The sequence below is a fragment of the Saccostrea echinata genome, unplaced genomic scaffold, assembly GCF_033153115.1.
Source record: "Saccostrea echinata isolate AGI-Se365-2 ecotype Australia unplaced genomic scaffold, CSIRO_AGI_Sech_v1 ptg000004l, whole genome shotgun sequence".
Classification (NCBI taxonomy): domain Eukaryota; kingdom Metazoa; phylum Mollusca; class Bivalvia; order Ostreida; family Ostreidae; genus Saccostrea; species Saccostrea echinata.
The window spans coordinates 141,651-199,414 of record NW_026889753.1 but is presented as its reverse complement, the minus strand read 5'-3'; the positions used below and the strand labels follow the sequence as shown (position 1 = coordinate 199,414).

Genomic DNA, 57,764 nt, shown 5'->3' with positions numbered 1-57,764 from the left:
CTAATGTTTAAAGTATACAATCAGGATTATGGGCCAAATAGTGAAGTTGTCGAGGAAAATTCAAGATAATAACTTTATCATATGAATTTATGTACATAAAAATTGTGCACCATTGGAAATAAAAAAAATCATTTTTAATTACTCTAGCCATTTTTTAAACAAAACAGACGATTAAAAGTTAAGACAAGCTTATTTCAGCCAAATTTCAAGTGTAATAATTGTAGGTCATAAATGAATGAACAATTTCTAAATTGAGGCAAGCTATTGACAAACAAGTTGACGAAACAAGGGTATCAACAGTCTCGTTTGAAGTCATCTTTTCGCACGTTTTTCGGTCGATACAATGACCTTGTCAGCACATACAACCTATAATTGAGTCAAATGCTGACTGACGTTTTTCATACTAATTGTTAGGCCATTATTCATACACTGAACTGTCTACGGATTTTGTCCGGTTTTTGCTTCCCGATCATGACAAGGAGCACACGGCGGGTGTGCTTGGTCGGCAGGGGATACTCACTCCTCCATGGCACCTGATCCAACCTCTAAATTTTGAGGTCCGTGTTTGCTCTGCTCCAAATCTGTATCGTTTCATTTGACTTTCGAGATTGAATACTGTTCGTTATCTTCATATTTCATACACATATTTAACAATCTAAACTTGATGCCTCCTCCACTACATGGCCCACAGTGTCAAATACAGTTAACACGAAATTTTCCAACCTTTAATTGATTTTAAAGTAGATGGTTGCAGATAATGTTTATGCCAAGATCTTTAAATAGTCTAAGTATACTAAATTTATGTAGAGAAATATCTTTTAAACGATTTTTGATGGGTGAATGTGCTTCTTTATAGCAACTGCCAACTGCTGCATTAAAATACAAAAAATTGTATCACAAATTGGATCTTCTCACTATATACTTGTTTTTAACAAAAACTAACAATATAGTAAGTAGTAATATGTCCCATTTTACTCGAAATAGGGGGCAAATTCTAAATAATATACTCTTTCCTCGACAATACATCTGGCGATCACGGTAGCCTACTGGGGACGTACCCTTCGTGATCGGCAGGCGCGGGTTCGATTCTCGTTCGCCGCTCCTCCTGAAACTTAAGACATAAACATAGGTAGTGACTGTTCCTTCGCCAAGCCCCCGGCATTATAAGTAAAAGTCACAGGTCTTTCGGAAGACCTAAAAACCAAGGTCCCGTGTAACAGTAGGCGTTGGCACGATTAAGAACCCTCACGGCTCAATGGCCCTAAGTGCGGATTATAGGTTTAAATTTGAAGCCCTTCACCGGCATATGGTAACGTCTCTATATGAGTTAAAAATTCTTGAATGGGACGCTAAATAACATGTAATCAATCAACAAGGCAGCCAATTGAAAAATCGAGAGAAAAAATGTTAACATAAAATGCTTTCCTTTAAGTCCTAAAACAGCGAAACAGTTTGTCCAATTAAGTCCGTATGAATTCGATATTTTTTCTTCTGTATGGTGTATCGAAATACCTTTCATTTTCTGCCTGTATGAAAAACAGTACGCGATGGAGGCAAAATAACATTTTTTATGACTTAAAGTCTTGTTTAGGTAAATAATTTAATTAACAATAAAATTGAGGATTGTGAAAATTAAGCGTTTTAATAAATGTAAGTAAATAAGATGATTTACACTCAACTTTATTGATTATTTATGCAAAAAATAATTATGATAAACTTTGCAGTTGAATTGTAATACCGCGTGTACATCAATCAGAACCCTTAACAAATCAAATAAGAAAATACAAGACTCTGCACTTTATCCTTCGCAGGCGCGGACCCAGGAATTTTTTTTCAAGGGGTTGGGGGTCCATACAACTAAAACAAATAAGGGCTTCGAACATTTTTGACGAGCAAAAAAAACAAAAAAAAAAAACAAAAAAAAAACCCTCAGTTTTTCATTCGGGGGAGGGAGGGATGGGGGGGGGGGGGTGTTCCACACCACTAACTAAAATAAATAATATAACTCGAACATTTATTGACAATAATAATTGAAACAAATTAAAAAAATATACAAAACACAACAAAACAAAAGCAAAAAATAAAGCCGTAAACAGCTTGCCAAAACCTAAAAAGCTTATTTCGGGGGAGGGGATGGGGTCGAGGGTCGGGTGTCACTTTCCCTCGTCATATTTCTTTTTCATTTATAAGACTCGTCTAACCGTTTTAAGAGGGGAGCATGTTTTAGAGGAGTGTCCAAGTTCATATTTGGTTACTTAAAGTTATAATTAAATAATTGAAAAGAATCCGGGTGTTTTCGCCCCAAACACCTGTTCGCTCCGAGTGGATTCGCCACGAGTGGTTTTCTTCAATCATACAGTGTACTTGATGTTTATTTAAGCAAAAGTCGTTTGATCAGTGGGTGTTTAGATCAACATAATTAATGAGCACTTTAATTAAATTCAATTATTAGTTGCCAATCAATACCAAACAATTATTTCCGATTTTAACGTGAGATGAATCAAACTTTTCTTTCAAAAAAATCATGAACATGGGAAGATAACAACTCATTTATGTTTAAATATGTAAAATAAATATAGGGGGAGTTTCGGCCCACTTTTTTTCATAAAAATAAATTTCAATTTATTTTTTTCAAAATTAGTTTATAATTTAAGATAAATGTGTTAACTTTTGTTATTTATATTTCAAAAGTTGATATGAGATGAATTCACACCGCAGCTGACACATACTTAGACGTACCCTCAGATGCGTTAACATTAGGCTTATGGGAAAATATGAGGGTTGCATTTATAAATCGATGTTTAGAATATGAAGTGCATGAGGGACACTCACCTAAATTTGCTCAGTAATTATATATACTCTGCACACTAATATCTTGAAATATGATGAGTGTCGCGTGTGCACTTAATATCCAAAAATTGAAAATTGCATAAAATTTGCACATCTAAAATTAGAAGCTCCTGGTTTCTTAATCTGAGTTCCTGTTAAAATACTTAGCCAAAAGTAGCATTCTTTTAATCAAAGAAGATTCTCGATAATATTAACAATAGAAAACATTTTCGTATCCTATTTTCACTTCGATACTTTTTTCGTCGCCAACATATAGCGTTAACGTCACATTTTTAGCTCAACTCTACGAAGATGGGGGAGCTTTTGTAATACCGTCGCCGTCGGTGTTCCAGGTAAAGTTTTTGATGCAGATTTTTTTTCAAGTATATCTATGCCCTATTTTAATCAGAGTCACCCGATCTAGTGTGTTTCCTTGTCACCAGTCAGGTTTCAGATGCTGCATTTTCAGCCAAAGAATGTCCAGGTAAATGTTTTGAGAACAGATTTAAGTTTTTGGAGCAGAGCACCTGTAAGCACTTGTTGATCAGACTTGCTTCATGATGCATCTTCGGATGCACACTAGACTTGCTGCAGATGCTGGATCTGACATACATTTTCTTAATGAGTGAGCAGGTTAAAGATTTTGAAGCGGGTCTCATTCTTATGTAGCTATAAGCCCTATCGTGACCAAACTTGCACTGAAGATGCATCTAGGATTGCACACTACCAGAAATGGTTCAGATGTTGGATCTCCATTACATTTTCCGACTGGCTGAACAAAAAATAAGTTTTGGAGGAAGTCCTCTCCTTAACGTTATTTATCATGTATAGTTATTTTAAACATTCTTGTAAATAGAAATCCACGCTCCAACATGCTATGGAAGCGCCCATATATCTCCGTGTGGTTGATATAGGGAACGTGGAATGTTTTAAGTTTGGATGTTGAGGCGCGTATTTCTGCAGGATTACGGATTAAACACATATCTTTGGCGTTTACCCATCTTTTTCGAACTGCATGCGGCTCTGGTCTAGCAAATCATATATAATGAAATCTAAAACTCTCTAAATGAGAAGTGACTAGAGTTGGTGAAGCAACTTAAGTATCTATGGAGAGTTGGGAAGCGAGAGGAAGTTAGTACTGGCTGGGATTCTCTCAGTTATGCTGAAAACATAACGAGATCTATGTGGGCAAATAATTCTAAGTTTCATAATGAAAAGCAAACACTCAATTCATTATAGGTTTTTACATCATTTGACTTTTCACATATAATTACGTATCATGATAAAATATTTTGACTGTAATTAATATCAATCATATTTTCAAATACATTGCAATATACGGAAGCAAGCCGGTAGGTACTTGGTAAAAAAAATATCTGTCGGCCGCCATATAATTTTCTAGCGGCTGCCAGTGAAATATCTGGCAGCCGCCAGATAAAATAGTAGCGTTTTTGCTTTAACGACATCTACAGCTTATGTTTGTAGTCAAATCTGGGAGTTTCATGCCTTATTAGCAAAGATCAAATCTACACTTCCTACAAAAAATGATTTCATAAGGTTACGTTTCCCTTTAAATTTATGTATTATTAGATTGCATGTCTACCGCATGTAGACCGCATGTCAACACATCGGCGGCATCTAGTTATTTATGTGGCGGCTACCAGATAAGTTTCTGGCCGCCGCCAAGGTTAAGTTATGTCTTTATTAATATCTATCCTATTTCATTTACGATTTTGACGTTTAAAAAAATCCAATTTCCCCCTATTAAAATGTCTACTCCAAAAATATACGAAAGGGAGTATAGTTAACTTTTCAATTATCATGTGACCGGAAAATGCGCAACATAAATTATTTTCCTATTTTTAGGAAGATAAGGAGTTTTTCTACAAAATATCAAAATTTCATAAGATTTCGCGAAGGGCCAAAAAATGGCCTTATCGAAACTCCCCCTTTAGCTTAATCGTTTCAATTTTATTCCAACAGTCTCCATCCTTTTCTGAAAATTTGAACATCATTGAAAACGGAAGCGTACCTTGCAGATCGCCTTGGATACAATAAAAACCTTTCGCATGACACACACGCAAAAACCACAAACATAGTTGTCATAGCAACCTGCCAAAATCCACACGTGCAAAAATTTGACACCTTTAATGAGAAGTTACAGGTATAATCGGGGCGAAACCACTCAGAGCGAACATGTAATCGAGGAGAACCCACCCGTTACTATTGAAAATCCCACGGGGGAGCGGACCTCTCTCACTCTAATTCTAAATCCGCGCTTTGCGTTGTAAGAACTACTTGCATGTAAACTAGGATTTTTTAACGCAGAAACTTTATTACGATAGTGATCGGTTAAAAGTTAAAACTAATTTTCATTACTTTGAAATAGAGTATACTCTTTATTGTATCCCGGTCATACTTTTAACTTAAGGATGGATTCTTGTCCGGTTTTTGACTAGATGAAATATTCAAAGTATATTCGCTTATATGTCTTACATATTTAGATATAAAGAATTTAAAAGATCACATTTTTCTTTCCTCTTCATAATTGCACATCTTTAAATAGAAATAGTAATCTGAGTTTGAAATCTAGCAGGGAATATATTTTTGATGGAACGATGGCGTATAAAAATATCTCCTCCTCTGCTTCTCAAAATTACTATAGAACAATGAATTTAGATAAAATTTTTAAACAATCAAGACTTTGAAAAAAAATTCAAATGTAAGGAAAATTAATAATATTTGATTGAAGTTTTAAAATATATCAAATACTTTTCTAAACAAACTACAATTATGTTAGCTTTTAAAAGCTTCCAATCTAAGTATAGATTTGAGCAAAAAAAAAAAAATGTAAAAAATGTGTTTTCTCTCTTAGTAAATGGTCAAAACGGTTTGTTTTTGTATCAATTTGTATCTTTATATGAGTACGAGTACTTTAACATATGTGAAAATAAGAAAAATTTAAATAAACGAAACATATAAAAATAACTTTTATATCAAAAAAAAAAAAAAAAAAAAAAAAAAAAAAAAAAAATTAATAAATAAATAAGAAAAATAGAGGAAATTAAGATTAGCCTATATCTATTTCAGTTAAATTATTTATGTCAATTTGGTAGTATCATCTGATAAACCTTATATTTTTATGCAAAAGAAAAACATTTAAATAAATCTTTTGAAATAGAAGTAAGCATCGCATGATTGGCTAGAGTATTTTATTTCAATGTCAAGGAAAAAGATAATGACCTTGACCTGACATTTCTTCTAAAATAAAATGGTCAAATTTAAAGTTAAATAATGAGTCAAAATCATGTGTTTCTTTTATGAAAGTTGTATCACAAAACAAAAGATTTATGTGAAATATGAATATAATGAAGTTTTGGCAACTCAACTGCACCGTAAAGCAAGAAAAAAGCAGCAAAATGTAAGTGCCGGAAAAACAAATGTTGTATCTATCGCTTTGGTTTTATCGTCAATGTCTACAATTTCAAGGTCACGCGTCCTTTATTTTTAGCATGAAACTTGTAAACAACATTAAATTGGAGCAAGCAGAAGTGAGAAATAAGTTCTGATCATCTTTATTGAAGATTGTATAAAAATTCTCGGTCATCCGATATTTATGTCTATGGAATTGAAAATTTAAAATTTAAACCATGGTAAATTCTTCAACTTTTTAGCGCATGCGTACAATAAAGAGGAAGAAGTGAAGCAATATTTTTGTGTTGGGTTATACAAAGTTTTTTTTACTTCTATTTTTCTCCATTAAAGTAGATTTTTTAGGTTCTGAAACCTGCATTTTCCTGAAACCTAATACTTTCAAGAACTGAACAAAATGTGCCATGCATAAATGCTACTTTTGTCGATTTTCCCGTTTTTCTGTCACGGTGTCACTTTAATCTAATTGATACCATCACTTAGTGATAATGTCTTCTTGAATCTATGAAATTTTCATAAATTTTTAGATACAAGAAATATGAGAAGAATCCCTCCTTAATACATATATAATTATACAAACTCCTAGATTTTACATTTTGTTTTCTTCAAGTTTCAAAGTATTGCAAAGTTCATCTTCTATAAAAAAAATCGAAAACCATCAATTTCAAAAAATCTTCCTTAAAAAGGACTCATTACAAAACTATTACATGATTTTTTTTTTTAGAGAAACATGTGAATTTGTTATCTCGCGAAAACCATTGTTGACCGAGGCAAGGCCGAAGTCTTGAATGGTTTTCAAAGATAACAATTTCACATGTTACCCTAAAAAATCATGTAATATTTTTTGTTACACTGATGTATTTTTAATGAATATAAAGAAAAATGTCAAGGTAAACCATTCTGCGCAGTAAGCGACATATCGTTAAAAAAGGAGCATCGAGGATCTGATTTTAATCAGATTTAAAAATTTTATACTGTTACACGTCGATGTGCATTTTCAACTGTTTCTATGTGATGTTACCAGGAGAGCGTGGTTTATGCACGCGGTAGGGTAACAGTATACGTACTTTGTACTAAATGTTTTAAAACCAACAAATTTGACTATCTAACATGCATATGAAAGTAAATCAACACCGTTTGGTTATAATATCTATTTTTGATAATTGCTTCGACCTGTAAGAAATACTGTATAAAGCCCTTTCTCACAGGATTATTATTTTTTGAATTTACGTAAATAAAAAAAATGAAAATAATCCTATTGTAAAATTACATTTTTCATGTTTAAGTAAAGATTTTATGAACACTAAACAATATTCTTGCTTAAATATTGCTGTTTAGGGAGCTCATTTTTTGATACATGATCAACAAAAGTACCCCAGTGACTTGTTATGACTAATATTATGTATAGAACGAAAATACCAGGACAAATTTACACCGATCAATGATATATAGTTTCAGGTAACTATAGACAGAAGTGTTAAAAAAGACCAATAGTTACAGTGCATGTTTGGTGTATCGTTATATACACGATATCAAATCCACTGGGTTATAGCGTAGATTTTAAGCTGTACGTTCTTTTTATTCAGCCTAGGAAACACAGAAAATCAAACAATATCGACTGAAATAAATGTTTTGTTTCAACTCTTAACAGAGGACGGGGGATTGTTCAATAAAGTCCTCAGAATTTGTGGGAAAAGAAATTCAATAACCACCGCTTGTTGCATAATGTTTTATATAGTTATACCTGTATTTAGTGAAAGTACTCAGTGGAGACAGAACACTGTAATAGTAACAAAAGTCTTGTTTCGTTGAATTAAATTATGTACAATGGGTATTACTCGTATGAGATTGACATAATTTAAAGTTTTAAAAAGATAATTTTAAAAAATGCATACCTTTATCACCTGACTACTGTTTACACAAGATAAAAATGAAGAAACTCCGTCTCTTTTGTAATACCTTGATCACATTTGAGTAGTGGCTCTCAAAAAAGGCGAAAACAAAATAAATGCAAGATAAACTACATGTATGAGACCTTTTATGCACACCGAGACCTTAATTGCAGTTGATTCATGTTTTACCCAATTTCCTTTACGTAAACCATTTCAATTCTTGCAAAACTTAAGTTTCCGGGCTGCGGAAATGTGATGAAGCATGCAGTTTTAGTCTTAAAACTTGACGGAAACTTTAAAAAGCCAAAGTTTCCCTAGTTTTTCAGTAGAGTTTCAGTTATTTATTAATCCAGTGCATTTATTATATATTAACATGTATGGCTTAGCTTTCCCGTTGTCTTAACTACTCATATAGGTTCAAAATAAATTATCTGCTTGCTTCTTTTAATATTACTAAAACATTATGTAGCTTTACGGTAAGAAAATGTCATGTTTTGAAACGAACTATTATATCTGTTGATTCTCTTTCAGGTTTTAAGCGAGATCTAATGTAAATGAACACTTCTTAAATGTAATATTCCTTTTTAAATATTTTTTTTATTTCCAGAGAAGGACAAAGCCATTATTTATCAAAATCAATTATATCTCTACAATCCCTTAAATTGCCAAAAATCTATGAGGTATATATATAGATCGTAACCACTTGTAAATTTTATGCTTCAAGATAACTGGTTCACCTTAGGGCGGATCATGTTACTGCATAGCAGGATTACATCATTCTAAGAATAGAAAAAGTGAAAGTAATGCTACAGTAAAAAAAAAATCACACACACACACCCTTATGGCCTCTTACTATATTATAATTATTTACTTTTGTCAAAGGTTTCATAAAGATTCATTTATCCAAATAAAGATGATGTAGACCCAGGAGAAGCCGAGGTGGATATCATGTTTCTTTAGATTGATAAATCCTTTTAATATTCGACACAAATAAGACCTTTCGTATATGTCTCTAGAATTTTGCATATCGTCCATGTTTTTATAAACCGCTCCGTGATGCTGAGTGTCTGCAAAACATGAAAACAATGCACTCCAAAATCTAAATTTTCTGACACATATTTTCGTAAAGCATCATGATCAAAAGATAATGTTTGCTTTTTTCCGTACCACAGATATCGATAATTCTTAACTTTCATTCCAATCAAACGCTTCTGAGTAGAAATTGTATTTAAACATTCAATAGACACCACTTTAATTCTCTTTGAAAAAACAAAATCATGATTTTCTTTGAATGAAGAGTAATCTCTACATTCTAAAATTTGATGCCTATAAATTTAAAAGTACATGAAAAAATTTATATGCCAAATAGTTAAAGAAAAAGTGAATGAAATATGAAAATAACGAACAGCATTCAATCTCGAAAGTCCAATGAAACGATACAAATTTGGAACAGAGCAAACACGGACCTCAAAATTTAGAGGTGGGATCAGGTGTCATAGAGGAGTGAGTATTCCCTGCCGACCGGTCACACCCGCCGTGTGCTCCTTGTCATGATCGGGAAACTAAACCGGAAAAATCCGTAGACAGTTCAGTGTATAAATAATGGCCTAACAATAAGTATGAAAAACGTCAGGCAGCATTTGACTCAATGATAGGTTGTATTGCTGACAAGGTCATTGTATCGACAGAAAAACTTGCGAAAAGATGACTTCAGACGAGACCTGTTTGTTGCTTTAGCACACTCTTCTAGGGTCAAACGCTGCATATTGTTGAATTTTTTAGCTGAGTTTTTAATTAGTACAAACATAAAGAAAACAAACAAAAAGAAAAAAATAGAAATATACTCCTCTAAAAAAATATGGGCACAATTTTCATTTTTTTCTACAAAATGGTTACGCTTCAGTTAACTTTGTAGTTATTTATCATTTAAGACATTTAAATGACTCATTTTTACATAAGTAACATAATCATATATCAAATACATCATAAAAAAGTTTTGAAAGTAAAACATAAATTTACTTTCGTGGCGCGTTAGCAATTTTGTCAAGTGTATATGCGTTTTTAAATGAGATACAGTTTAGTGCAGGATAATACAAAAGTTTCAGTGTAAGAAAATTAACAAAATACTCTGAATTATCAGTGCTGTGTGTTGCATGTGGACTGATCAGTATTTGCAAGAAAATGTAGTCAAAATTTAATATTTGTTTGATATTTAGTGACTGTACATGCTTAAAGGTTTTCTTTGTAGGTTGTCTACAACATGCTCTGAGGTTCAAGATGTATCATGTATATCTTAAGAAGTTAAATTAAACATGCTGGTACCTAGTGCAAACAAGTTAGACTTTCTTCCTGTCTAGTCCTGAGGTGTTAATGTAATTTACACACCTAATAACGTACAGAGAATTCAAGTTTGGGCATTTACTTAACAATAAAGAAATTTCTTAATGAAAATGTGCATTGTGACAGAAATTTTCATCTCCTTTTCTTCTCATTAGTCTCTACACTTAATATTATTTCCCAAGTGAATAATTAATGATTTAATCATTAATGAATTATAAATGAGTTATCGGATAAAGGGGAATAAATTAAAGGCTTTATTTCTATATTCTTACAGAGCTTTTGAGGGGTTGGTTCCTAGGCCTTGTTTCCATAGACATACAATTTGTAGTTATTATTAATTATAATCATTAATCATAATGATAAGGAATAGTAAAATGTCTAATCCAGGAATCTCACAACCCCCTAGCATTGTAATAAGTAAACAAAATGGTCTTCACTTACCTTCATTTGAATTTCAGCACACAATTATCAAAGCTAAATAGAATAAACTTGGTTGAACAATTGTAATGTCGCATGCACATTTGAGAGGCGGACTTAAACGAAGTGGATAGCAAAATAAATGCAACTGCATATATAGTCGCGTTGTTAACCTTCACATTGTCTGAACTACTCATACTTGGAAATGTTATGTTGAAATCGGTAAGGAGATTCCAAGTAAATTACCATAAATTACCATATTAATTAAACTATATGTTGTATCTCAGGTTTTTAAGGAATATCAATCAAATGCACTTTCCTAGATTTAACAGACCTTTTTATCAATTTTCAGATTCTTGGAAGGGCATTGTTCATTGTATGAACAAGAAATGATATTATTGAGGACCCTTAAATGTCTTTGAAAACCAAGCAGATATACGGACTCATTATCGTTTGCCAATTTGATGCTTCCGATGATTGGTCCAGTCCTTAGGACGATGAGGAATTATACTGTTTAAAGTCTTCTTTTTATCACTTTTTTGTAGAAAAATGAAATTAATACAATAGGTTAACTACACTTTTATATATATAAAAACAATATCCTTGTTTAACTATTGCTGTCTGTAAACGAAACTCGTTATTTATGCATGAATAATAAATGTACCTCAATAAACAAACATTGTTTGTTCAAATACAATACGAAAAGCATGTCTCGTTATATGCCCGATATAACACCAAAGGTTACAGTGTATGTCTGCACATCTTTTTTCTGTTGCTAAGCAACCAAAGAATAATCAAACAAAATATCGATTGACACAAAATAGTTTTTTTCAAATCTTAACAGAGGACGGTGGTTTGTTCAACAAAGTTGGTATTCACTGAAAAAAAGAAACTTAATGTTTATTCTTTGTTGCATAGTATGCAGATATATTTCCTATATTTAACCTGCATCTGGGAAAGTACACAGCTTACGCGTCAATATGCGATATAATTAATTTTTGTTACTTCATAAATTTTTAATGATACTCGCTACGCTGTGCCTCAGAAATATGAACTCAAGCCGTCCTTAACGTAGCTGAGTAAATATTCTGTAAACTACATATATGTCAACCTTTTGTAAGTAGACACCTGGGGCTCGTTTCTCAAAAAGTCGTAGATTTCGGCCTAAGTTAGTCCGACTAAGGAAGTTACGCCAAAATTTAGACGGGCCTAAATCGCGTTTCAGAAAGCGGCGTAAGACTAGGTCTAAGACTAAAACCTCTTCGCTAAGTACTAAGCATGCACAGATTGTATTTTATTTGGTTTAGAGACTACAATTACATGTGGCGGATCAAATTAATATTAAATTTAAACCTGAATACAGAAGTAAGGCACGGATAGCATTAGTGCGCGTACATGTTTTCTCTCTTCGCCATCTTTCAAACAGATATGTTATGCAAACCAATCTGTATACATATTTTCAAGGTTACAGCATAAAAATTAAATAACTATTTTTGTATGCTCAGATAAATTTTAAAAAATCTTTATGGATACAAATTACATTTGAAAAACATAAACATGCATGTACTCCATTGTGATATACAATCGTACATTAAAACCCAAACGTTGTACATAGCATACGTACTTGCGAAAAATTGGAGTACATTTAGCATAAAGAACTTTACTGAAGTAAATTTCCTTTGAAAATAAGCCATATTGTCTTTTCACTTATGTTTTATGTTAAAATAAATACACATAAGGTAGTGGCAAAGGCCTGGAACAGGTTCGTAGCAACGGTTTCAAAAGTTGGGGACCCCCCCCCCCCAAAAAAAAAATTTCATTAACTGTCCAAGTCAAAAACCTTATTAACTGTCCAAGTCATGGAATTATGGAATTTGTCAGTGATCGACCTTACAGCGACAAAATGGGGTGGGGGAGGGGTTGGCACCAGCATCTGAAGGAAAATTTAATATAGCAAACTACTACACTCAGAAAAAGTGGAGGGCCGGGGCCCCCTGGTCCCATCGCGTTCTACGGACCTGTGGATAATTTAACAATTATGAAATCATATATTATTAAAATATGGATAAGAGATTTTTGAAAATTTATTAGTTGTATTGAATTTATAATTTCATAACAATCAATTCTAACTGAATTAAATTTCTTGGCATTCAAACTTATACATGTATTATAAAACATGTATTACCATGTATTACACTTTGGACATACAGTATAACATTGATATCGATATGATAATTTACACAATCCATGTAAAAATACGCATATACAACATTTCCATTAGCACACACATTCTCAGTAAAGATTTGCAAAAGCTTAATTAGTCAATCAAGTATTTTTAGTTTATCAATAATATAAAATATATATTTTAATTAGTTAATTAATTTATTCTAATCCATATTACAGGCAAGCAGTCTAGTATTTTTATAAATTTCCGAAATATTTTCATTTAATAATTTCCAGTCGGGATCAGATTTTTTTTTTTTTTTTTTTTTTTTTTTTTTTTTTTTTTTGTATTTAAACATATTCTATTGAAACATAATCAATAGGATTGGACACAAGTTTTACCAACTTAGAATTGTCCTCTCCAACACAAACAAAATGACATATACATATACACGTGATGTACAACCAACAAATGTACAATACAAAAAAAGTGCAGGGAAATAAGAAAAGGGTGGGGGTGCAAAGAAAGAAAGGAAAGGGGTTGTAATAGATACAGAATGGTTACGCTGGGTATTCATAAAAATCTTTTCGATTTTTTAATATATTTGTGTACGGCTTTAGCTATGTTCATATTATTTTGTTGTCCCAAGTTTGAGTCCTCAAATAGAATTGTGTCAAGGTCTATTGTTCCTTTGTTATTTCTTATAGTGTGAAATAATTCTGCTCTTATTTCAGCATAATTCTTACAATACAAAAAAAAGTGTTCAGTGTTTTCATTGGTATATCCACAAGAACAATGAGTGTTATCTGAAAGCCTGACTTTGAACAGGTCTGACTTAAGGAGACTCACATTGTGTCTCATTCTAGTTAGAATTGAGTTTATTTTCTTTTCACCAAAAGAAAAATATTTTGGGGGAGATTCACATTTAAGAAGTCTTTTTTTGAAAGCATTTACAGTTTCAAGGTTTCTGATTTCAGAGGGCAAGGCGTTCCATAATGATATTGTAGATGGAAAGAAGGAATTTTTTTTAATAAGTTCGTTCTACATTTGGGTATAACAATATTATTACAATTTCGTAAATCATACTGGGTTATTTCTGAGACTTCAGGAGGTAATAGATTCGATAAATAGTCTGGCGCGAGACCATGTTTTATTTTAAACATTAAACATAACTTTCTCTTTTCTCGTCTATAAGCAAGTGTTTCCCATCCTGTTTCATGATATAAAGAGTCACGGGGGGAGTAAATAGGAAGTCCAGTTACAATACGTGCATCTTCTAATTGAAGTTTCTCTAGCCTTTCACAGTCAGCTGCAGAAATATTATCCCATACTTCTGATGCATATTCAAATAAGGGCCTAATGAATGTAGTATACATCTTTGTTAAGAAATCACGATTTAAAGATAATTTCAATTTTCTAAGAACTGCAGTTTCTTTTGAAGCCTTTTTAATAATATTATCAATGTGGTTTGTCCATTTCCCAGAATTCGAAAGTCCAAGATGACAGTGAGTAGAAGATGGAATGATTTCTTGACTGTCAAACTTAAAGCTTAGTTTGGATACTTCATCTTCACTACTGCCAAATATTAATATTTTGGTTTTTTCAGAATTAAATTTTACAAGCCAGTTTTTTGACCATTGGTTAATTTTTTCTAGATCATGGTTAGTAAGTTTTTCTAAGTCTTTCAAGTTTTTAGATGTGTTTGACACAGATGTGTCATCTGCAAATAGTCTAGAGAGACCTGAGAGTCCACATGGTAGGTCATTTATATATACTAAAAAAAGTAAAGGCCCAAGAACAGAACCTTGGGGAACTCCTGCTTTCGTTCTTCCCACTGAAGAACTTGATGATTTGATTTTGACCTGCTGTGATCGACCAGTAAGATAATCATTTAACCAAGCAAGAACTTCACCCACAAACCCGTATTTTTCTAATTTGTATTTTAAGCCTTTCAACCAAACCGTATCGAATGCCTTACTGATATCACAAAAAGCAAAGCAGGTGACTTCTTTATTGTCTAAAGCAATACAAATGTTAAGATAAATTTCTATTAACTGGGTGACTGTTGAATGTCTACGCATAAATCCAGCTTGTAGGTTATATAACAGTTTATGTGATACTAAATGGTTATAGATGTATTTAAACATTACTCTTTCAAGGATTTTCCCCATACAACTCAACAAGGAAATTGGTCTGTAGTTTGATGGGTTTGATTTCTCTCCCGTTTTAAAGACAGGAATAACATTAGCATGTTTCCAAACACATGGAAATTTCCCAGTTTTCAGAGATTTATTGAACAGAATTTTTAGAGGGATTGCAATTTCATTACTTATTTCTTTTATTAAAATATGACTAAAATTGTCGGGACCGGAGGCTTTTTTAGAATCTAAAATTTCGATAATATCCATAATTTCATTTTCGTCTATTGTGGTATTGTCAAGTTTGGCCTCTGTCCTTGTTTCGAATTCGGGAAGGTCTTTATCTATGTTATCATTAGAAGAAACTTTACAAAAATAAGCATTCAGTAATTCACATTTCCCTTCATCTGTAAATACATAGGCATTATCTTCTTTTAGAGATGGAACAGAGTGTGATGGCTTAGAACCCTTCAGTAACCTGCGAACTATTTGCCAATAGATTTATTTAGATCGGGAAAGGTATAAATTTCAACATCACCATCTTTTTGTTTTAAACCTAGTGGTTCCGTTTCAATTTCTATTAAGAATATGATCATATTATATTTAGTTTTTTCAAATATTTTTCCTCAACATCTTTTGCAAATTAAAAAAAGTTCATGTTCTCATGGACTACCTTGGGATGAGTAAGAATATTTCCATTGTGATGTGATTAAAGTCAACTATTATAGTGCAAACTTTATTTTCTTTCAAAAATGATCGTTGAATGACAAAAATATGTGGCAAGTCATCAGAAAAATAATGTAAATATAAGATATGAATTTAATTTTTGCGAATTCATGAGGCACATGAACTACACCGCTTCACGCCTGCATATTTATCATGAAGCGCTAACGCCGGCGAACGCGTGAATTAAGCGTCGTAGTTCATGTCCTCATGAATTCTCAAACACTCTCAATTCGTAAACACATGTATTTCTTTTATAGATGCCGAATGTTTCTTGAAGATTTCATCTAGATATAATGATATTAACAAGTCATGACTTCCATATTCATAAATATTTTTAGATAAGCAAAATTTCTTCTTCTTGATACGTTTTATGAGTATAATGCATTAAATGACAGAAAAATTTGAAACTGTTTCTCATTTACAATTAAAAAAAAAAACATGTTTAACACGTTATTGTCCACTTTCTTTTCAAATGCATGTAATATAAAGTGTTTATCTGTTCATAAATCGATCAAAAGACACTCTCAAACAAAATTTGTCTGAGAAAAGTACGATAGATTGTAAATTAATTAAAAACAAGTACCTGTTTAAAAAATAATGATAGACCCATCTGCACGTCTTATATGCCATGACAGTTACTCCTTTGAAATTGGAAAAAAAACACTATTACGGACAAGATAATTAATTACTGGAACATTTTACAAATTCATATTTTTCTGTTCTATACACATATTTAATTAAAGGGGAAATTAAGGTAAACGGTGTATTAACTTAATTGATGGCATAATTACCGAATATTTCTTATTATTGAAAATATATTAACTGTATATTGTTTGAGGAGTTTTTTTTTTCAAAAACATTATCTATATCATAAATAACACATTATCAGGGACCCAGTGTGTGTGGGTGGGAGGGGGGTGGGGAAGGGGGGGTAGATAATTGAGTAACCAAAATATTCAGCAAACTTAGACAGTACAAGAAAACAAATACTGAAAGTGTAAGTCAGACTAAATTACAACTTAATTTTTAACACAAAACACCATTACTGGAAAAAACGGGAAGGTTGCAACCCCCTCCCCAATACTACGCCTGACTGCTTTTTTTTTTTTTTAAACTCGGGCACTTCTTAATATCTTACCCAGTTTCACAATTCAAAATTCTTACAAATTTCTAGCTCATCAAACCTTTTTACGGAAAAAAAGTCTGCATCCTAGCTGGATTTTACTGCCTTTCTATTTACCTACATAATAATTGTATATTTCACGATTTTTCGCATATCATATATGTACATGTACATGAATATCGTATAAGTACAAAATAATAATTTTTTTTTATCTCTTTTTGATCAAAACACTAGCCACTTTTTTCAAGTTGTGTACAGACTAAGAACTTAAGCCTACTCATGAGGAGGCCTAGATTTAAGCTTAACTTTAGTCTCGACTAAGTCTGCGCCTTTTTGTGAAACGCTACTTAGTCCGATTTTGGGGTTTAGTCACTGACTTAGTCCGGACTAAGCTTACGCCTGGTCGTAGGCCTTTTTGAGAAACGAGCCCCAGGGGCTCGTTTCTCAAAAAGTCGTAGATTTGGGCCTAAGTTAGTCCGACTAAGTTACGCCAAAATTTAGACGGGACTAAATCGCGTTTCAGAAAGCGGCGTAAGACTAGGCCTAAGACTAAGACCTCTCTGCTAAATACTAAGCATGCGCAGATCGTATTTTATTTGGTTTAGAGACTACAATTACATGTGGCGGATCAAAGTAATATCAAACTTGAACCTATATACAGAAGTAAAGCACGGGAAGCATGAGCACGCGTGCATGTTTTCGCTCTTCAACATCTTTCAAACAGATATATTACGCAAACCTATCCGTATTTTCAAGGTCAGAGCATTAAAATTAAATAAATATCTTTGTATGCTCAGATAAATTTCAAAAAATCTACATAGGTACAAATTACAATAGAAAAACATAAATGTTCATGTACTCGATTGTGATATTTCGATATACAATCGTACATTAAAACCCAAACGATGTACATAGCACATGTACTTGCAAAAAATTGGAATTCAATAAGCATGAAGAATTTTACTGAAGTAATTTTCCTTTGAATTAAGCCATATTGTCTTTTCACTTATGTTTACATTAAAATAAATATAGTGGGAAAGGCCTTGAACAGGTTCGTAGCAACGGTTTCAAAAGTGAGGGGAGAACCTCCTCCCCAAAAAATCTGACAAGCCCACCAAAAATCCTAAACTACCAAAGAGTGGGGTTGCGGGGGTAGGGGGATCTCCCAAATTAATGTGACAAAAAAAAATTCATTAACTGTCAAAGTCAAAAAACCTAATTAACTCTCCAAGTCATGGAATTTGCCAAGTCAAAAGCTACATGTAGTCAACTGTCCAAGTCATAGAATTATGGAATTTGCCAGTGCTCGACCTTACAGTGTGTGGGGAGGAGGGGGGACAACCAGCATCTGAAGGAAAATTTAATTTAGCAAACTACTACACTCAGAAAAAGTGGAGGGCCGGGGCCCCCTGGCCCCACCGGGTTCTACGGATCTGTGGAAAATTTAACAATTGTGAAATCATATATATATTATTAAAACAGGGATAAGAGATTTTTTAAAATTTATCAGTTGTATTGAATTTATAATTTCATAACAGGTCCCAGGATCATGAAACAAACTACTTAGACTTATAAGTCAAATTTTCAATCACCTGTAAAATGTTTATTAATTATTGAATTTATCTCTTAAAAGAAAAAGATGGTGATGTTGAAATTTGTACCTTTCCCGATCTAAATAAATCTGATCCCGACTAAAAATATATTAAATGAAAATATTTCAGAAATTTATAAAAATATTAGATTGCTTGCCTGTAATATGGATTACAAGAAATTTATTAAAATTTAATTAAGCTTTTGCAAAACTTTATTGAGAATGCATGTGCTAATGGAAATGTTGTATATGCATATTTTTACATGGACTGTGTAAATTATCATATCGATTTCAATGTTATACTGTACATGTATGTCCAAAGTGTTATACATGTATTTAATACATATTGCAGCTTGAATGCCAAGAAATCTAATTCAGTTTGAATTGATTATTCTGGCTGAAAATTTTATCTAGATTTAAAGATATTAACAAGTCATGATTTTCATATTCATAAATATTTTAGATAAGCAAAATTTCTTCTTCTTGATATGCGATTTATGAGAAAAGAGGATTTATAAAATGCAGGAAATGACAGCAAATTTGAAACTCTGTTTCTCATTTACAATATAAAAACATTTTTAACACGGTATTGACCACTTTCTTTTCAAATGCATGTAATATAAAGTGTTTATCTGTTCATAAATCGATTAAAAGACACTCTCAAAAAAATCCTCTGAGAAAAGTACGATAGATTGTAAATTAATTAAAAACAAGTACCTATTTAAAAAAAATAGACCCATCTGCACATCTTGAACGCCATGACAGTTCATACTTTGAAATAGGGAAAAAACAGCATTACGGACAAGATAATTAATTACTGGAACATTTTACAAATTCATATTTTTTCTGTTCTATAAATTTTATATTTATTTAATGGGGAAATTAAGGTAAAAGGTGCATTAAATTAATTGATGGCATAATTACCGAATATTTCTTATTATCGAAAATATATTAAATGTATATTGTTTGAAGATTTTTTTTTTCAAAAAACATTATCCATTTCAAAAATTAAAAATTATTAGTGTGTGGGGGAGATGGGGAAGGGGGTAGGTACAATAAATTGATTAGCCAAAATATTCAGCAAACTTTGACAGTATGAGAAAACAAATACTGAAAGTGTAGGTCAGTCTAAATTACAACTTAATTTTTAACAGAAAAAAAAAACATTACTGAAAAACCGGGAGGTTGCAGCCCCCACCCCTTAACTACGCGTGCCTTTTTTTTTTTGAAAAAACTTGGGCACTTCTTAATATCTTACCCAGTTTCACAATTCAAAATTCTTAGAAATTTCCAGCTCATCAAACCTTTTTTACGGAAAAAAGTTTGCATCCTCGCTGGATTTTTACTTATTTCTATTTACCTACATAATATTGAAAATTTCACATATTTTTCGCATATCATGTATGTACATGAATAGGTATATTAGGTATTATATCGTATACGTACAAAATAATTATTCTTTTATCTCTTTATGATCAAAACACTTGCCACTTTTCCCAAGTTGTGAACAGACTAAGAACTTACGCCTACTCATGAGCAGGCGTAGATTTAAGCTTAACTTTAGTCTCGACGAAGTCTGCGCCTTTTTGTGAAACGCTGCTTAGCCTGATTTTTGGGTTTAGTCACTGACTTAGTCCGGACTAAGCTTACGCCCGGTCGTAGGCCTTTTTGAGAAACGAGCCCCAGGGGCTCGTTTCTCAAAAAGTCGTAGAATTGGGCCTAAGTTAGTCCGACTAAGTCAGTGACTAAATCCATAAATCGGACTAAGTAGCGTTTCACAAAAAGGCGCAGACTTGGTCGAGACTAAAGTTAAGCTTAAATCTACGCCTGCTCATGAGTAGGCGTAAGTTCTTAGTCTGTACACAACTTGAAAAAAGTGGCAAGTGTTTTGATCATAAAGAGATAAAAGAATAATTATTTTGTATGTATATGATATAATACCTATTCATGTACATATATGATATGCGAAAAATAGGGAAATTTCAATTATTATGTAGGTAAATAGAAAGGTAGTAAAAATCCAGCGAGGATGCAGACTTTTTCCGTTAAAAGGTTTGATGAACTAGAAATTTGTAAGTAAGAATGAATTGTGAAATTGGGTAAGATATTAAGAAGTGCCCGGGTTAAAAAAAAAAAAAAAAACAGGCACGCGTAGTATGGGGGAGAGGGCTGCAACCCTCCCGCTTTTTCAGTAATGGTGTTTTCTGTTTAAAATTAACTTGTAATTTAGGCTGACCTGCACTTTCAGTATTTGTTTTCTTGTACTATTAAAGTTTGCTGAATATTTTGGTTACTCAATTACCTACCCCCCCCCCCCCCCACCTTCCTCATCTCCCCCACACACTGGGTCCCTGATAATGTTTAATTTTTGAATTGGATAATGTTTTTTGTAAAAAAAACTCCTCAAACAATATACATTTAATATATTTTCGATAAGGTCCTCCTTAAAAAATTGTTTGTTTGGAATTGCCGCCTGGGAGGTTTCAGATCGAGGAGGGAGGGAGGGAAATTATTTTTTTTTTCAAAATTGAAGTTAAAATAAGAATTGATGACAAAATCTCAATAAGGAATGAACACATTATTTTCTGCCTTTTTGTAAAGGGTATCACCCATCATTTTTCCAGGAGGGGTCATTTCAATGAGGTGGGAGGCAATTCGAAACAAACAATAATTTTATTTTGGCCTAATAAGAAATATTCGGTAATTATGCCATCAATTAAGTTAATGCACCTTTTACCTTAATTTCCCCTTTAATTAAATATAAAATTATAGAACAGAAAAATATGAATTCGTAAAATGTTCCAGTATTTAATTATCTTGTCCGTAATGCTGATTTTTTTTTCCTATTTCAAAGTATGAACTGTCATTGCGTTTAAGATGTGCAGATTTGTCTATCATTTTTTTAAAAATAGGTACTTGTTTTTAATTAATTTACAATCAATCGTACTTTTCTCAGACGAATTTATTTGAGAGTGTCTTTTGATCAATTTATCAGATAAACACTTTATATTAAATGCATTTAAAAAGAAAGTGGCCAATAACGTGTTAAAAATGTTTTTTTTTATTGTAAATGAGAAACAGAGTTTCAAATTTGCTGTCATCTAATGCATTATACTCATAAAACATCATGAAGAAGAAATTTTGCTTATCTAAAAGTATTTATGAATATGAAATTCCTGAATTGTTAATATCTTTAAATCTAGATAAAATCTTCAAGAAACGTTCAGCATCTATAAAAAAAATAGTATATGATCATATTCTTTATAGAAATTGAAACGGGGCAACTAGATTTCAAAGAAAGAGATGGTGATGTTGAAATTTGTTCCTTTCCCGATCTAAATAAATCTGATCCCGAATGGAAATATATTGAATGAAAATATTTCAGAAATTTATTAAAATACCATATTGTTTGCCTGTAATATGGATTACAAGAAATTGATTAAAAACTGATTAAGCTTTTGCAAACCTTTATTGAGAATACGTGTGCTAATGGAAATGTTGTATATATGCGTATTTCTACATGGACTGTGTAAATCATCATATCGATATCAGTGTTATACTGTATGTCCAAAGTGTAATACATGTATTATAATACATGTATCAGCTTGAATGCCAAGAAATCTAATTCAGTTTGAAGTGATTATTCTGTTATGAAATTATAAATTCAATACAGGTGATAAATTTTCAAAAATCTCTTATCCATATTTTAATAACATATGATTTCATAATTGTTGAATTTTCCACATGTCCGTAGGTAGCGGTGGGGCTAGGGGGCCCCGGCCCTCCACTTTTTCTGAGTGTAGTATTTTGCGATATTTAATTTTCCTTCAGATACTGGTGCCCCCCCCCCCCCCCCCACACACACACACACTTTTTGTCGCTGTAAGGTCGAGAACTGGCAAATTCCATAATTAATTCCATGACTTGAACAGTTAACTAGGTTTTTGACTTGGACAGTTAATGAAGCTTTTTGGTCACATTAATTTGGAAAGCCCCCCCCCCCACTTTTTGGTAGTTAAGAGGTTTTTTTTTGTTTGTCAGATTTTTTTTTTGGGGGGGGGGGTTCCCCCACTTTTGAAAAGTTGCTACGAACCTGTTCCAGGTCTTTTCCACTACCTTATGTGTATTTACTTTGATGTAAAACAAGGTGAAAAGACAATATGGCTTATTTTCAAAGGAAAATTCTTCAGTAAAGTTCCTCATGCTTAATGTATTCCAATTTTTCGCAAGTACATATACATGTATGCTATGTACATCGTTTGGGTTCTAATGTACGATTGTATAAAACACAATTGTGAATATCACAATCGAGTACATGCACGTTTATGTTTTTCATATGTAATTTGTGCCTATATAGATTTTTTTAAAATTAATCTGAGCATACAAAAATACTTGTTTAATTTTAATGCTTTGACCTTGATAATACAGATAGGTTTTGGGTAATATATCTGTTTGAAAGATGGTGAAGAGAGAAAACATGCACGCGCGCTCATGCTTTCCGTGCTTTACTTCTGTATTTAGGTTTAAGTTTGATATTAATTGATCCGCCACATGTAATTGTAGTCTCTAAACCAAATAAAATGCGATCTGTGCATGCTTAGTACTAAGCGGAGAGGTCTTAGTCTTAGGTCTAGTCTTACGCCGCTTTCTGAAACGCGATTTAGGCCCGTCTAAATTTTGGCGTAACTTACTTAGTCGGACTAACTTAGGCCCAAATCTACGACTTCTTGAGAAACGAGCCCCTGATATTTAAGCAATTTTCAGTTGCGCAATTCATACCGATACGTGGAAAATATGTTCCCGTTTTGCGGAAATTCGTTGAAGCGCGAAGTCATAGCGCTAAAACCGGACGGAAACTATAAGCCCCTCCGTTTTATGCTATTGGTTCTTGATCATATGCATCAGATTTGTTTTTCTACTTAATGCTTGTAGTTTGTAAATATGGGAGGAACCTTTTTATATGCATTACGAAGTAAACTTAATTTAATCATGCTAAAAAATGTTCACAAATACAGTGACAATCAAAGGTTTTTTTTTTTTTTTTTTTTTTTTTTTTTTTAAAGTTTTAAAGTCACCAAAACTGAACAAACATTAATTTTTTGATAAGTTCATGTCTTTCTTGTATAATTAATTTCTTAAGTACTTTGTTTATTGAGACTGAGAAAATCATGATTTATTGTCCAATTCAATTTTCCCGAACTTTTACGTTATACTATGAAATCATGGATTTATTCCTTCCCTTCAAAGACACTCATGACGTCATGACGTCATAGTTAACGTTACCAAGCAAAACAAATCAGTTCAAAGTATGTACACCTGAAGAAGGATTGTTAAATCCAGAAAGCGCTTATGTTAAATGAAATTTGGAAACTGTGCTTTTTCTTTTTCTTTTATGATTATTTTTACTGTGTGACATCATCTTTTAACAACTTTTGAATTTTATATATATATATATATATATATATACATATATATATATATATATATATATATATATATATATATATATATATATATATATATATATATATATATATATATATATATATATATATATATGGCTCTAAATTAAAAAAAATACTCAACACATCTTAATTATGCTTTGCCATATGAAAAATATGAGAAAGCCCAAAATAAACATTCCATTACAAAAAATACCAAATTATCCCACATTACATTATAAGAGCAAACATCCTCTCTCCCCAGATATACAACCGAAGACTTTTTCTTTTTACTTTTTTCACAAATTAAACTTATCACGTATATTTTCTTGATATCAGGATGTACTGCATATGTAGAAAACTGTTTTATTGCTACCCATAATTAGACCCACTAGTGAAAATGAAAGTTTTGAAACATTATTGCTTACCTACAGGATACCACTATATATATTCCAAAAGATTAATTGGATACTGCATAAGACATAAGAGGAGTTAAGGGAATCAGGTTTTGTAGAAAATCGTCATTTTTTAACATTCCTCCCCCGGTTGAAAACAACATTGCACTTCTAGAGAATAATATGAATTATATTCAAAAATATAATTTGGCTACTCTGAAAAATGTAAAAGTAGTTCAGGGAACTTAGGTTTAATTGAAAAAAAAACTCATCGTTTTACGACCCATCTTAGCCCACAAGGTGAAAATGATAATCCGGAAACCTTATAGCACATCTACATGACATCAGAAATCATATTAAAAGTATGAATGGTCTACTGAGAAAATGTAAGAGAATTTCAGGGAACTAGACTAAATTTTTGTAGATAAATATTGCGTTTGCCCCCCCCCCCCCTCCACTCAAGGGTGAAAAGCAGAATTCCGAAGCCTAACTGAACATTTACAGTACACGACCAATCATATTCCAAAATATGAATGGGCAATTGGGAAAATATATACTGGGACTTCTGGGAACCAGGTTTTTCTTGAAAAAATGTTTTTACCCCCATTTGGCCTTTTTGGAGATCAAAAATAGTAAGCTACCCGGCCCCTGTGTGATATACTGCGTAGATTATAAAAAAACAAGTTTCACTTGTGTGTTACACTTTATTAGTTTCATAATCTACATTATACAGGATTGGCATTTAAAACAAACCATCACCATATTTACTAAAAGTCTTTTCTAAAGCGTTTACAATTTTTTTTCAGTCATCCACCGCATTCTTCGTGCTTATGACAGGAGCTTTGGCCTTTCTTTCAATCTTTAGTTTTGCCACGAAATTCTTCAAGAATGCCATAGTGGTATTATGACTCTCCTGAAAATAAATACATCTCTTTAGCTCCTAAGATGAATCTATTCATTTTCGAACAAAAGACCGATATCGGACAAAGGTCACATGCCCCCCTCCCTCTCTCCCTCTCAAATTAATGCATGTATGTAACAAAACACCTTGTAGCCATGACTAACCCTTTGATTATCAATAAAACCGTACATCAGAAATGGTTTCTCAGTGTATTCTGATAAAGCACTGAACTATATTCGTAGGTTTTATTACCTGTTCAACGAAATCTGCATCCTCTTTGGTATAATCAAATGTAAGGGTTCCTATATAATGCGAGTTCAAGCCAACTGTACGTGACATATCAGCAGCCTATAATAAAACAATTTTTGTCATTTTTACAGGTAAGCTAGAATCCCTTACGTACATGTATACCAACAAAAGAAAAAAAAATATTTTGCAAAAAAAAAAAAAAAAAAAATAAAAAATAATAATAATAATAAGACAGTGTTTACGTTTTTAATAAAGAAGAAGAAAATTAAACTCAAACTTATTTAAGGGGAAATTATATCAAGAACTATACCTCTGTTAATCAATATTTAATCCATTTAGTTTAATCCATATTTAACTACAACTTACGCTGACTGATATCCGCACAATATTCAGTGACATCGTATTGTAGAGGGTTTGTAGTAAAGAAAGTAGTGTATTCACTTGTTGTCTACAAAACCCTAATCTTCTGTGAACCACTGAGATCCCTGTTTCTTCAATGAATGAAACTAACTCTTCATAACTGATCTAGTACCCCCAAAAAGAAATAAAAATCTCTAAGATTTCAAGAATTGATGTTGATTATAAGATTTACGACAAGCTTCTTCTGAAAAAGTAAATAATTAGGCTTTAATTATTAAGGAAAGTAGAACCTTTCCATTTCCATCCTTGTCTAGTTTCGCCATCACTTCGTCAACAGATACATTCTTCCCAAACAGACGTTTCTTGTCACAGTCAGTAAGCTCCTCCTGAAAGGAAACATGTTAGAATTACAAATGATGTTATTTCAGATAGATAGAAAGAGGCTATTCTAAATATCTTTTAAGTAATACAAATGCTGTACGAACACTTTTTATGGTGTTCTCTAGTTCCTCTCTGTTGATGAATTCATCTTTGTCCAGGTTATTCTTTTGCAGTATCTGTGAAGAAACGAATATATACACAGAAAGTTATTAAATGCTCGAATATTTTCGGTAACCCCCCCCCCCCCCCCCAAATAGAAATTAAAAACGTACTTCTGTGTGTTGCAAAAAATTATATGGTCTAAACATATATAAAAACACAAAGAAACATTTATTCATGATTTTTTCCTACTAACAATTTTTATTCTTTAACTAGAAGTGTGGAAACATAGTTACTAGAATTAACCCTTTGAATCTAACTCAAATTATACTTTTCAAAGATTTGAACACACTTCTAATATTGAATACATATACCTTTAAAAAATTGCTAACTGAAGTTCTCACACATTGGTGTTCTTTATTCAACTTCTTTTCGTCTTTCGTTTTCTGTGTTGCCTTTCTTTAATTTCAAAAATGTTTTAATGAAAGGAACATCTTAAAAAGTGTGGTAATAGATGAAAAATACATGATAATGATAATTTAAATGCAATACCATATTTCTGTACATTATAAATTATTTAGCCCATTCGAAATAAACATTGGGGAAACAATCAAATATTGCAAATACAAAATTCTGACTTGTAAATAAATTATTAATACTACCCACAACACTGAAAGAATGGCAATTTAAAGTCATATATATCTGCATTTAAACAATGTGTCTCAAGCTTTCATAAATTAAATTTACAATAAAATATCATCTAAAAATATTTTTTCATACAAATTTGTAGGTCATTATTTAATTTACACACTGAATTGTCTAGGATTTTTCCGTTTTTCCGATCATGACAAGGAGTACATGGCGGCTATGATCGGTCGACAGGGAATGCTTATTCCTCCATGGTACCTGATCCCATCGCTGATATTTTTAGAGGTCCTAATTTGCAATGTTTCATTGGACTTCTGAGATTGATAACTGTTTGTTATCTTCATATTTCATTTAAATAAAAACAAAAACGAAAATTACTAGATGTTTTCGTTAATTTTGATAATCTTAAATTTTCGATGCTAATGCAATCAGTTGGATTGGGTCGCCTGCGTGGCGCAGTGGTAAGAGCTTTCGCTCAAGAGTCGTGGAGTAAGGATTTGATCCTTACGTTGCAGGTTCAAATCCTACAGCGAGATATGGAGACCATTCCTTCGGATGAGACCTTATAAATCGCGGTTCAGTGTTGCAATAGGTGCTGGCACGAAAAAGATCCCCCACTGCTCAAAGGCCGTAAGTGTCGAATACAGGTCTAGATTTGTAGTCCTCCACTGGCAGGTAGTGGCGTCTCAATATGAGTAAAAAATTCTTATCATAGACGTTAAACAAACAAATCAATTGCATTGGGATATTGTTTTAAAATTGTTATTTTTGTTTTAAGTTGCTTAATAGAAATACAATGCACATGCTATTGGATCTATATTCTGTGGAACATGATGACTACTGAAATAATTTGTTTTATAAAAAATGAAAAAATGAAATGGAAATGCCAGTTGCAAATGAAAATTTATTAAGATTTCTAATAAAATTTAGCATTTGAAGGCAAAACACATGAGGTCTAACGCAAAAATCCTGTTCTTGGCTCTTTTACGTTGTAGAAATGTATAATAAAACCTTTGATAAAAAATGAAAGATAAAAACAATGCTAAAAGTAGGATAGCTACTGACATACATACACGTATTTTAATACAGCACGCAATTTGCCTTTATTTAATTTCAATTGCTTTAATTTGCATATGGATGATAGCTATTTATATTCCAATGAATCTTAGATCTAAACATGAAAAATTAACATGATAGAGGGTCCAAATTCAACTGTCGTCAAATACAGAAATATGTTCCTCGATTTTCTCTTCTAAAATGTCAAATAGTGTATGTGTAATGATAAAACTTATTGCTCTACATTGGATAGTAGAGAATTCGGGTAACAAAGTTTTCAAATTGAACACCTACAAAGGTGTACAAAGGATAATTTACCTTCCCATTGGTGTGTCTGGGAACTGTAGTTTTGTTTTCCTTCTGGACTCAAACGTTGACTTAAAAGACTCAATCTCATCCTCAGAATACTGAAACAAAAACATTTGATGAAATAAAAAGAAAACAAAAGGCTCCCGTCAGTTTATATTGAAAAGTTGTTACTTCAAATTACAATAATTTCTATTTTTTACCAGTATGAATCCCAGCGATTTGGACGACTGAGCCTCATCACGAGCAAATCTGTTTTTTCTATCCATTATAAAGGGGAGTTTCTCTAAAGGTTGTAATCTTTCGAAAAACGAATCCTCCTTTTTCATTGAAAGCCACCACCCTGAAATGAGGGAAAATTGATGGCTCTTAAAGAAAAGAGATAAAAAAAAAAGATATACTCGATCATATGGTGATGAAAGCCAATAAATGTAATCAGTGGATTTTTAATGAAGAGGGTGTCCCGAGTTACACTTTAGAAAGATAAATGATTTACAAAATAAAGCAAAAGTTCTACATTTAAGAATCTTTTGAAGAGATAAAAAATAATTTAAATAAAAATGCCTTTATAGAACTGTATAGATAGATGAAACGCATCTTTTTTTGAGGTATGAGATTTTTTTGATTTTGAAAAGTACCTACTAAAGACAAATAATAGAAAATCAATCATATTCGGCTATTTGAAATTTGTAAAAGAATATTCACTGTCTCTATCAGTATTTATATCATTTATTTTGACCGATTGTTTCTAAACTGAAATAGTAACTAGCTTGGTGTTGATCATGACCTAATAATTCTACTTACAGAAATGTTGGTAGCATGTTTCAACTCACCATCGTAACACTCTATTGGGTAGTTGATAAGTACACCACCATCCACATACATGCTCTCCACTCCAAAATCAGTATGTTTGATAGGCTGCATTATACCTGCCAAATATGAAAATTATCTGTACAACAAAGTACATAAAATTGAACATATTTCAATGTAACATAACGGCTGCAGAAACTAACCTGGGAGGCTTATAGACATACGAACCGCCTTCCTGAGTGGCATTTTGGGTGTAGTTTTAGGATGAAAATAAGTCTCTTCCATATCATTGAGATTTGTTGCAACAATGCACAACTCCTTCCCCAACTCCTTGTAAAGCTGAAGAAATCAATGTAGAAGAAAAATGAATAGTCAATACAAACCAATTAAATTTTATTATATTGATAACTGAAAAACTAACGCATTTATGTTGCCATTCTTTATTTCACATATACATTGTGTTGTGGAAAAAAAAAAATTTTTTGAAGCATAAATTTTGCAAAAATTCCTGAATTGAAATGTACCAAAATAACGAAAGAATTACTTGTTCAAACGTAGCGTCCTTATCACCAAGTTTCTTTTCAACTATTTCTCCGATGTAATCATACAGGGTATGAAGTGGTTGCCATCCCAAATACCAGAGGAGATTTGGAATGATACTGAATTTTCCAAACCTAGCATCTTTCAACATAAAAATACAGGACTCTCAAACACGCAGAGACACTTTTTGACATGAAACGTCATAACAATTTGTTTTGGATAAGTTTGCAAAATAAGAATCAAAAGTTTGTATCAGTCAATTTGAGTTGGAAATTCTACAGTAAGCAGGTAATTCAAAAACATTGCAAGTACCCTTTTTTCAATTATCAAAACACCGCCGAAATATGGCTGAAATATTGCTGACTCGGCGTTAAACAAAATCAATCAATCAATTTTCAAAACAATAATTTAGAACAGTACCATAATACTTTGAAAAATCTGTCGACATGACTTCTCTAATTTCAGTGCTTTTGTAACCAAGCGCAGCCATTGTTGCTGTTATGGAGCCAACACTTGTACCAGCAAATCGTTTTATCCTTGTCATAATACCAACTTCCTCTAATGCCTGAGTAAATATAAGAATAAAATATAAATACATCGAAGTGATTTTGGTAAAAAACCTAACAATTTATAACACTTGACTCATTAATTGATTTTATTGTACATTACTATTAATAAAATATTAGTATTTTATCATGCAATAACAGAATGCTGAATACGAATTCAGGAATAAGTTTCCTAGCAATATTAATCTTACATTGATTTAAAACATCAATAATATATATAAATGCATAAAATAAATTTGATTTTTTTAGCACCTGAGAAAGTATAAAACATAAACATCTTGATAAGTGAAATATTATTCATTTTGTTAAGTGGTAGTTCTCTTAATTTTTTTTTTAAATTTTGAGACTGTACATAATTTTTTTTATATTATTCATATGGCTTTTATCGCTTCTATTGATGGAAAGAAATCGCATATCATTACGTATTATTTACCTACATAAAAACGACACTGCGTGAGACATATCGCAAGAAATCTAGAATAATTGGCAATGAATCTCCTTAAATTTAGGAAATCGATTTTTTATCAAAGAAAATAAGGATTAGTCAGGACAGCTAATTTATGCAGGTTAATAATTAACTTAGGTTTTGCTACCATATTGCACTCTCCTAATATTTAATGATAAAACATGTTCAAAATTATCGTAAAAGTACTCATATCATACAAAATACAAATCAACAATTATCTCAAATATCTCACCCTCAATGCTCCAGGATATGCTATCCCCTTTGCTCCACCTCCCTCAAAAATGAGATTTTCGAAAGGATACTCATCGAGATAATTTTTCGGGTCTATGGTTTGCGCAAGCTTGTCCAATTCACTTAATTCTAAAAAAAAAAAAGAAACAAATTCATAAATGAAAGAATATTAACTGCACCTCTTCAAACATTGATTTTATAAATTGGTTTTTGGTTGTAACTCGCTACTGTGTAACATAAATGTTTTCCCTTTCTGTTACCGTGAACATGTTCCTCGCTCTCATGATCGCTGTTATTGTCTTCTTGTTGTAGGACTTCATCAATATATTCACTTTTGGCGTCGACAAGGACTTGATCACTTTGCTCTTTGGATACCTCTGTTCCCATCCTTTAATCAGTAAATTAAATATGACATAAATGACTGTAAAAGCAAAATTATTTGTGAATGGTTTATATATTTGTTTGCTATGACCCCTACAACGACATTTTGAAATCTAAAGAATATGAGTTACATGTATATGGTTTTTGATAATTCAAAATCAATTATGACATGCATTGTTTTTATGATATTTATATTGCGTATCGATGTTGTTAGTGTTTTCCTTTCCGATTTCATTATCTAAAACTTTAAAATGAATTTAATTTGTTCGTGCCTCACTTTAGTGTATTCTTTAGTCTCTATTTAGAGAATTTCAACGACAAAAGTTAAAACCTTAAGCAATTAAAACATGAATTATCTACAAGCGTTTTAAAATTAATTGTGGACCTGTTTTTCAAAAGAAGATTGTCGTTTATACTCTCAAATCGTAATTTTTAGCCTATCCCATATCCCCATAGCTATGTAATAAATTGTAGAGTTTTTAAAAAAAAAAAAAAATACTCTCTTTAAAAAAAAAAAGCTGAAAATGCACGTCAACAATGTGTTTAAGATATTTTTAGTGTAGATATCGATAGAATATTTATAATATTAGGATCATGCAGCAATAAAATACCAATGTTGTAATATTTACGTTTTATTTGCCTCTTTTGCACTGAATTCACATAACTATTTATTTTGTAGTTTCACTATTGATTTAAGAGACAACAACCTTACATGTAATTTCTAGAGTACGATATGATAAAAAAAATTTAGATGAAAAATCTTCTCTTCTTTTAAAAAAAAAAAAATTCTCTATGTAGTAATTTCATACCCTAATGTAGCCCCATCATTAAGAAGGGGCAATGTTTTGAACACATCTGAGTCCACATTATACATGTAAGACTTCACTACCGGTTTGATTAATCATGCCTCTGTTGTTGAAAAGATTTCAAAGATCATATAAATCTTAAAAAAGATAATTCATACGTCTTACAATTCGGACTTTCTTCCAGCCCAATCCCTTTGTTTTTATCTAATAAGTCATGTTTCATCCTGAAAGCTATCAGAGAATTCAACTTTGAGACATTTCTTTCTGACTATTTTGTACTTCCTGAAGGATATCTCTAATTTGAGAGGAATTTCCATTGCTCCTCCTCATTAATTTCTATACATAACTTTATTTGCTAATTACTTAATTACAAGCTCAAACAAATATATTCTTTGTTTGATATTGAAAAAAAAAACCCAACATCAATGTCAGGAAATGCAATCAGAAAAAAATCAAAAAAATTTAAATCACACAGTACAAAAGGAAATAAACCATATTTCAAAATTTAGAAAAATAATGACATCTTTTCTTTTTTCATTTATGTATTTTTGAAGGTCAGCGTGTACGCCAAACTGATAATTATATGCGTTTCAAAAATAATTTTTCTTCGAAGGGTTTCAATTGGTCACAGCAGTCTAGTAGTTGGGCGCTCATTTCTTGATCGGGTGACCGTCACTGTGGCTCAATCGGTAGAGCACTCGCTCCGTGATCGAAAAGTCGCTGGTTGAAACCCCGGTAGCAACTGATTCAAGTCGATTAAAAACAAAATAAATAGCAACTCTCCTTTCGCCAAGTGCTTTGAAGTGGAAGTTATGGGTCTTTCGGATGAGACCTTAAAAAGCGAGGCCCCTTGTTACGACAGGCGATGGCAGATAAAGTTCCCTCATTGATCTGCGGGACTCAGTGTCGAGTAAAGGAATAAATTTTAACCCCCTTACCGGTATATTGGAACATCTCCATATGAGAAATATCGGATGGTCCGGGACCTTTTTATATTATATGATCACTACATCGGGGAGAGGAACTGTTGCTTTAGGAACAAGCAATCGTATAAGGGCAATGTAAAAATTGGCGTAAATTCCAGAACCAACTACTTTAAATTATCGCGTAATTCACCATAAAAGAGCATTGTTTTGGATAATAATATCCTTACTAGATCAACGTACATTTAAAGCACACAATCACACACAATCGAGATAACGGTTTTATCCATGGGCTAAAAAAGAAATTCAATTCAATGTCAATGACTTTTTAATATGGATTTAAAAACATAAAATTTACGCACCACTGGAAATGGAGAATTTGTATCTTAATCAGTCAGTGTAATTATAATAAATTCATTTTTCTTTTGTAGTAGGTGGGGATATATCTTACATTTCTTTTAAGGACTAAAAGTATTTTTAGGAAAGACTTTCAATAACAGTAGAATGAGTAATGTCAAAAGGACAAAATCTAGCGTCGTAATACCAAAAATGCTTAACACTTACCTTTATTTGATTACCATCGCAGAAGGTTAAATATGATAGGCTTTGTCATACAGTTGTGATACCGCGTGCACATTTAAATAGGGACACTTAACAAAGCAGATAAGAAAGTAAATGCACCTGCATTTTATCCATCGCATGTGCGGATCCAGGATTTTTCTGGAGAAGGGGAGGAGTTCACACCAACTTTAACAAATATCGGACTCAAACATTTTTTGACAAGCAAAAAGAAGAATAAAATTAGAAACAAAAAAAACAACCAAAACAAAACAAAATTTTACACAGAAATTTAATAAATGAAAATCAAGAGGGATGGGGCTCCTAACCCCCTTCTACATCCGTGCAGGCTTAGCATTGTCTAGGATTTGTTACGCAGAAACTTCATTAAGGTTGTGATCGGTTAAGAGATGCCATTTTGACTTGTTGCCATTCTTTCAAAATAAAGTATGATCTTTGTTGTTTCTCAGCCAAGGTTTTCAGTAAATTTAGATATAATGCAAACTCTTAAAGTTAAGAGGCCTTTTAATCAATTTTCAAAATTCATAGAGTTGCACAGTTAATCTTTAACGAATTAATAAATACTTAGTATTTAAATTTCCAAAAATTTTGCTGACAAACGGTTTTGATACCGTTTGTTTATTATATGGATGATTGCTCCAATCGATAAGTAATCGTCTGTATAGAACATTTTCCTGCGCGATTAATTTTATGTTGATGGAAATAAATATTGATATAATACTGTTATAAAATAGACATATGCAGGTTAAGTAAAGTTTTATAAACACTAAACAACATCCTTGTTTAAATATTGCTGCTTTACAAAGCTTGTTCATATTGATACATGAAAGCACCTCAATCAATAAAATTGTCATTTAAATAACGTCACAGCATGCACAATGTGACAGCAGGAAGAATATTAAACCCTCTGGGTTATAGTGGAGATTTTAAGCTGCATATTCTTTTTCTTCAGCAAAGAAACCACAAAAAAATTAACATTATCGGCTGATAAAAAAATGCTTTCTTCAGATTTTAACAGAGAACGGAGGTTTGCTCAATAAAGTCAGTATCTGTGGAAAAAGGAATTCAATATCCACTCCCTGTTGCATGATGGACGGACATTTCAAAATTTATACCTGCATTTTTTAAAAGAACCTATGGAGGCAGAACACTTAATAAGTATTTAATTCTTGTCTAGTTTAATTAATTTATGTACAGCAAAAAATTGGTATTGCTATATGTAGTATGACAGTTTTAGGTTAATTATTTTTTTGAAAAAAATTTCATAGCGCCTACCTGCATTACCTGATAAGTGCACAATTTAAAATGAAGAAAATCGATCGTTCTTTTATAATACTGCAGGTACAGTGAAGCAGTGACCTTCAACAAAGCGGATAACAAAATAAAAGCAAGGTAAACGACATGTATTTTAGGGAATAACTATCTTATCACTTGTTATTTGCGACCATTAATGCTGATTAAACTGTCGCAAATATCCGTTTTACCGGCTCCGCTTTTGAGTCGCCGGTAAACAAAACTCAGTTTGCGACCGTTAAATAAGAAAGAAGATAGTTTTTTCTCATTCTAATGCAATCAATATTTTAGTCATATTTTGTTAAGTTTTGTTATATGAAATACGTCATGAAAAGCTGTGTTTTTGCGTCATTCAATTATGACATCACAATCAAACGCTTTCGCGTTTAGCTACCTCATACATCAGTGCATTTTACAAAACTGTTGCATTAGAATCCACCTTTTTTGCACAAAGAGGTTTATGTATGAAAACTACAATAGAAAAATCTATAATTTTATAATTTATGTAACGTACATTGACTTCAGTATACATGCCAAGTTTTGGGAAAATCTATCTGAATATTTAAAGGGACCGTCTCAAAATACTGGTAGATTTAGTATGGGATTATAAGGGAAGGTTCTAGTTTTTCGCACTTCAAAGCAAATTTTACAAAAACTACAATAGGCTTTTTGCTCAAATTAGAAGATGTGATGAGCAGTTCTATTATATACAATATGTAAGAAACAAATAAATATATCGCCATGTTTCCGGAGGGGGCATCTCAAAATTAGAATTTTTTCTGTTTTTATGGAGTACTACAAAATATGAAAGATACTAATGATTTATGTAAAAAAAGTCAGAAAATAATTTTTAGTTTTTCAAATTCCTGTGTTCAAAATTTCAAAAGTATATATTCTTTTATTTTTTGTTTCATAACATTTTTATGAAAAAAAAGAACTTCATTTTATCATAACGTCACGAACACCCTTTTACGACGTTCATCTACCTATCAGTTGAAAAATCATTAAAAATCCGTTTTGAAAATTGGAATAAGTTTCTTTTAACATGTAATTTTTAATTTGTTTAATTTGATACATTATTTGAAAATAATTGCTTTTTTAAGCTCGATTTTACTATGCTGCGTGAAGTATTGCGCAATGAAAACCCCAGTCGGTCCCCTTAATTACAGCCACTTCATGATTCACGTAGTTTCTGTTGTGCAAACTACGATTGCAAACCTTAGTTTTTGCACTGCGGAAAAATGAAGTGTGAAATTTTAGCCTTTAAACTTTGCGGAAATTTTATAAATCCAAAGTGTCCATAGCTTTTTTTTCAGTAGGGTTTATAAGTTCTGCAGAATCAGCTTTATTCATTCAGTAAATGCTTATATTTACAGGTATTTCTTAGCTTTCCTACTCTCTCAATTACTTATATAGGTTCAGAAAAATCTACATGTTTCTTTGCATATTACTAAAATTCCAGTAAGCTTAAGCAGTAAAGAGGTGCCTTGTTTTGAATCAATTGCAAATTATTAGTATTATATCTGCTCCATCTCTGTCAAAATTAGTTCATATATAACTGTACACTCTACAATGTAATATTCCGTTTTTTTTTAAATTCTCCGAAAAATGCCAAGTCCATTGTATATCAAAATGAATTATCTTGTGTGAACCTTTAAATTGCTAAAAAAAAACCAACGAAGTATATACATGTAGATCTGAACTATTTGTAAGGTATGACTTTTTGACTATTGACACCTATAGGATGAGCATAGCACTGTATAGTAGAATTAGGGTTTTTCTTCTTAGAGAAGAAAAAGTAAAAATGATACAACAGTAAAACAAACATTATACATGTATACGCTTAAGTTAAATTTATGGGCATCTTACTATATCCTAGTATATTTTGATGCACGAACTAATATAATACTAAAACTACAAACTGTCAATCATTCAAATCATGGAATATTATGCATTATATAAAATATGACTCCAAGATGTTTTCAGATCAATAAAACGTGGGTTTTAAACAAGATGTTGTAAGTATATACTTTCTAAAAATAATACCAATAACCATTGTAAGCTGCCCTTTTTCCTGATATTTTTTCGTAACTTTTGTTGCCATATGTTTCAAAGAAAAAAACCTTGTTTATTAATTCTTTACTGCATGTATTGTATGAAAATAAGATTTCAATGCATATGACCTAAGGTATCATACTTTTAGTTATAAATATTAGGGATGTCAACGAATAGTCGACTATTCGACTATCCGTCGAATGGACCGACGATCGAATAACAAAACGACATTCGAATAAATAAATTTAATAAATAAACATACTTATTATCATACATATTTATTAAATATGTATGATAGTAAGTATGTTTAATTACACGTTAAACACCATACAAAATCATTGATAATTATATTGATTTTTGGTACAGGTATTATAAGGATTTATTAATCAAAATAAAGATAAAATCATTGATTTTATAATATTGATAATTTTTTCTTTCATATACTGTCTCTAAAGTTTTTGCACACATACATGTATTTACAGATCTAGACCTCTCCGTGATGCTGAGTGTCTGCAAAACTTGAAAACAATGCACTGCGAAGAAAAACAGAACTGAAAGCGATTCGTTGTAATAAATTGTAAATAAATTTTCTCCATACAAGGAAATGTTTTTTTTTTTTGCTTTTGTTTTTTTCCATAGTGAGGAATTATAGGATGAAAGCTAGGAAGCCAAACATACAGATTTGTTACTTGAGTTTTAACAATGAAAATAAAAATGGAAAGACTGGAACGTTTCGCAATAAAACATGTCTCGCACTACGACTGTCAAGGAATCTCATATCATGTATGTTTATTAAACAGTCTTTCAAAAAAAAAAGTTTTTTTCTTTTATTTGTGGTGTCCTATTCATTTAATAGAAGACGAGCATGCAAAAGAAACATTTGCCACGTAATACTTACTATAAAATTAATATTGATTGCTTTAGTCAGGCTAGCTTCTTGAAAAACTATTTCTTATAACGCAATATGTATCACCGTTGTGCAATCCCTCTAACTTTTCAATCCTGACATACGTGTGCATAAAATATATAAGAAATAACAGTTTTTTTTTTAACTTGTAGTGATTAACAGATAAAGTGTTAACGTAGAACAAGTTAGAGTTTTTGGCAATCCTAAGAGGTGAATGCAATTTCCAATAAAAACTACGAAAATAACGCAAACATCCATCAGTAAAAAATATTGACATTGCATCATATCAAAGATAAAAACGTAAATTTAAGCCGAAACAAATGATAGAAAATATCGGACAATCTGCGGATTGAACCCGGGTCGCCCTTTAAATTTCATAGAAAAATAAAAAGTTTGAAAAAGTCTTCAGTCTAATTTTCAAGGAGATGAGATCGAGAGAGATCTAAGGTCATATGTGCAAAAACGCGCCATGTACGATTACTTCAGTGTGACCGGAAGTGACGTCAGTTTGACGGCTTTTAATGATCTTCTTAGCTGCTACTTGTCATTTTGAACAACCTTGCTTCTATGATGCTATACAAATTCTCAATACTTTTTGAGATCCCAGGAAAACACTTTCGGCTCCTCTAAAGCTAGCTCCCTAATTTTTAGGGCTGGGGCGATTCAGGGTTCAATCGATTCGGTTCGGTTTCGGTTCAAAATGATACGGTTCGGTTTTTTTCGATTCGGTTTGATTTAACCTAAAACAGTCTAAATATTTCTCATCATAAATGAAAAATAATAACCTCTGCTTTATGAACTGCTTACACTCCTTTACTTCAGTCTTCACAAATACTTTTTCTGAGACACTGACATTTTTACTAACTAGAGAAAAATTTCTACTAACCCAGAAAATAATAAAATTTCAAACTTTTTGTTGTATTATTTTATTCCATTTACATTTCATAATGAATTACTTTTCTTTTCATATTTCTTTTGCTTATTTTCTCTTTTTCATTTTTTAGTCAATAATAAATAAATAATCAGAGAAAATATTTAAGGCTGAATTTAATAGAATGAACAATCATGCTTTAGATACCTTTTAACATGGAAGTATACATTCATCTTTTTTCTGATCATTGGACTTCCTCTCCCAAAATGAAATGAAAACTAGTGATTTAATTTTTTTTTAATTCAAATTTTCAGGTACAATGTTAATATATTTTTAATAACCCTTGTAAACATTTACTCTTCAGTTAATTAGTTAAGTAAGAGGAAACAATTTAATCAATTAATGTGCTATTTACATGTATTTCCCATAAAATCGGAATGGAGGAAATTCGGATGAGGAAAAAAACGATCGTTTTCATCGTTTTTAGAAATAAATAAATTATGTAGAAGTGCTAAAAGAATTAGATAAAGGAGATTTATGAACAAGAGAACCAGACTTCTTTGAATTTTTTTTCATTTGTTTGGGATTTAAAAGCAAAACTTAGGAAATACCTGCTAGTTATTCACTAGCCCGTCGGGCGTCGGGCTAGTGAGTTTTCGTGAAGACTGTTACTTTAGAATAACAAACATGAAATTCATAAAAAAGATAAAATATTGTAAAAAGAAAAGATGTTTGTGGAATAAAAAAACTAAATAACTGATTCAAATTGGCACAGTCAGTATAAAAAGTATAAAAATCATGAAAACAAACTCTTCCGATCTCCTATTGGAGGCCATTTTTGTTTATACGTGTTATGTAAATTTTGAACCGAATCGAAGCGAATTCCGGAATTCTGGATCGGTGCGCCGAATCGAACAGTATGAATCGCGATGCACCGAAATTTTCGGTGCACCACACAATCCTACTAATTTTAGGGGCTGGCCCCTTATTGTTGATATCCTTTGAATGATTGTGACATTCTACACAACTTCTGTTCTATATGTTTTAACAAAATATTTACAGGAAAAAAGATATTGAAGAAAAAGTGTTAAAATACCCGATAGGACTTGTTTCGGGCCAAACCAGCGTCGACGTGCGGCACTTTCGGGGAAAAATGTGTCTGTCACATCTACACATACGAGGGGTGATCAAGAAGTTTGCAAACTATCTCTATATTTTCAAAACCACAATTCATATCAGAATGAAATTTGAAACACATATAGTCATGCGCAGGTTCTATAAATAGCAGGTGTTATGAAATCTTTTGCTCCATGTTTGTGACGGCACAATGTGAAAATGACGTCAATATGTAGGTGACTTGTGACAAAAAATGGTTGACTCAGTCGTTCTCGAGCAACGAACGGATGTAAAGTTTAACGTATTTCTTGGATATTCCTTTGCAGTAGCATATAATAATGTGTACAAGGTTGATGAAGACAAAAGACTTGCCAGAAGTTTAATCATTAATTGGATTGATTGTTTTAGTAAAGAAAGGGAGATGATTAAAAAATGATGTTTGTTCTGTTGCCCAGTGAAAGCAAGTGGGGAAAGAGATGTGTCCTTAGTAAAGCAATTTGTTCTGAAAGATCGCCAAGTTACAGTTAGAAAAATAATTAAATATTTTAACAATAATATAATGATTGAATACCTAGAATATCGTCTACTTTAGACTTTATCAGATATCAGATATAATGTAAAGAAGGCGCCCATACTTTATCCACATTGGATAATCGACGCTCCCAAGGAAGAGAACTCGGGTTGTGATGGTCACCATCATTCTGGGGAAGGATATCCTTTTCCATCCATCCTATTATCGAGATTTGGCCATTTCTGATAAATGGACTGTTCCTCTTATAAAAAAATAACTTGCATGGTAAGAAATAGACTCGGAAAAATCTTTCAGCTTCTGTTAACAGAACGCTACGGAGCATGTCAAGTGACCGCCTGGATCACGGATTTGCGAAAGGGCAGGACGGTGGCAGATTTAAATCGGAGAGGACTACTTTAAAAAATAATGAACACTGAAACTTAATTTTATTTCTTTTATGGAAGTAATTCAATTAGTTTCCGAACTTTTTGATCACCCCTCGCATTGCTTTATCATCGCTGAGAAATGCCATGTTTCTGTGTAGAACCGCTTTAGAAAAAAAAAATGCTGGTTAAAGTGACCCTCCAAAAATCACTAAATCGCGGAACCGGAAGTGACGATGTGAGCGATGAACGAACAATTAGTATATGTAGATGTGTTAAACGTATTTCATTCTCACAGGAATTGCTCCTCGCCGACGCTCGCTATGGCCCGAAAAAAGGCGTATCGAGATTTTCAAAATTTCTAACACTTTTTCTACAATTTGTCTTTACCTATAAATATTTTGTTAAAACATGTAGAACAAAGTAGTGCGGAATTACAAGATCTTTCAAACGATATCATGGAAATGGGACTGGCCTTCTAAAATAAGGGGACTAGAGGGGCTGCATTTTTTTCTCAATAACTCAAAAAGTATTAAAAATCTTAACTTTCTATCTGAAGTATCTATCTTTCTTTTGAGAAAACTCGCAGACAAACTAACCCTCTAAAATCAATTAAAATGCAGAAATCTCGGAAACGGAAGTAATGTCATCAAAACAAAACAAAATGTTTGTTTAGATTTTTTGATGTTCTATCAAACCTGAAAGTTATATGAAAATCGAGAGAGCCGTTTTCGAGAACTCGCGTGCACAATATAAGAAAATAAGCATAAAAGCTGGAAAGGAAACCCAAGAATAACAAGAAGGTCTTCCGCTGAAGACAGAAGACCTTAATAGTAAGAAACATTAGAATCACTATAGGTTGTGAACGGAAGACCTAAAAATCCTTGTGTCTTTCCTAATATCTGCTGATATTCGGCTTGATTGTGGAATTGACATCATAACTGAATCTCGAGACAGCCGTCCATAAATCATGCCTGGACATTCACTCATCATCGACCGGTTCTAAATATTATTATGCGCCAAGGTGACAATGCATGCTGTTTGCTTTAAATATGTGATTTGAAGGTTAAATTAATTCTCTGTTAATTTTAATATTTTATTGCTTAGAGTTTAGGTATCCCAAAATGAGTTTCTTTATCTCATGGTAATGAAGAATTCCTATAGTGAGTTTCTTATATATACACATATGCAATATGTTAGACATAACCATTGGAAAACAGAATATATGATTGAATTCTTCAATACCAGGAGATTCGGTGAAGGTTTCCGTCCAAATATCCAACTAAGCCAAATTTCATCCGAGATTATGATTATCCTGATGTATGAACTACTCGTACAAAGTTCAAACAAATACTTCTATAGCTCCTATTAGTATTGCTATAATTTTACATAGCTTGTCAGTAAAGGCATGGAGCAATCTGTTTAAAATAAGATCTTTGATACGCTCCGAAATTCTTTTGTACAGTACTCTCAGAATTTCTGAGCGAGACAAAGATCTGATTTTAATCAGATTGAGCCATGGCGTCTTGCCTAGTTCTAAACAAACTCATTTATTGATTGTATCTCAGGCAATGTTTAAAATAGACAAACTAAACTAACAAAACTGCACACTCCACGCACTCCTAAATTTGACATAATTTTTTATTTATTCTTAAACCACGAGAAGGAAAAAATTCGCTGAACATGGGTATCTAAAATGGATTATATTTTTAGATACCTTGAATATCTAAAAACTACCTACAAAGACTCAATATGCATTTGAATAATAAAAATTTAAAGAATTCAGCAAACTCGCTCAAGCAGTCCCCGATATTTTCAATGTGGTAGGGATAATACAAAGACACAAGTTTAAAGACTTAGAACGTTTAGTGAAGCAAATATCGTTGAACATTGGGGGACTATGTACAATGTATGCCTGTCATTATCTTTACAGTATTTATTGGAAACAAAAGTATTCAGTGTGTAAGAAAAAAAAACCATTTGTATTTACTAAAGCAATTTGTACAGATTAAACATGATGTCATAATTGTTTTCCAGAGACTTTGCATAGGCTGATGAAAATATAGGCGTTCTTAACCTACATACCGGGTCATAAATAGTACCAAAATAGCCACATTTTTTCCCAACACAACATATAATCCATTAACCAATAAAACAACAATTATTGATTGATTGATTAGATGTTGTTTAATGTCCCATTTGAGAATATTTCACTCATATAGAGACGTCACTTTATGGAGAGGAAGAGCTTCAAATTTATACCCATACTCGGCACTCAGGGCCATTGAGCAGTGAGGGTTCCTTATCGTGCCAACGCCTACCGTGACACGGGACCTCGGTTTTTAAATTCTTATCCGAAAGACCCTTGATTTCACTTCTAGTGCCGGGCACTTGGCGAAGGACCAGTCACTACCTATGTTTACGCCTTAGGATCAAAACCGGGCCTCCTGATATATTGTTTTATTGAAGAAATGAGCACAGAATTGTTTTTTTTTTCATTTTTGATGATGAAATGTAAGTGTTTATTGATAAAATATTTCAAACTAGAACTAAATACCAATACAAGTTTACGTATTATTTAAAACAAAAATTCATGTAATATAACCGCGATTTTGTTGTCATGTACCATGTACTCTTTAATTTTCAATTCTCGTACATAATCTTGCTGGCACCCCTTTTTATGTAGTATGCCCCACCCCCTCGATTTTTTTTCTCAAACACAATGTTAAACTGTAAATTTGTATCATTAAAAGGTTCATTGGAAAACATAGCATAATTTGCCCCCCCCCCCCCCCCCCGTTTTGGTAAGATAGTCAAATTCCTCCATGTCAATGTTTTTTTTCTTCTTATTTTACCCTTGTCAGAAGTGTTCGAAGAACACACATCCCTTTCAAAGAAATATTATTTTCAAATCTGGACATTTTCCTCCTCACCTGATTTTTTATCATTTGAATTATTCCTCAGCTTTATTTTGGGTTGTAAAACTTGCATGTAAAAAGACGTGCAAATCCTTTTTCTTACTGGCAAATGAAAAAATAAATAAAAAAATAAATATGGAAAAAAAAATCAATACCTAACTTTAAAATACAAAGCATTTTGAATTTTTAGAAGTCTCTGTTGGGGGGGGGGGGCTTACATGCATCCCCCTAAAAAACTCGCTAAACTCGAAACAAGCTATTTCGAGAGGTGGGGTGAGATTTTGTAAGGGTTGGGGTTGAAAAATTTTGACAGGCAAAAGAATAAAAAACTTCTTAAAACAAAAATAATAATAATAAAAAGATAACATAGGAAAAACTATATATAAAATTCAAATTAAAAAATAAAGGGGGGGGGGGGCTTTGAATAAAAATTTTTGGTCATCATTACAGCAAAAGTATATACTCAAAAAAGTGTAAAGTGTGAGGGCTGTGCTTATACATTTATGAACATTGTATGATGAATAAATTGATTGATTGGAATATAACATGTATTAAGTATATATTCTAGTAAATATTTTGAAGTATAAGTAAAAATATAGTAGCGATTTGCATAAATTATAAAGGGTTTTTTTTATACTGAGTATATACGTATACATGTATCTGTCATTACAAAGTTATTTTGACGCATGAACACAAGAGTACAACCAAACTTCAGTGATGTTCATTCCAAAGATATGTTGCATGGAATTAAATCGAAAGTACCATCATGTATACATACTAATTAACAATAAATAATTACACGGAAGGCATCCCCTGTATTACCTATATTATTAAAAACTTAATAGATGTTTATGCATGTATTAATCAATCAGTAAAACCCTATATCTAAAATATTTTACGGGTACATGTAGCATTCCTGCTAAGAAAACATGAAAGTAACCGTGAATGAATTTAAAGCTGTAAAATGAATCATACTTTGAAAATGCATTAAATTTCTTTCATAAAATACTTTATAACAGACAAAATATTTGCATTATTATGATAACCTCCACCTAGACTGAGATAAATGCCTCTATACTGGGTTAGAAATGGACTTTAACTTTCTTAAAATGCAATTCATCTATGATAATCTTTATGCATGATTTGTTAGCACGCAACCTGTTGCATAGTTAAAACCAGAAGTCTCTGATGAGACTGCAGCTCTACTGGTCTGTACATATAACAAAGGAAAAGTAGCACTTGGCTTTGAAACTTTGCAACACGCAGCAATAAATAGAATAATGTATCTTAATCTAGTCTGCTTGTGTGCCAAGTTATATTGAAATCACACCAAAACTGTAGGAGGAGTAGCATTTTAAAAGAATTTCACAGAAATTTCTATTTTTAGTAACCATGGCAACACCGTTCATCGAAATCAAAAACGGATGCTCTAAATTATGTTTCTTAGTGTAGTCTACTTGTGTGCAAAGTTATACTGAAATTAGACCAAAACTGTAGGAGGAGTAGCGTTTTAAAGGAATTTCACAGAAATTTCTATTTTTAGTAACCATGGCAACATCGCTCATCGAAATCAAAAACGGATGCTCTAAATTATGTATCTTAGTGTAGTCTACTAGTGTGCCAAGATATATTGAAATCAGACCAAAACTGTAGGAGGAGAAGGGTTTTAAAGGAATTTGACAGAAATTTCTATTTTTAGTAACCATGGCAACATCGTTCATCGAAATCAAAAACAGATTCTCTAAATTATGTATCTTAGTGTAGTCTACTTGTGTGCCAAGTTATATTGAAATCAGAGCAAAACTGTAGGAGGAGTAGCGTTTTGAAAAATTGTTTACAGACAGACAGACAGACGGACGGACGACGGACACCTTGCTATCGCATAAGCTCTTCTGGTCTCTGACCAGTAGACCTAATAAACATTGAACCATTCAATAAAATTGCTGATGAATACATCTTGGGTGCAAATGTATGTTTAATCAAGGTCTATCTCTGCAAGTACATGTAGTATAAATGTACCTTTCCTTAATAAACCAGAAGTCTCTGATGAGACTGTAGCTCTACTGGTCTGTACATATAACAAAGGAAAAGTAGCACTTGGATTTGAAACTTTGCAACATGCAGCAATAAATAGAATAATGTATCTTAATTTTTAGTTTACTTGTGCGCCAAATTATATTGAAATCACACCAAAACTGTAGGAGGAGTAGCATTTTAAAGAAATTTCACAGAAATTTCTATTTTTAGTAACCATGACAACACCGTTCATTGAAATCAAAAACCGATGCACTAAATTATGTATCTTAGTGTAGTCTACTTGTGTGCCAACTTATATTGAAATCAGACCAAAACTGTAGGAGAAGTAGCATTTTAAAGGAATTTGACAGAAATTTCTATTTTTAGTAACCATGGCAAAACTGTTCATCGAAATCAAAAACCGATGCATAAAATCATGTATCTTAGTGTAGTCTACTTGTGTGCCAACTTATATTGAAATCAGAGCAAAACTGTAGGAGGAGTAGCGTTTTAAAGGAATTTCACAGAAATTTCTATTTTTAGAAACCATGGCAACACAAATCATCGAAATCAAAAACTGATGCACTAAATTATGTATCTTTGTGTAGTCTACTTGTGTGCCAAGTTATATTGAAATCAGACCAAAACTGCAGGAGGAGTAGCATTTTAAAATAATTACACAGAAATTTCTTTTTTTAGTAATCATTGCAACACCACTCATCGAAATCAAAAATCGATGCTCTAAATTATGTATCTTAGTGTAGTCTACTTGTGTGCCAACTTATATTGAAATCAGACCAAAACTGTAGGAGGAGTAGTGTTTTGAAAAATTGTTTACAGACAGACAGACAGACAGACAGACAGACGGACGGACGGACGGACGGACGGACGACGGACACCTTACTATTGCATAAGCTCTTCTGGTCTCTGACCAGTAGAGCTAAAAATAAGGTGTGCACCATTACATTTCATATGTTTTCTTACATCGTTTCATACCAATGGGTACTTCATTTTTTCCATTCTTTTGTAGCAATGCCTTTAAATATTAAAATACATATAATATCTAATCTGAAAAATAATTGAAGAAAAAAATTAATAGTATTCCACTCACCCAAAAAATCTTGACTAATTGGGAATTTAATCGAATCAGATGATCAAAAATAAGTGATTTTATTTCCCTTGATGACTTCGTCCGCAAAGGTGCATGTATGTCATCATTTTTAACAAATATACTATAGGGAAACTAATGTTCCGTTTTTTTTTTTTTTGGTACAACTGTCCTTTAAACTCGAATTAGCAAGCTTGAGGTTCTGGGGAATGTTTCCCTTTTGTTTTATATACAATGAAAGGTTAGCATAAAGAAATGGATTATACAATACAATCATTGACCATAAAAGATTTTAAAATATGAAAAGTTTCTTTCCATAAAACTTTTTTTAATCATAGAGAGTGTTTGACGTTGATAGAATATTCCAAGATAATTTGTGTGACATTCATTTTACTGCTTTTCTGCTAGCGAAAAAAAATCTCAACCAGGAATCTGAGATTCTGGGTGATTCTGAGAAACCAAAAACTGCATTGCCTCTCCCCCTCCCCCGGTTAAAAGGATCCCTTGTAAATTTGGTAACATTTAAACGAAGGAAAATTTGAGAAGTGGCCCCCATCGAAATAGACCTTTCACGATTGATGTTTATTGTTTTTTTTTGTCAAAAAACTCTGAGACGGATTTTATTCGAGCTGTACGTATCCCTCCCCCTGGGAGGGGGGATCCCTTGCAATTTTTATTTGATGGAGTGAATGTGATGGTGAATTAGTTAGCCTGGACGCCTTCGGACCTGATGGACCCAGGTATGCCTTTGGTAGATCGCTAAATAACTATGCATTATCATTTCAACCTTAAGCAAGTTACTTCACTCTTTTGGTGCATCATCTCAGTCCAGGGGTTAAAATGTTTACCTGGCACATGAAATGAGCTGGCCATGTTGATGTTAAAGCATTAGAACCGTATATATTGCAGCTCTGCTTGTATGCCCCCCCGGGGGGGGGGCTGTGAATTCTGTGAATGGTATTGATCTCACCAGGGGTAAATTGAAGAAGTTGTGCAAAGGAATGTATTTTGCGCGCAAGACTATATATCCTACTATTACCTTTTTCCTTTTCATATTTGATACTTAAGCTTTATAACGTATGATACAGTGTATGTGACATCGGAGGTTTGGTATTCACTCTAAGCTAAAGTTTTGAAAAGCCACTGCTTGGTTGATGTGAATGAAGAAAGGAAACTACACAAAAATAAGCAAAAAATGTTTTTTCCAAACATCTTTGTTGAAGGGAATAAGACATGAGCCTGTAACAAAATTCCTCAATTGACATGACTTCCTTTTTACTACTAAGTAAATAAATCTAGAGGAAACTGTCCAAAATTATTGTGAAGCCTCTCCTATGCCCTACGTTCTAAAGGAGAAAAATATTTATGAGAGCTTGTACTGTCAAAAATGTAACGCAAACCATTAGAGTTCAATCTATGTTCATAATTTGAATTAACCGTTCCAGAGCGTAAAATGAATAAGTTCCCCAAGCTTCAAAAGAAACTCAAGGACGCATGAATCAATATGTGCATCTGAAAAAGCCTTTCCCTTTTTTCGGATTATTTTCCTCCAAGGTCTTTTTCTGGTATAAATTGATAAGTCAGGGATCCCATTGCATTTGGTCCCATGTATCTTGGACTAACTGTTTTTAAGTTTTACGCTTTAACGATAAGCGCAAAAGGGGCGATACCTCACCTACGAGGTCTCAGATCCTTTCGCACAAAATAGACTGTCACTTTAGCAAACAAAGCAATTGGTAAAGATTTAGTGTCTCTAGCTACGATATACGGTTTCTTGGGTAGCAATAATAAGGTTTATTGTGCAAGGCTCAGTGAATTTAAAAAGAGTCAGGCTAGAGGTCAAGAAATGGAATTTTAAAATAGTTTTAAAAGACATTAAAGATGCAGTGATATATAATATGCATGTTGAAAAAAAAAGATAGTATCTATGTCTTTATGTATTACATAAAGAGCTTATTTTTTTCATATTTGACCCTGAACTTTGACCTTGAACTAAATTTCAATGCCAAAGGTTAAAGAATTGAATGCAGTCGGTTCCATGACTCTATCATTTATCGTTAAAAAATAATTTAACGTAAACATTGAAAACCATTAAGTGCAATAACCACTTTAAATTAAAGTGCCAATAAATCATTTTGCACTGAATAAATTGAAGAGTCTACCAAATTAGTTGAAGTCATTGGTGAGGGTGGAGTATCTTCATGTATAGAAGAGATGCTTTCTCAAACTAGGCACATGAAACAGTAATTACTATTCATAATTTAATTAATTGTAGACATTTACTTGAATAGAAGATTCTCATTCTTGTAAACCGTTACGTGTATATAATATAATAACCAAATCTTGCTCAATGACTATAAGAAAAAAGTTGAATTTTTCTATTTTTTTTTTAAAATTCAAATTGAATTGAGACAGTGCATGTCAACAAGTCAGTTTAGGTTTACATGTCTTTATCGTCTAGTGACAGCAGAGTCAATTAAAATATCAAATTACAATAAAAAAATCTGCATTGTAATCTAATTTCATTTTACAGGCAAAAACTATATTTAACAAGACTGAATTAACGAGTCCTTTACAGCTTGCACAATATCTAAAGATTTATTTTCGCTCATGCCTATGATGATAAATTTGTCGGAAAGTTTCCTCTTCTTTTTCAACATTCCATGTAGAAATTTGACACCTTGTTGTACCCCCATCATATCCAAGGGGCCAACTATTTCAACATAATATGAATCGACAATAGAAGAGAACACTACACCGTTACATTAACACCATTCAATCCCGGTATCTTATAAAAGATTTTTAAAAATCTGTCCTAGTTATTCCTTTGTACATTATACATTTGAGCTTTATTCTTTGAAAAAGAAAAGTTCAACACTGCTTTTATGCATCAATATAAACCCATGTTCTGGTTTTCTAACCAAACACTTTGACAATTTTACTTAAATTGTTATACCTTCATGAACACATTAGTAAATAGATGAGCTCAGTAGAATATATGCGTTTTTGTTAAATGAAATACAGTCTAGTGTAAAATAATAATAATGATAAAAATAAAAAGTTTCAGTGTAAGAAAATGAACAAAATGCTCTGAATTATCAATGCTGTATGATGCATATGGATCAGTATTTGCAAGAAAATATCGTCAATATTTAATCTTAGTTTGATATTTAGTGACTGCACATGCATGATTAAAGGTTTTTTTTGTAGCTTGTCTACAACATGCTCTGAGCCTCAAGATTTATCATATATACATATATCTTAAGAAGATAATTTGAGCTTGTTTGTACATATGGTGCAAACAGGTTGGACTTTCTTCCTGTCTAGTCCTGAGGTGTTGATGTAATTAACATACCTAACAGCGAACAGAGAATTCTAGTTTGGGCATTTTACTTGACAATAAAGAAATGTTTTAATGTAAAATGTGCTATGCGACAGAAATTTTCCTTTTCTTCTCCTCAATAGTCTCTACATTCAATATTACTTCCCAATTGGCTAATTAATAAATTAATTATTAATGAATTATTAAGAGTTATCGGATAAAGGGGAATAAATTAAAAGCTATATTTCTATATTCTTGCAAGGCAAGTAATAGAGCTTCTAGGGCCTGATTCCTACGTTATATTTCCATAGACTTAAAATATTGATAGTTTTAATAATTATATTCATTAATCATTATTAAAAGAAATAGTAAATTGTCTACTTAGAAGACATAATTTTTGAGTTACTAATCCAGGAATCTCACAGATCCCTGCCTATTTAATTCGTACCCCTAACTTCAAATCCTAGATTCGCCTCTTCGTAATATGTTCCAATTTGCTAGAAATCGGGTAAAGTTTTAGTGAGATAGTTTTTCTCCTGCAAGACATTCAATCAAGATATCAAACAAAATATGTTTGACCTAAAATTCTTCTTTCAAGACTGAAAACCGCATGGTATTTTTTTTTTCAATTAAATCCGTATTTTTGTATTATGAAATTTGATATCCAGTCTTTCTTTCATACAATGAGCTGATGTATCTTAAGTTTTCTACCAACATTAAGAGTAGTAAGCAATTAGCACACAAAACATTCTAAAGTATTTAAAGTTAAGTACTGAACAATAAAATAAGTATTGTCAATTGTGACAAAATCTAGCGTTGTAATAAGTAAATAAAAATGGTTTTGTACTTACCTTTATTTGATTTTCAGCACACAATTATCAAAGCTAAACAGAATAAACTTGGTTGAGCAATTGTAATGTCGCATGCACATTTGAGAAGCGGATTTAAACGAGGTTGAACAATTGTAATGTCGCATGCACATCTGAGAAGCGTTTAAACGAAGCGGATAGCAAAATAAATGCAACTGCATATATAGGTGCGTGTTAACCTTCACATTGTCTGAACTACTCATAGTAGGAAATGTAATGTTGAAACTTCATTAAGGTCTGTATCGGTAAGGAGATGTCATGTTGACCATATTAATTATTTATATTATTTAAACTATATGTTGTTTCCTGGGCTTTTAGTGAATATCAATCAACTGGATATTCCTTTATTTAACAGGCCTTTTCATCAATTTTCAAATTCTAAGTAGAGCAATGTTCATTGTATGAAGAAAAGATATTATTGATAACTCATAAATTTCTATTTAAAAAAATCAAGCAGATATACGAACCGGACTCCTTACTGTTTGTTAATTTGATGCTTTCCGGATGATTGATTCAGTCCTTAGGACGGTGAGGAATTAAATTGTTTAACGTCTTTTAAGCACGACTTTTTTCTGCTGCAAACAACCACAGAATAAGCAAACAAAATACCAATTGACATGAAATGCATTCTTTCAAATCTAAACAGAGAACAGAGTCAGTATTCATTAAAAAAAAAGAAATTCAATATTCACTCTCTGTTACATAATGTACAGATATTTCCTAAGTTTTACCTGTAGGAAAAAGTACACAATGGAGGCACAAAACCTTTTATTTACGCATCATTATGCGATATAACTTATTTTCGTTACTTTTTAATTTTCAATGATACTGCTACATTGTGCCTCACAAATGTGAACTCAAGCATTCCTTAACGTAGCTTAGTAAATATTAGGTAAACTACATGTATATCAACCTTTTATAAATACTGAGTCATTGCATCAATTTTCCGTTGCGCTAACCATATCGATACGTGGAAAATCTAAGTCACCTCTTTGCGGAAATTCGTGGAAGCACGAATACCTAGCGGAAACTATAAACGCTTCCGTTTTCCTGAATAAACTTTTTTTTATTCCAGTGGATGAATCATACAGCTAAGATTTAGCTTTCTCATTTGTCTGTCCACTCATAAGATCCGACAAAATATTTTCTTGCTTCTTTTTGTATTGCTAAGATTTCATCAGACTTTTCAGAGAAGGAGGTGTTTCATTGACTAGTTTTTAAATAAGTATACTGATGTGTACCTCGGAATCTCGGTCACGGTTTACAATAAACTATAATATAACGGCACACTTCTGAAATAAACCTTTTTATCAATTTTCTAAGCCTTTAATGTGTACCAAAAAGGGGGTATCTAGTTTGTTCAAATAAAGGGTCAAACCCTCTTTCCAAGGGGAGGTAATTAAGAAATAGTGAAAATTTGGTGGGGCCATCTTCTTCTCAAGAACCACTAGGCTAGAAAAGATGAATCATAAATGAATTCAAAGCTCTCTAAGGTAGTGTAGATTCAAGATCAATCATGACCCCTGGGGATAGCGCGGGACCACTATGACGATCGAAGTTTTACATAAAAATACATAGGAAAAATCTTTAAAATTCTTCTTCTCAAGAACAGCACATCCATGGTTAGTCATATTTATATGTAAGCATTACATGGAAAGTATAAGATGTTCTCAGAACATCTTAACTAAAGAGAATATTGATTGATTGATTGCGTGTTGCTTGACGTCCCGTTCGAGAATTTTTCACTGAATATAGAGACGTCACCATATACCGATGAAGGGCTTCAAATTTAGACCTTACTCGGCACTCAGGGCCATTGAGCAGTGAGGGTTCTTCATCGTGCCAACGCCTATCGTGCCCATTCACTCAGCAGCCTATTGGGCCTCGGTTTTTAAAGTTACATAATGAGTCAAAATCATGTGTTTCTTTTAAGAAAGTTGTATCACAAAACAAAAGATTTATGTGAAATATGAATATAGCGAAGTTTTGGCAATTCAACTGCACTGTAAAGCAAGAAAAAAGCTGCAAAATGTAAGTGCCGGAAAAACAAATGTTGTATCTATCGCTTTGTTTTTATCGTCAATGTCCACAATGTCAAGGTCACGCGTCCTTTATTTTTAGCGTGAGACTTGTAAACAACATTAAATTGGAGCAAGCAGAACTGAGAAATAAGTTCTGTTCATCGTATAAAAATTCTCGGTCATCCGACATTTATATCTATGGATTTGAAACCATGGTAAATTCTTCAACTTTTCAGCGCATGCGTACAATACAGAGGAAGTGCAATATTTTTATGTTAGGTTATACAAAGATTTTTTTACTTTTATTTTTCTCCATTAAAGTAGATTTTTTAGGTTCTGAAACATGTAATTTATTTTCTGAAACCTAATACTTTCAAGAAGTGAACAAAAGAACTACGCAAGCTAACTCTCGATTCCCGCCTACATTTTACACCGATTTAATTCAATACCAATGGCAATTTGGCCGCAAATTCTTTGTTGAATGCAAAGGACAGTTCAATGGTAATTGGCTGATAATTTTAATGCCAGTATTAAATAGTTCATTACCCCTAATTGCAGCTCTTTAAATAAGGGGGGTAGACGATATTTTCCATTGAAATCAGGCTTTCAAGCATCAACACATTTTAAAATATTCTTGGATATGAATAAATGTTCCTTTAATCTTTTCTTATGTTTTACGCATATAAAATTAAACATATATTATTAATAAAATACAATGTTTTAGTCGTAAAACCCTTTGAAATTGGTGAAAAAATAAGCATTTTTGTAGTTTTTTGTCTGTAAATATATGTCCCCCCCCCCTTCCCCGTAAAACACAAAAAGCTTTGGTATGAATTTGTGAAATGACAGTCTATATTACCTGTAAAAAGGAATTTTTGTTTCACAGGGGGATTTTAAAAATATTTCCGTTTTCGTTGATTTCTATAGTGAAAAACACAAGTTTTACCCGAATTATAGAGTTACCTCTCTTTATTTTCCCAAAGAAGTAATGTTTTATGAAAATTCATATAAATATCTATATAAATATGAAAAATCATTCAAATATGTAAACTTTTGAAAATTGACTTGGAGGTAGGCGGGAGAACAATGCTATCGTTCGCAGTTCTTTGCATGTGTCATGCATAAATTCTACTTTTGTCGCTTTTCGCGTTTTTTCCGTCACGGTGTCACTTTAACTTTCACTCTAAAGTGCCTCACATTTGGCGAAGGAACAATTGCTACCTATTTTTAGCGACTTAGGTCAGTCGCGGCCGTGATTTGAACACACGACCTCCGATCACGGAGCGAGCACTCTTCCGACTGAGCTACTGTGACGGTAACTGAAGGGAATAAGGCACATATCTGAAGCAAAAATCCGCGTTAGCAAAATTGACATTATTTCCTAATTTTGCATAGTGAAAGTTAATTAACTTAAGTACTGAGAGGGGTAATAAGTATAGGAGAAAACTTCCAAAAATTATTTAAAGGTCTCTACCTATACGCTGATACTCAGAAAAATAAATATATGCCAGAAGTTTCCGTGCTGTCAGAGATTTGACGGCCAACCAGTCTGGTATAGTTCAACTCAAATTGTTATTTAGCAGTATTTGTCACAGTTGCAGACATTACAAACCTTAAATCTTTAAAATTCATTCAGTTTAGCCTATTATTATGCTGTAATCTGATGATTTTAAGAGTTGTCTTTAAAATTTAAGTTGGTAAAAAATATTGAAACAAAAATGCTTAAATTGTGAAGGTATCGTTTAGCAGGATTGCGCATAGACAGGATTTAAATGCATTCTAATTATAACTAGACATCCTTGACCAAAAAAAAAAAAAAAAAAAAAAAAAAAAAAAAAAAAAAAAAAAAATAAATAAATAAATAAAAAAAAAACCCCGAAAACAAACTAACAACAAAAACACCATCGATCCATGACCTCCCCTTTTTATTGCCATATTTAAGAAAATATTCTGCTAGATTCTTACCTTGGATAAAATAAGTATAATTTACGGTTTCCGATAATTATTACAAAATTAAAAAAAAAAAGAAGACCTTTGAATGAGACTGCTGTAAACCTATAGGGTTTGAGACAATTATTTTAATAAGAAAATAAACATATTAAACTATTTACAATGTACTTAAGATAGAATGCATAGACCTATAATCCAATCGGGATATGAAAGTGTAAGACTTTTCCGTAAGAATAAACAAACCTGGTAATCGGATTAAGGACAATGTAAGCTACCAGGATGTTTATCTATCTTGGGACGACGATACAGGAGCAATATCGGAACATTGCTGAAAATTATCATGTTAACTTTTGCGCAATACTAGGACGTTGGACTGAAGCTTATTAAAGTTTATGTTTCAATTACAATTTATTTTATAAAACTCCAGGATTTTGTACAAATTTATTGAATAACTTGTTTACTTGAATCTGATTTGTCTATTTCATATGTAATGAGTATTATGTATTGTACATTATAAAATACGATCAACGGCGCTCTTCGAGAGAGCCACTATACGATCATCTGTACGACCTATCACTTTCTGTAATTAAACTTCTTGAAAAAGACTACCGGTATTTGTCTCATTGGCTTACACTGCACCTCATGTATTTTTGATTTTTACGCACCGTAATCAATGATGTGATTTGTAAAAGTTGGGAAAAGAAAAATATTGTCAAATATATTCCTTTTGGACCATTGATAAATGGCTTTTGTCATTGATCTCGAAAAATTTTATACTACAGACTTACTACAGATTTTTATACAAAATATTTCACTACAGACTGAACTGTACTGTAACTCAATAGCTATTGACATTCATGTATATATTTTTCCCTTCATTGCTTATTTTATAAAGGCTTTACCGTAGTTTCGCTAAGAAGGAAGTTTCTTCACGTTGCAAATTTTGAATTTAACGGGTGGCAGTAAATACAAAATTTACAAGTTGTCATATATATATATATATATATATATATATATATATATATATATATATATATATATATATATATATATAATGATAAATTTGCGTGATAGTAATATGGTAAATACAATAATAGTTAATTCACTGCCGACACGAAATTCAGATATAACTGGGTTTTTTTTGTTTTTAATCAAACTCTTTATATTTTTTTTGAAACCATTAAACTTAAGACAAGTGTTTTGGAGTTTCAAATAAACATGTAAGATGGACTAAATGATTTTTTAACCTTCAGATGTAATGCCAAGTCTATTAGTCGGTATGTGATTTTTTTTCGACAGATAAACGCCATATGCATGTTTGGTCTAGCGAATAATTACATTAGCATAGATTCTATATTATGAAATTGTGTCCAAGTAATATAAGTTTCCAAAAATGTAAGCAAATCATTCGGATTTTCCGTTTTTGCCAAAACTACATCTTACATTTAATGTGGTATATCATGTAGATGAGCATAAACTTGACATTTGAACCATTACCCACCACAAGTGTCCTCCAGCAGCTCCAAGGTTGTTCTTAGAGAAGGAAGCTTGTTTTTTTTTTTTTTTTTACCGTAAAATATGTTGTTTTCTTTAATTATGAATTCCTTTTCATACGATATTTGTTTATCTTCATTTTTCATGTTTCGTCTTCGTAGATGATTAATTCATTTGATAGAAAAAAAACAAAAGAAGATGTATCGAGTAGCATTCACGTCAAGCATTCTGTTTGCGGCTGTAGTATTGTCTCGTTGTCACAACAACTGTCGAAAATATCTCGGCGAGTATGAAAGCTGTATTGAAACACATTTACACTACTTGAAGAATAAAGTTGATTCTCTTGATGAACAGGTTGGAAGGTTCTCTTCTATGACCCGTAAGTTAATAAATCTATTACTTTGCAGATTTATGTGTGATATACGAAGAAAAATTTCTTGAAAAATTTTGTTCAGATGACAAGTTAATCACGTCTAATTTTGTAGAGCCAAAAACTCTTACAGCTTTCCAAGCTCAACTTAGTTCTGATAGAACCTTTAATGGAGGGTCAATATGGAAATATGACCAGGTTCTGACCAATGTGGGAAGTGGCTACAATCCGGCCACGGGAAAATTTATTGTGCCTAGAAATGGTGTCTATTTATTCACTTGGTACAGTCTCAGTGCTCCCAAAAAATATGCACATCCAGGATTATTCGTAGATGGGAGGATTAAAGGGAGACAGGCTTCATATAACAAAGGTGGTGGGGATAAGTGGATAACGACTGGCAGCACTTTGGTTCTGAAATTGCAGAAGGGAAACGTCGTATGTATCATGGATGCCCATGGTAGTAGGTCACAAGTGTCGGGTAGATGGACAGCCTTTGGTGGTGTGCAAATTAGTTAAAATATATATAAAAATTTGTGCAGATTTTCTTTGCAGTTTTTTTTTTAACTGAAGTGTCGATTAATTTTGATTGCATTAAGTCGAGAAGAATTAAAGGATCATAAAAAAAAACTAACAACAACAAACAAACAAAAACAAAACAAGAAAAAACACACACTCACCCTCACACACAAATTAAATCTTGTATCTCATGAGAGATGTCTCCATCTGTTAGCAAGGAATATTCTCGATATTTGATTTTATTATTTTCCTTC

General features: G+C 32.2%; 3 protein-coding genes across 3 annotated transcripts in view; 1 reads left to right on the top strand and 2 right to left on the bottom strand.

The window, feature by feature from the left end:
• LOC133178947 (uncharacterized) overlaps positions 1–11,009 on the bottom strand; it is a 14,712-nt gene extending 3,703 nt beyond the window's left edge. Inside the window, exon 1 of the mRNA XM_061313598.1 lies at positions 10,935–11,009. The gene's annotated coding sequence lies outside the window, so the exon portion shown is untranslated. The remainder of the gene's footprint in view (positions 1–10,934) is intronic.
• A 14,169-nt stretch (positions 11,010–25,178) lies between these two features.
• LOC133178945 (uncharacterized) lies at positions 25,179–51,246 on the bottom strand. Its single transcript, XM_061313596.1, has 15 exons — positions 51,142–51,246; positions 31,362–31,489; positions 31,103–31,230; positions 30,259–30,403; positions 29,843–30,003; positions 29,502–29,637; positions 29,322–29,417; positions 28,692–28,831; positions 28,501–28,589; positions 26,853–26,937; positions 26,484–26,555; positions 26,289–26,384; positions 26,005–26,163; positions 25,642–25,737; positions 25,179–25,401 (listed from the first exon to the last, which is right to left on the bottom strand). Exons 2-15 carry the CDS (start codon positions 31,486–31,488, stop codon positions 25,291–25,293), a joined length of 1,641 nt encoding a protein of 546 aa, XP_061169580.1. The 5' UTR covers position 31,489; positions 51,142–51,246; the 3' UTR covers positions 25,179–25,290.
• A 5,576-nt stretch (positions 51,247–56,822) lies between these two features.
• Positions 56,823–57,510, top strand: LOC133179215 (complement C1q-like protein 3). Its single transcript, XM_061314006.1, has 2 exons — positions 56,823–57,003; positions 57,110–57,510. Exons 1-2 carry the CDS (start codon positions 56,823–56,825, stop codon positions 57,508–57,510), a joined length of 582 nt encoding a protein of 193 aa, XP_061169990.1.
• Positions 57,511–57,764: the final 254 nt, after the last annotated feature.

Bases quoted from the DNA above. Each gene is read 5' to 3' on its own strand.
- LOC133179215 (XM_061314006.1), top strand. From the start codon at position 56,823: ATGTATCGAGTAGCATTCACGTCAAGCATTCTGTTTGCGGCTGTAGTA. The intron at 57,004-57,109 runs GTAAGTTAATAA...CTAATTTTGTAG, and splicing joins AAGGTTCTCTTCTATGACCC to AGCCAAAAACTCTTACAGCT.
- LOC133178945 (XM_061313596.1), bottom strand. From the start codon at position 31,488: ATGGGAACAGAGGTATCCAAAGAGCAAAGTGATCAAGTCCTTGTCGAC. The intron at 30,004-30,258 runs GTACTGTTCTAA...TGCGTGTTTGAG, and splicing joins AGATTTTTCAAAGTATTATG to AGTCCTGTATTTTTATGTTG. The intron at 29,418-29,501 runs GTTAGTTTCTGC...CATATTTGGCAG, and splicing joins TATGTCTATAAGCCTCCCAG to GTATAATGCAGCCTATCAAA.